The 71,424-nt window shown below is 29.3% G+C and overlaps 10 protein-coding genes and 1 pseudogene across 11 annotated transcripts in view; 8 read left to right on the plus strand and 3 right to left on the minus strand.

The window, feature by feature from the left end:
• Positions 1 to 6,223: 6,223 nt before the first annotated feature.
• Positions 6,224 to 9,094, minus strand: LOC101498727 (uncharacterized). The gene is made up of 4 exons (XM_004495836.4): positions 8,934 to 9,094; positions 8,178 to 8,733; positions 6,513 to 6,656; positions 6,224 to 6,404 (listed from the first exon to the last, which is right to left on the minus strand). The coding sequence occupies exons 2-4, from the start codon at positions 8,731 to 8,733 to the stop codon at positions 6,388 to 6,390; spliced, it is 717 nt and encodes a 238-aa protein (XP_004495893.1). The 5' UTR covers positions 8,934 to 9,094; the 3' UTR covers positions 6,224 to 6,387.
• A 4,437-nt stretch (positions 9,095 to 13,531) lies between these two features.
• LOC101493303 (protein RISC-INTERACTING CLEARING 3'-5' EXORIBONUCLEASE 1-like) lies at positions 13,532 to 14,350 on the plus strand. Its single transcript, XM_004495983.3, has one exon. The coding sequence runs from the start codon at positions 13,635 to 13,637 to the stop codon at positions 14,223 to 14,225; it is 591 nt and encodes a 196-aa protein (XP_004496040.1). The 5' UTR covers positions 13,532 to 13,634; the 3' UTR covers positions 14,226 to 14,350.
• Positions 14,351 to 18,271: 3,921 nt separating this feature from the next.
• On the plus strand, positions 18,272 to 19,508 carry LOC113786389 (uncharacterized). The gene has a single exon (XM_027334192.2). The coding sequence runs from the start codon at positions 18,481 to 18,483 to the stop codon at positions 19,228 to 19,230; it is 750 nt and encodes a 249-aa protein (XP_027189993.1). The 5' UTR covers positions 18,272 to 18,480; the 3' UTR covers positions 19,231 to 19,508.
• Positions 19,449 to 24,283, plus strand: LOC101499252 (protein RISC-INTERACTING CLEARING 3'-5' EXORIBONUCLEASE 1-like; annotated as a pseudogene).
• Positions 24,284 to 30,075: 5,792 nt separating this feature from the next.
• Positions 30,076 to 31,968, minus strand: LOC101499569 (WRKY transcription factor 23-like). Its single transcript, XM_004495837.4, has 3 exons — positions 31,425 to 31,968; positions 30,784 to 30,927; positions 30,076 to 30,680 (listed from the first exon to the last, which is right to left on the minus strand). Exons 1-3 carry the CDS (start codon positions 31,826 to 31,828, stop codon positions 30,269 to 30,271), a joined length of 960 nt encoding a protein of 319 aa, XP_004495894.1. The 5' UTR covers positions 31,829 to 31,968; the 3' UTR covers positions 30,076 to 30,268.
• An 11,747-nt stretch (positions 31,969 to 43,715) lies between these two features.
• On the plus strand, positions 43,716 to 50,855 carry LOC101499866 (uncharacterized). The gene is made up of 8 exons (XM_004495838.4): positions 43,716 to 44,166; positions 44,255 to 44,322; positions 44,553 to 44,619; positions 45,695 to 45,849; positions 45,974 to 46,050; positions 47,928 to 47,996; positions 49,634 to 49,734; positions 50,427 to 50,855. Exons 1-8 carry the CDS (start codon positions 43,918 to 43,920, stop codon positions 50,727 to 50,729), a joined length of 1,089 nt encoding a protein of 362 aa, XP_004495895.1. The 5' UTR covers positions 43,716 to 43,917; the 3' UTR covers positions 50,730 to 50,855.
• Positions 50,856 to 51,893: 1,038 nt separating this feature from the next.
• Positions 51,894 to 54,038, minus strand: LOC101500202 (pentatricopeptide repeat-containing protein At1g02370, mitochondrial-like). Its single transcript, XM_004495839.4, has 2 exons — positions 53,746 to 54,038; positions 51,894 to 53,272 (listed from the first exon to the last, which is right to left on the minus strand). Exons 1-2 carry the CDS (start codon positions 53,995 to 53,997, stop codon positions 52,079 to 52,081), a joined length of 1,446 nt encoding a protein of 481 aa, XP_004495896.1. The 5' UTR covers positions 53,998 to 54,038; the 3' UTR covers positions 51,894 to 52,078.
• Positions 54,039 to 54,158: 120 nt separating this feature from the next.
• Positions 54,159 to 56,854, plus strand: LOC101500515 (beta-carotene isomerase D27, chloroplastic). 2 transcript variants are annotated; one of them, XM_012714529.3, is made up of 8 exons: positions 54,159 to 54,326; positions 54,409 to 54,489; positions 54,839 to 54,943; positions 55,679 to 55,778; positions 55,917 to 56,008; positions 56,110 to 56,190; positions 56,304 to 56,372; positions 56,458 to 56,854. In XM_012714529.3, exons 1-8 carry the CDS (start codon positions 54,216 to 54,218, stop codon positions 56,593 to 56,595), a joined length of 777 nt encoding a protein of 258 aa, XP_012569983.1. In that variant the 5' UTR covers positions 54,159 to 54,215; the 3' UTR covers positions 56,596 to 56,854. The 2 variants fall into 2 exon arrangements, with proteins under 2 accessions (XP_012569983.1, XP_012569982.1); XM_012714528.3 differs by having other exon boundaries at positions 54,165 to 54,326; positions 54,409 to 54,495.
• Positions 56,855 to 61,486: 4,632 nt separating this feature from the next.
• On the plus strand, positions 61,487 to 66,057 carry LOC101500838 (proline-rich receptor-like protein kinase PERK3). Its single transcript, XM_004495840.4, has 8 exons — positions 61,487 to 61,719; positions 61,802 to 62,038; positions 62,343 to 62,714; positions 63,512 to 63,721; positions 64,208 to 64,579; positions 64,720 to 64,963; positions 65,042 to 65,189; positions 65,308 to 66,057. Exons 1-8 carry the CDS (start codon positions 61,686 to 61,688, stop codon positions 65,683 to 65,685), a joined length of 1,995 nt encoding a protein of 664 aa, XP_004495897.1. The 5' UTR covers positions 61,487 to 61,685; the 3' UTR covers positions 65,686 to 66,057.
• Positions 66,058 to 66,883: 826 nt separating this feature from the next.
• LOC101501163 (uncharacterized) lies at positions 66,884 to 68,019 on the plus strand. The gene has a single exon (XM_004495841.4). It carries the CDS (start codon positions 66,964 to 66,966, stop codon positions 67,732 to 67,734), a length of 771 nt encoding a protein of 256 aa, XP_004495898.1. The 5' UTR covers positions 66,884 to 66,963; the 3' UTR covers positions 67,735 to 68,019.
• Positions 68,020 to 70,837: 2,818 nt separating this feature from the next.
• Positions 70,838 to 71,424, plus strand: part of LOC101501477 (ATP-dependent Clp protease proteolytic subunit 5, chloroplastic-like) — a 4,813-nt gene continuing 4,226 nt past the window's right edge. Inside the window, exon 1 of the mRNA XM_004495842.4 lies at positions 70,838 to 71,080. Coding sequence (XP_004495899.1) covers positions 70,968 to 71,080 — 113 coding nt within the window. The 5' untranslated portion in view covers positions 70,838 to 70,967. The remainder of the gene's footprint in view (positions 71,081 to 71,424) is intronic.

A 71,424-nucleotide genomic window follows, 5' to 3' on the forward strand; every position in this document is an offset into this window, starting at 1 on the left:
AAATTATTCTCGTTTATTATAGCAGGAGAAATAAATGAGTTAAATAATTTCATTGATTTGTGTAAAGAGTCTTATATCAACAAAAAAAATGAGCAAATGTAATAAAAAGTGAGATGAAGATTTTTTAAGTGAGCAAATATTCACATTTTTAAAAACAATAAAAATATAAAATGATTTGTTTTTATTATTTCCACAAATAAATCATCTCTAACTAGTATTTTATTTTATGTTCGTCATAATAATTCACTTTAAAGACTCGCATCTTATTATCAAATTAATCACAATGAACATATATTTAAAAAAATATATTTTCACATAAATGGTCCATAATTAGTTCTTTGAGAAAAAATATTGTAGGAAGAACAAGGAGAGAGTATGGTATCGTTATATTTTTTGTTAACCCTCCTCAATTTTTCAGCAAAATTGATTTTAATTCTTCATAGTTCTTTTAAATTTACGTAATATTTTATCAAAAATTATTTCAATTAAAATTCATGTTAAAAAAATTAAATAAATAGATAATTTTAACGTAACAATCATAATATAAAAATATAATATAGAAACTCTCAAATCAAACAAGAAAAACCACAATTTATAATAAATTTATAACTTTGAACTCCTTGCTTTATAATTTCAAATAATATAGAATTTCTTTAATATTTTTCAATTTCACCTAAAAACCTTACCATTCGAACTGAAATTATTTCGTAATAATGTTTTTATTAAGAGAAGTTCATTGACCACTATAAACCGTTTACTTTATTGCTTTTTGTTAAATTGTTAGTATAATGTATTTGCATTAATTGCATTATAAATGCTGAGGAGTCGTCAAGCGTGGTTTGCAAATGGTCAGAGAAGGAGAGAGTCCAACGCGGATACAGGTCCATAGCTCCTTTTCATGGTGACATTTTTTTTAATAACAAAAAAAAAAAAAGGAGCTTTTATTGTTGACGAATGAATATGGCCATGCTCTATAGACAATTCACACCATAACGTCGAAAGATCAAAACCCATATGGAAGGATCGTGGATTTTGCCTCTAGTTTTCCCAATACTTTGGGCCTTAGGGTGTTTGCGTTGCTTTATTCATACCAAGGGTCATGTACCAAATTAAATCACTCATGCATCCATCACATCAATTAATCGTCATGTAATAACTTTTTTTTGGTAAAGTATCATCATATAACTTTGATCGTCATTTTCTATCTATTTCTACAATATTCATGCATTGATCATTAATACTTGAAATCATGGGCCATTTTTTTAGTCAAAAACATTATGGGTAATTTTGAACTATAATTCATTCTGCATCTGCATGTAAATTAACAATTGATGTGTTTATTAATAATTAATATTATTCATTTTATTATTTAAAGTGAGTTGTTTATTTTAGAGGAATCTAATTCGTTATATATTAAAACTTAAAATAATTTCAAAAACCAAAACTAATTGAATGTAATCATATGTAATAATATCATATATGTCAAATAACAACATATGTATAACACTACAGATAACTTTACTTTAAAGTTTAATTTTGCACATATTTTTGAAATGCGAAAATATTATCTAGGTAAAAGCAACAATGACCCAAAAAATAAAAAATCATATACATTCTCACAAACATGTTAATTATTGAGTAGCATAATGTTTTCTTCTCATAAGTGTCTTCACTTAAATGTTGTTAAGAGTTTTACATTGAGTAGATTAAAATATTCAATTTAATACTTAAGTCATAAGACTCTCCGATCGAGTGAACCAATCTTTTAGGTATGATTATCCTCATAAACTTAAGTTATAACAATTTGTATTTTCATTGAGAATCAACCACACATAAAACTACCTATAAGTTGAATGAAGATATTCCATCGAATCTTGATAAGTGAATTAAGTTGCCAAAGAAGAAATGACTAACATTGAATTAGGATAGATAGAATAAAAGTCATTGTCAACGTTAACTATTAAAAAAAACGACAATATTAAGAATTCGACATTAAATTAATAAAAGTAATCAATGTAATACTTAATCAATATATAAAATTCTCCTCTCTAATTGATCAACCTTTTAAGTTGTTTTGTCTTGGTGGAATTAGGTGATAACATTTGGCTAATAACTATTTTCTTTTTAATCATTTGGTACATGTATGTTAAAGGCTTCTATTAAGAATAGATTAGCATGTATAAATAAAATTTCTATTACTAATAGAATATATAGTATAATTGAATTGAAGTAAGTATATTGTTGAACATTCTTAAAAAAAAAAGTATATTATTGAATTCACAATGGATTTAACATTATTCAGAAAATTGGATTAGACTAAATATGAGATCGATTGTCGTAATTATGTATTTTGATGGATAATATTTCTAGATCTTTCATAAATTGAAATATTTTGGTACATTCATTCTCAAAACTAATAAATTAACAATCATTTTTATGAACCGAAAAACTATTTGTCAAATTTTGTATTTAAAAAATCATTTTCATAAAAAAAATATCATTTTATTATTAATAAATATTGTACTAAGTTTTTATTGTTTATAACTATTATAAGTAATCAAATTTATAAAAAAACAAAATAAATAAAAAATTATAACACGCTAACAATCGACACCCATACTTTTTACCCTTTTGGAACAAGGTTCACACTCAATCACTTGATAGCTTATAAATCGATATTCAAATCAAGAGGTTCAATTCACTTACTCACAAGTCCTTTATCCAAATCAGATTTTAATAGCTTAGTTAACTCAAGATCTGCTTAGACATTATAAACAAATTTACAGAATTACAAATTTCTATTTTTCGTTAGTTTATGTTTTGACAAAATACAAAAAGTAAAATCAAAATATTCCTATATTTACCGTAATCATGACAGTTAATCTCAAACCCAATGGCAATGTAAAACCCACGTATAATTTGTGTGTGGGAGAGTAATAGATAAAAGTGCCACTCGTTTGCTTCTTGTTGATTCTCGGTCCTTCTATATACAACGTTATCCAAAAAATATATTATTATATGCCATCTAAATCTAAACAGCTACAATAGAAGTATTTATTGGTGAGAAACCCATACTGGTTGTGGTTTGGTCTCTCAACCTCAAAATATAGGTTATTTTGTATGGGTGTGTGAGTAAGGGTGACAATAAATAACACCGTTGGACAAATATTTATAGTTTAAAATGCTTATAATTTGAACTGGTTTGATATAGTTTGATCAGTTAAACAAAAATTTAAGTTTTAATTTTTCTATAAAACTCATTTACTTAAATAGGCCATGTCAGTCCTAAAATCATATCTCAACTAACAAATGTCAATATTATTAAATTAAATGTTTTATTTCGAACTCAAATATGCGACTTTACGTGTATAAATTTTAGGTGATAATTACTACCATTTCGTCTACGATATATATATTTTAAAAACTAAACAATTTTTTAGAAGGTTTAAAAAAATATTTCAAAAAATAAATAAATATAGAACATACAAAAAAATGTAAATATACAAGTGATAAATTATTGCTCCTTCATTAGTGCTTTTTATTGTTGTGCCGCATGTCTTCATAGCATTTGGTCTATTAAATTGGGCTTTTGTATTGTCAATATCTATTAGATTTGGCTTGAAAATGATCTAAGTGTCAATGCTCCAAATATGTGGGCTTTTCAACCGAATATCTGGACTATTTTTTTAAAATTTCTGCTAGGAGTCAGTTGTGTCAACCCACACATTGCCCAAGCGAGACAATTAAATAGGGGTAGGAGGTTAATTCTTCTTCAACCCTAATGTTCTCAAAACTCCTCAATTATACGTTCGAATTATCCGATCGAAAAGTGTATTTTATACCTCTGAATTGATGGTGTATTTTATATATGTGGATTGACCAATCTAGACACATTAGTGGCTTTTGAAAATATTAGGGATGAGAGAAGAAACAATTTTAGAAGGATATCCCCCGATAAATGTATTAAAAAGACAATCACATTTTATTTTATTGTTCTAATTGTACCATATAATTATTAGGTTTAATTGCAGTTTCAATCCCCTTATTTTTATTGATTGACAAAATCGATTCCTTTATTTGAAAAGTCGTCAGTTTTAGTCTCTCCTTATGATTTTTTAACTTAAAAATAATGACATAAAATATTTTAAATAACATGACAAATAATGTAAAATGATTAATACTTACAAAATTGTAATAAAACACTGAAAACTTAAATTTCGAACTACAGAATTTTTTTTTCATATTTTTAATTCAACATATAAATAATTAATGGATCTATATAATTTAATATCATAGAATTGTATATCACGTCATTAAAAACTTGTCAAATCGTCATTTTTTACCAAAAAGATCTAAAGGAGTGACCAAAATTATCGACTTTTAAAATAAGATAACAAATTCTGTAAATTGATTATAATAGAGAGATCAAAACTATAAAATTAAACATATTATTATAACGTTCATCACTCCCGGTGTAATATACTCTTGTTAGAGCTACATTAATGGAGGAGAAAATATTCTAAAGGAGACTAAGGCAAAACCATTCTAAAATAACTAAGCTTCTTCGTTCAATTCTTGGTAATGATTACAATCCATCAATTCCCTATTTATAGCAAAACATAAATGACATTCTAACAAATATACCAATGACTCACCATAACAGACCTATCTAAATCCTTCTAGAGATTGATGACTCAACCAAAAATACTGAATAAAGTTTGAGCCTTAATCTATTCCATTTGGGTTATAACACCCAAATTCTTATTTTCTACTTTGATTTTTATATCAATAATAATAGAAGGATTTTTAAGCAATATGTTGGAACAATGTCATGCAATTTGAGCTTCATCTCACTTTTGTTTAGAGACAAGCAAGTTAATGAGGTTGCGCATCAACATTAGAGTCTAGCCTCGTGTCTTTTATCTATTCCTACTTCTATTGCTTCTCTAACTTATGAAGAAATGCAATAATCCTATTTTTCCTAAAAAAAAATCAGTCAGGTATACTAATTGTATTCTCACATGCACAACAACAAAAAAACAGTTTCTGCATTGTAGCATTCTGCAACAAAAAGAATACCCTAATCCTAATGTTGTGTTTTATTAATCAAAGTGGCATTTTTTACAACCATCTCTGGGGGGATTTGAATTCGATTCTTTGAAATTACAATGTTAGGTTGTGATCACTAAGCGCCTAATATTGTAATGTTATTTCAGTTAGCCAATTTTATATTACAAGTGACGAATAATAAAAAGATAAACCAAAAAATTTAAAGAAAAATTACTTACTAAACATGCACTCCTTCAGAAATAATCAAAATCATAGTCTTATTCTTCTTTTGGAAAATCAGGTGTTGGAAGTGCACTTGGTAGCATTATATTGATGTGTATCACAATATGTTGTTTAAGAGGCAAGTTATCAATTTAACAAGTAAAATTTTGGTTTAGTACAAAGAATAATAAATATATTGAAGCATTTTTTAAAGATCATGGATAATCAAAATCTCACGGATATAAATTTTTAGAAAAAAAGAAAAAAATCAAAATTTATTAAGAATAAAACATGTAGTCCTTAAGGTCTGTTTGGTTGGAAGGAAACAGAGGGGAGGAAAATTCCTTCTAAGCCAATTTTAGCTTACCTCAAAAATTGAGAGGATTTGGAAGAGAATATTTATTTAAAATTTGGACTTAAATATTCTTTTATTTAATGTGGCATTATATATAAAAAGAATGAAAATTGTAATTTTACACTTTCATTCCATTAAAATTTCTCCCCCTCCCCTCTCCTATCTTCCCTCATTGAACCAAATACAACATTTTAAAATCTTTTTCCTCCATTAAAATCTCTATCCTCCCCTCCCTTCCATTCCTAAGACTATGGAGTTTAAGAGGGGAGAGGACGACTTTGAGAGAATAAGGAAGGAGGAAACGGAAGGAAGGAAAGAGAAGGCTTTAGAGAGTTTATTTCTCTTCATAATACAAAACCCCTTAAATTAGGGAAACTCAAAAAACGTATTGGAGGATGATATTGGAGGGCTTAGATAAATTCTTCAAATCCTTTTAATGTTGTTATAATACTCCAAAACTAAAAAATATATCAATCATAAGCATCCCCTTCCCTCCCCTCCCAAACAGAGCCTAAGAAATGAGCAATATCATCATCACTAAAGTGGATGGAATAAACTCACATAGACATGTTAAGTAGGGAAATAAAAAACAATCTGAGAAGAAGTTCTTTTTTAAACATTGCCAAACAAGTCACTGTACAAGCATACTTCACAACTAACTGAGGCTCCTAATGGCTGTACAAAAAAGCACATACAAATCAAACTAATGAAAAATAACCTAAACTCACATTGACAACGAAAAAATCTTCAAAATTTCCACATCATCCTTCCTGCAGACCTGCATCAATTTAGACAATTGGAAAAATATCAGATTACTGCAATCTTGATATAATTTCACCGACCTTCAGTTACACAACTTTGGAAAATAATATAATAGAATACACACTTGGGTAGTGAGAACCAGGTTCGTCTCCATTACTGGCGTTGAAGTTCGCAGGATACTGAACTGAAATTAAACCTTCATCACCTGTAACCTCTGTCTCATGGGAATCCGTTAACCCAACAGCCGCACTACTTGCAGATCTAATTCCTGAAACAAAGTCCTAGCTACATAAGTATTTCATTAAGAAAAGATTTCGAAAAGAGATGCCACTTGAACTTTAGAATTTGATGCTTATTAGAAGCCAGATACTGCTTAGAGTTTGATTATAAAATGAAGAACTATCGCTGGAAGCAAGATGTTATCATGAAAGTAAAATCAGTTTAATCTGATAGCAACTATCTAGAAAGGCAGTAATCATAAGAGGTTAAATACAAGAATATGGCATTTTCCAATACATCGAAAAAACATAAACAAATCTGTAGCTCCAGAAGGGAAGGAACCGATGTCTCAAAAGGTTCAATCAAGATACAAGAAAGAAGGGTGTCAAACTATCTCCCAATTATAGATGTAGAAATAATGTATTTTATGTTTGGATATAGTTTCCTTATGACATAATGTCTATGTATTACCACAAAAAATCCATCATGTATAATGTGAAATGATAATTGAGTATCAGAGTACACCCTCATCGCAGGAAAACAATATATATAATCCTTTGCAGATTCAAAATGTGAGCATGAAGTGCATATACTAATGAAGTGCATATGATTTAGTATTACAGATTTGACTTCAAAATAGAGCATGTTATTGTTACAATGACCAAAGAATGGTAAAAGAAAAAAAGTATAGGACAATAACAAAAGTAAATCAAACCCTAATAATATCCCCTATATCTATGTGATGACCATGTTACACAGTAAATTCAATTTCAAATGTTTTATGTCAATTAAGACGAATGTTAGCTGTAGGAGTCAGAAAAAATGACCATATTTTGAGATGTAGTAGAACTAAAGCAACTAATTACAAATGAGCCAAACTCACCCTTCCGGCTTGTAAGACGAGATGTGCCTCTAGCTCTGATACATATTATCTTTTAATATTGGGCCTAACTTATCCTTACAAAACCTACTTGGAAGGTGGGGTGTGTCTCTCTTTAAAAACTTTTTTCACACCTTATCTTTTTTCTACTTGGGACTTGGGTTTTCCCAATAAATACAATAGAATGCTTGGACAGCTAGTAACTTAACACGAGAAATAAATATGACAAAGAACACTAGAAACAGGTAGCAAATACTTGCATAAGCTGCTTTAAACTACACATGTTTTTGGTCATTGATTATAAATGTTAGAAGAGCCACAGTTGAAATGAAAATGAACCAAAAATGTATACATATGCAGCTCTATGCTTAAAATTTGTACAAAATAAAAAGAACAAGAGCTTGTGTCCGTGATTTATTTTCAACAATTTTGTATTTGTAGCGACTATTTAGTTGTGCTGTTCAAATAGGTAAGAAAAGATCATATGTATTACTAGTATGCATTACTAGCAAACAGCACCAACTTTCTTATATGGCACAGCACCAATTTGAGCTGTAAACATATGTATTATTAGTAAACAGCATCAATGTATTTTTATTATATTACAGAGATATCCTTGAAAGTAAATTTCTTAACATTTAATCAAAACCAAATATGGAAGACAAACCAACACAAGAACAACTAATTTACCATGGAGTATGATGACAAGGAAGAAAAAAACAGTGATGACCATGGCAGAAAGATTTGTATATGTCGATGATGACGACGATGACTTGCTTGCTCTCATCTTTCTAACAGCTTTCATTTTCTTAATCCTTGCACGCTTCCTCAATGCAAGCTCGGCTAATTCCTTCACAAACTTCTGATCACCAGCATCCAATGAAGGGCCTTTAGGAGGCAAAGGTGGTTTTGGAGGCTTTCTTGGGTTAGTTAAAAACTTATTTTTCAATTTTGCATGATTGTTAATTCCATTAACATGTTCTAAACCGTTATCCACCAACAATTCTAAATTATATTCATCTAAACCAACAACATCACCTGAATTTGAAGAACTGCTACATGAATCAATTCCAATTTTACCCTTTTCTGATGATCCATCAAAATTCACAACCCCATTCCATGACCAAGGAAAACCATTCTTTGATTCTCTCTCATCATTGCTTGCTTCCTCTTCGCTGGTGTTTCCACCACTTTCAAGGTCAAGGTCAAATTCAATGTCTTTCTCTCTTTGAATAGCACGACCCATCTAATCATTTAAATCAATTTCATTAACAAGAGGTTCAATGTAAAAAACCCATTTCACAATCACACCAAAGATATCATTTTTCAATGGTGAAAAACTTAAACAAATTACTCATAAGAAATGCATTCAAAGACTAGGATTAAAAAATAAAATAAAAAATGTGAATAGAAGATGAAGAAAAATAAGGAGAATGAGAGAGGTACCTTAAGTCAAAGGGAAGAACCCTAGAAACAATGGTATCCTTGAAACATTCTTAACTAGGAATCTGTTTATGCCCGCAGGCGCACTCATACATAGACAATGCATTTTAAAAAACAAATATATAGTAATAATAAAAATAATAACAATTTAAGGTTCTTTTGTTTTTATCATGGCCAATGGTTTTTTTATTTCTCTTTCTTATTTATTTATTTATTATTTTTAAAGCAGCGGAACGTCAATGGTTGAAAGTTGAAAAGTACTTTTGTTTTGGAAAAGAGTCAACAAACTCAACATGTCCTCCAATTTTCCAAGTTCCACGAGAAGACGACACCAGTTATTTCCACGTTGCATCCATTATCAATATCCATCCCCAAACAAAAAACACTTTGAAGTTTAAAAATAAAGTTTTATATTGCAAAATAATTTTTTTTATTCTTTAACATGAATTCTCAAGACATTCGTTAAGAAAATTATAGGTTATTTGTAGGGAGACAAATTTTTTTTTTATAAACTGGTTTTTATTATGAAACGGATGGATCATTTATTTACTTAAATATATAATTTAAAATTATATTTATGGTTTTTTAAATATGATTATTATTGTAAATTGATCATTTAAATTTTTTTCTTTAGACTGTGTTTAGATTGATATACTACTTTGAGTTAGAATGTAATGAAGTTCCATTGTTTAGATTAAAAAAAAACAATGAAATAGAGTAATATATGATAAATCTATTTCATTCAATCAACTTCTTTAATTTCTCTTCTCCTCTAATTTGAAATGTATTAGATGAAATCTAACTTCTTAAATTATTAAATACCAAATTATCTATCATAGTCACATAAATTAAATTAGTGTTTTCTTCCTCCCACTTTAAATTAATGCTACAACAATTTAGATTAAATTGAAAATATTCTTATACAAACAATATATTATATAACTCAAATCTCCTATAAAGTAAAATATTTGTTAATTTTTATTTAAATATAATTTTAATTATTTATTTTATATATTTATATTCATGTATCCTAACCAATACTTAGTGGCAAAAAAAAAATTAATGTTCCAAAAACTTAAAATTCTTAAACAATTGCTTATTTCAACCGTCTTCAAAGTCACAATTGCATTTCCTATTTTACTGTTTATTTGATATATTTATCTTCAAATTAACTTTTAACTTTATTTCCAAAGCTGTTATTTTCATTTTCGTTTTTAAAGAACATTATATGACGACAAAAAAGTTTGGGTCAAACGGTAATAATTCCAAAACGCAAGTTGCTCGAGCCCCTTTGAACTAGTACCAAAATAAATCTAAATGGTCTTTTTGACAAAGTAAATCTACTGATTTATAGTACATAGCTTATAACTTACAACTCGTCTAATAAAAATAAAAATAGTTATGTTTGGTAATAAACATAATTTTACGAGTTTATATATATATTTTCCTGTTTATAGTATTTTTTAAGGAGAAATACTTACAAACAGTACCCTATATAATGTTCTTATTGTTGTCCACATATAAAATGACAAAAAGGACTACTTAATCCATGTCAGATCCAACAAAGATACCTCAAAACTATTAATTGCAAATAATTTTATCAACAAATTACTTTTTTTAGCACAAGAATCACTCTAATTTGTATTGCCCTGATTACTCTGTTTGTGCGTTAGCAATGATTTTAAAATACTAGGTTTGCAATATGCTATGGTGCTAACTCTTTAGCTGTATAATATGCAAAGTCAAAAAAACGAATGCTAAAATGAGGCTTCAAAATTTATTTTATAAATAATTAATAAAGATTTGGTTTGAAATCTGATTGTTGTTTTGAGATGGCACTAACGATCAATGTGGATGCTAGAGCCTGACGGTGGTTATACTTATATTGTTTTTTCTGGTTTAGCGGAGTTTAAGAGAGGTAACGGTAGATTAGTTACCGTTACCGGGTCTGATGTGGATTAAGTAATACACTTGTCATTTATGATTTCAAAATTCTCACAATAATCTATACCAATAGTACTATTACTATTTGAGATTGATTTCAAACATTCAACTTACTACGTGTTATTTTACTAATGATTTTTGTTATCTGTCTATAAATAATTTGATTTAAATTTAATATTAATATTATTTAAAATCGAATTCAACTTCCTTTTATATATATATTTTACCTGATAAAATAGGTGTCATTAGATAAAATTCCACTAGTACTATGCTTCATCCTCTTTTTTGTGTGGCCACCACACTGTACTACTCTTGCTCCTACTCGTCTCAAGCACAAGTTCCTTTGTCTCTCTTCAATTGGAATTATGATTTTTCATTTTTAAATTGGTGATATTTGGTCCTTCGTATTAGTTTGAGCTTCAATTTAATTATGTGTCAATAGTTTTAAGGGATGCATATACGATTATTAGAAAATCATTCTAAATTTAAATTAAAATTTAATTTTAAAATTTTTAATATCACTTTAATGATTTTGATAAAATACATCACGAAATATTTTATGTTTAATAAAAATAACAATATGATTTTTTTTATGTTCTTTTTGTAAAACTTAGATCTTTTAAGTTTTATTTAATTTATGTGTAAAACCTTTAATTTTTTATTTTTTCTGATTTAGTCATTTAAGTTATATTTTGTTTTCGATATTATATTTTAAGTTATATTAAATTACACGTTAATTCTACTACATTTGACAATTTTCTTAACTAACTATTAAGATATAATTCAAACAACCACAATAGTTGATTATCCAAACTACTTTACAAAATAATGAAGTTAATGATATTAATTATATGATTATACCTTTATAACCAAGTTTTTAGAGGCTATATGTGTGTTTAAATAGTTGTAGAAAAATCACGAACTATTTATAAGGTTTGATGGTTGTTTTCTAAAGTAGTAGTATGAGTTATTTATTGTTGCAGCATATGATAGTATTTATGAGGATAATATGCTTTTAATTTCACTAATCATTGTTTAAAATGAAAATATGTAAATATAATGTAATTTTAATGACTAAATCAAAAATCTTAAAACTTAAAAAAATTAAACATAAACTGAGTTAAACTTAAAAGGCTTTTGTGTTATAAAAAAAACATAAAAGACCAAATTGTTATTTTTATAAAACACAAAGATCTCGTAATCTATTTTGCCAATAATTTTTTAAATAAAAAAAATTAAATTTATTTAATTGGACTTTAAAATTTTCTGAAACTGTTAACAGATCATTTTGTTAAAAATTACTATATTTTGCTTTAAAATTTTCTGAAAAAGAAATAAAGAAAGTCACACAAATTTATTTACTTTTCTTTTTTTAAATTCTTTACTAATTTTTGTGCCTATTTTTTAAAGAAAAGTAGAATTAAAAAAAAATGTAGTTACATATTAATTTTTTCCAGAAATTTGTAAAGCAAAAAATGGTAATTTAAAAAATTTTGATTTTTTTATTTGCATAATTTTTTAAAGTGAAGATAAGAAATTTCAAAAAATAATACTTTTATAAAATATTAAAATTAAGTAATTTAAAATTAAAGTTAAATTCTATATCACCATTATTTTTTACATCATCTTCAACGCATCACTTTAAATTATTGCCACATAAGTGAATTGAAACTAAAATTATGAAGGAGGACTAAATGCCAACAATTGTGATAGAGATTTAAATTAATGGAAAAATTTGAGAATCTAAAATTTTTAAAAAAATCATTTCATATGAAAAAAAATCTTTTTGTTGTTTATAAATATTATACTAAATTTTTATATTTTATAATAAAAAATATTAAATATTTATTAATATTTGTTGATTCATTATTCACTGTTACGAGTAACAAAAGAAAAATTTATTTCATTGATACTTTTTGTATATAATATTTAGATACTATAATTTTTTAAATGATAAAAAATAGTTTTTTTTATGATTTAATTATTAACTTAAAAATCAAATAATTGAGTACATGTGAATTGATTCATATACTATAGAATTTCTCATAAATTAATCCTTTGTAAACTAACTATCTGCTGGCTTATTATATCTTTTTCGTTAAATAAAATACTCAATTTAAAATTAAATATAAATAAAAATAATAGTTAAAAAACTGAAGTATTGCAACTAAATTTTAATTACATAAATCAATCTTTTAAGTACAATTTTTGTTTATACTATCTCTGGTCTTATATATAAAAAAAGTTTGGACAATTTTTTAATTTTATATATGAGAAATAATTAAGACTTTTAAGATGCACTTATGATTTAAATTATTTTTATATCTTTATTTAAGATTTTTGTATTTTAATATTATTAGTAAGTATTTAATGTCTGATAGTTATTTATAAAGACATACTTGTAAAAATAAAAATAATTAATATGTATATTAATTTTAATGGTTTTTTGTTGTTGTTATTTTATCTTATAAATAGAAAATAGAGTAACATATACTATTTAATTTGAGAGTAGTACTATTTAATGTTCCATATTTCCGAAACTTTAAAGAATCCAATTTATGTTTCGTACCAAAAATAAACAATGCCAATTTCCAAGAGGGAATAATCTCTCGAGCTTTGTACATCGAAAATTCATTCCATTTGGATTTCCTAGATTGTATTCAAAGGTCACACATTCACAACTTCATTCTATAAATACCAAAAATATTAATCTTCTTAGCTCAATCATTAAGTCTTGATTCTATAAAATCGACACCACTAATGGGTTTCGTGGAGACGTTTAATCTGAACGGAGCGCGTATCGAGACCACTGTGACAGATGACCAAGCAAAGGTTGACAACATTTTAGGGTCTTTCTTGCATCATGCAAATTGTACTGGAACAAAGGTTATTGGGTTTGATACAGAGTGGACGCTGTATCAAAAAACAGTGTCTGAATGTGCAACTTTGTGTCTCTGTAACGGACATTCATGTCTTGTTATTCAGCTACGTCATTTAGATTCAGTTCCCAATTCATTGCTTAATTTTCTTCGAATGCCTAATTTGACGTTTGTCGGTGTTGGTATTAAAGATGATATGGCTAAGCTTGAGGAGACTTATGGTATTCGATGCAGAAATGCTGTGGAACTTGGAACTTTGGCTGCTACTATGTTGAATAAGCCTCGTCTTATATTTTGCGGTGTTGATGAACTTGCTTTGGTAGTTAACAGCCTGGATCTTCGATTCCCAAGGCCTATAGCTGTTCTCGATAAGGATTGGGGTGAATCTGATCTTAGCATAGAACATGCTAAATTTGCTACTATTAATGTTTACTCTTATTTCAAGATTGGGAGCAAATTGCTTACTGAATAATTGATCATATGCGCAATGGAGTCTTTGCAATATTGGTTTGTTTTGGACACTTAGATTTGATTTTGGTTAGATTTTAGTATTATGTCATTTAAGCTTGTTTGGTTTTTTAATTCAATATGATGTTATCTAAGCGTGTTTGTTAATTTTACTATATGTTTGGTTTTTTACTGTGTTATTTAAGCTTGATTACTTGTTAGAATTTGTTTTACTTGTTATTCAATGTGTTATGGTTTAATTCAATATTGTTATACAGAGCTATTGCCAACCTTCTTTGTTTTTTATTTTTTAAATTTATTATATGAAAACTGTTCCCACTTTAAAACTAGCAAGCGTCCAATGTGGTTTGACAATGGACTGAAGTTTGGCTTAAATCTGTTCAAATCAATTAGACCAAAGAAGCAGCTTATTTACCATTGATTGTGATGATGACATGGAAGAAAAAAAATGTGCGAAAAATAATTTAGGCCGAGTGGAACAATAATTTTGCCCGAAAATAAGCGGTTAGAAAAATGCTTTATTTAAAAACAGTTAAAGGGTGAGTCTAACCTATTTTCCGTAAAATGTTTTATTTTAAATTTTGATCTCGGTCTATCGTACCACTGAAGGATTTTTTACAATAAAAACTACTACAAATTAGAAAGAAAGAGAAGAAGAAAAAAACCCGATAATGTTTGGCTGATAAAAAGAGCATTAAGTAGTATCGTTTGGACATGACATGGTTAATTATGCTATATCAAAGTATCTAAATCAATGTGTCTAAAATAAAACTTCAGACTCATCGAGTTAAAAGATGCACAATACAAATGAGAAAATAGAAACCAAATTAATAGTATCAGTAAACATTTTTTATTCAAAAAATATATTTCTTTTATCTATAAAGTGTAAACACAGGAAAAATGAAATTAAGTTGAGTTTACAAAAACCCTTAAAGAATTTAAAAAAAAACAATTTTTTTTCAAATTAACAAAAAAAAATATATAATTACAATAATTCATAAAAAGATTCAAAGACAAATTTAAAATTACATACAATTATTAGAGTTCTTTGTAACATTTAGATAATGTTTTCGGTATGATTAGTTAACCGACATAATCCGAATTTTTTTAGCACTTTTTCACCGATCGACATAATACCGAGTTAAAATGCACGACTCAATTATCTATGTCGATTAACTGATCATACTCGAAAACATTGTCTAAATGTTACAGGAAACTTTAGTCAATCAATGTAATTTAAATTTTGTGTTTGTGTCTTTTTATAAATTATATATATAAATTATATATATAGATATATATTGTTAATTTTTAAAAAAATTGAAATTTTCTTTTTTGAAAGTTTCCTCAAGGAAGTCTCATTTGCAAACTCGAACTTTAAAAAAGTTGGTATTTGCAAATACGACTTGTAAGTGAGTATAAAAATAAAGTATTTTGGTATATAGTTTTAAAAATGAAGTATTTTTATGTAAAACAAAAAATTAAAAAGAGGTTATTGAAAAAAAATTCACATAGTGGTTCGTTGCAAAATCAATATTTAATATAATTATCTATAAAATTGTAGGCTAAATATCTTACTTGCTAGTACGAAATTATTGATAAACATGCTACAAACATCACAAAATGCTAACCAAACGAGGTCGCGATCTAAAATTTTAAGTGTTTCTAGAATTTAATGGAGTCGCCACCAAAGTTTATTTAAATTAGGGAAACTCTTAGAAAAAGAAAAAAAGTTATATTTAAAATCAAATTATGAATTCGGCATATATGGAAGATATTAACACCCTACAACATCTATTAAAATACGGTTACTTATAATTAATTGTATAAAATTATTATTAATATATATATATATATATATATATATATATATTTTTTTCTCTTTTTTAAAATGCAAATATAATTTTTTTTTTATGAAAATAAACTAGAGACAAAAGTGTATTTAAAATATCAAGATTTTTTTAATAATGCTTGACAAGAGTACAATTTTGCTCACATTCTTGTGCGATGTAGAAATCAAAGTTACTTAGTTCATTGGTGGAAAATGCTAATGTGTTGATTGTTTTTAAAGAAAATGCGTTTGGTTACGATAAAATGATTGAATAAAAAAAATTGTTTAGTATCACCAAGTTGTTACAATTCAGATGTCTTAAACTATCACCGACAAGATGTCGCATTTGAGTCGTTGTTATTTTATTAAAAAAATCATTATTATTTAGAGCTTAAGATCAACAAGTTGTGGCAACTCATATGTCTTAAAACTAAGTTTGGTAAAATGTAATATTTAAACCAATCTTTTTAAGCACGTTGATTTTGAATAACATGAATTTTCATTTTACTAAAGATGATAATGATAAACCTAAGAATGAATTTTGAATATCTGTAATTTCAATACTGATTGATGTTGGTTGTATTTAGTTCAAAATTTAATAAAAAGAATAAAATAAAAATTATTATGACATAAACGAAAAAATTGAATAATTGAATAAAACTTTTAACAAAACTAAAATGCTTAGTTATTGTATAACAAATTCAAATTAAAGGTATAATACAAAACAAACCTATAAAATTGTTTCAAAAATTAAGTTTATTAATAGTTACCACTTAAGTTGAATATTTGTTATACTTCTGAATTTGCTCTGATTGTATTCTGTTTTTGTTTTGAGTTGTTGTATTATTTCTTTAATTTATTTTATGTTTCATTTATGTTAATAACAAAAACTCTTACTAGTTTAAAAAAATGAAAACTCTCCAACTCCTTCATTGTAAGAATGAATTTGTTCTCAATTTATAGATAACAATGCTTAATCTTTTTTTATCAATTGGATAAAATTGAGTTATGAATTATTATTTATTTTTGTAAAAAAATTGAATTTGTTATTTTAAGTCTAGAAAAAAAACGATGCAATTAATTAATTGTTTGTATACATCATAAAAGCTGTAGTCATTTTTAAAAAAATCAAAAATAAAATGGGCTAAAAAAGGTTTGGAAAAATGGTTTGCACTCAAGAAAATATGGTAGCTATTTTATGAAGAAAAAAAAAAATCAAAAGAGGATAAAAAGATGGTTTTTGCATATTGAAGAGAGTGTTAATCCTGCCATAAAAGATGGTTTTTGCATATTAAAGATGGTTTTTTTTTAAGTTTATATATTTTTGTTGTATATTTTCAAAGTTGTATATTCAATGTCTTTCTTTTTGTACTCAAAATATATTCATTGCTTTAAAACTTTAAAAAGTGATTTTTTAATTAATTGTCTGTGTATACAAATCGTTATTTTTCCAAAGACAATTTTGTTGGCACTCTTCAAAATGAAGATTATACTGGTAATTTTTAATTAATAAACGTGTTCTTTGTATCCACATAAGTATTTATATATTATATATTAATTTAATCAAAATTAGTTGTACTAGTATATTTATTTATATAATTTAATCATCTTAAATTTAATAAATTTTTATTTTAATTAAAATTAAAATTATTATGAGTTTTTTAACTCTTTCTCTCTCTCTATAGAAACCCTCCTTAAATCGCTCCACCGTCATCCTTCCTTAAATCGCTCCACCGCAAAAAGATTTCTATTTCACTACCAATTCACGATTAATCACTATTTATAATTTGTTACAAGAAAATAGTTCTTCCATTATAAATAAAGGTGGTCCTATTTTACTTCAATTAAGTGTAGAATTGAAATCAATCTTAAAGATAAATAGAAATAAAGAGAAAGATAATGGCAGAGAAGATATGGTGAAGAAGAAACGGCAAAACGACATTAAAAAAACGTAAACTTATTATTATTTTATATAATTTAATAAATAAATATTACTTATTTTAAAATAAAAGAAATGTATAAATATTAAAAATCTAGTGATATTAAATTTAAAATAATCATGAAACTTACTCATGTAACATGTAATATTTAAATTGATAATATCAAAAGATATCAATTTCTCGTTACCTTTTAAAAAACATCCGCTAGTATTACTCAGCAGTCACCATAAATAAAAGTGGTGTGGCCGCAGAGAATATGAAATTTGGCATGTTCCCGAAAATAATAAATCATAAACAAAAGTTAAATAATTACAATTTACGAGCCGCGGTGTTAATTAATCCCTTGAGCTTACTGAATGAAAACCCCAGATGAGTTTCGAGATTCTATTAATCAAAGGTCACAACACCACATACTCCTATAAATACTCATCTCCTTTCTTCATTTCCATACTAACTACCAATTTACTTGTTTTTTGTTATTACTCAACAAAATGGCTACAGTGCATGTAGAATCGTTCCACCTCAACAAAGTTCGAATAAAGACCACTGTCACAGATATAAGCAAAAAGAAAGTTGTTGATGACCATATATCTTCATTCATACGTACTTTGAATAAGAAAAGAGTCAAGGTTATTGGGTTTGATATCCAATTTGTTCCAACCACAAACAGAGTAAATGGGACCTTTGATTTGCAATGTGCAGTATTGCATCTTTGTGATGGATTTTCGTGTCTTATTATTCATCTTACTTGTAGAGAATTGTTTTGGGAATCCAAATCCTTTCCATCGTTAGTTAATTTTCTTTCGTCGCCGGATTATACCTTTGTGGGTGTTGGCATTAAGGATAATTTGCCAAAGTTAAAAAAGTACTATGGGTTTGGATGCAGAAATGCTGTTGAACTTGGACCCTTGGCTGCTAATTTCATGAAAATGCCTCGTTTGGAATTTTGTGGCGTTGATGAATTAGCTTTTGTGGTTAATAAGCTTGATTTGAAGAAGCACAGGCCATTGAACATGGATTTTTATTGGGGTTTCGATTCACATAACACTGAACTTGTTAAATTTGTTACTGTTAATGTTTACTCATTTTACAAGATTGGGAGCACTTTACTTGGAAGCGAAACATTAACCCCAAATTATCCGCGTTTTGGTTGGTTTCGTCGTAGGTTTTTTATTTATTTTTTTGGTCTAGCGTCGGTGAGTTGTTTAATTGATTGTCTTAAGAAGATGCCAAGAGTTTAAAGTTTGGCAAAAGATTTTTTATAGGGTATTATTTAGATGGTTTTAGTATTTTGTTTTTAAATTTTAGTTTTCGTAGTTTGAGTATTGATCAATGGAATGTTGAAGATGATTTGTTGAAGTTTATATGTTTCTGTCTCTTGTTATTTCCAGAAGTTTAGTTGTTGTCTTTGTTGTGTGGTTGCACTGCAGCATCAAATTTAATATTTCCGGTTTTCTAAATGTACAGCATAAACTTGCCCTTGTATGAAGACTTATACTTTTAAATTCTTCTCGATGTACCATTGTTTCAATGTTGTTTGAATACAGAACTAAATTTTTTCTGCAATTTTGCATTCGTAGACAACAATGGAAATACAGAATTGCAAATGAACAATTTGCTACTCATTGTCTCTTTTGAAAAGTAACTGATTGTACCATGTATTGTAACTTGCAAGAGTTGATATTGCTAGGACACTAAATTTATTATCAACTTTGTAACAAAAAACAATTAATGACCCTGTAAAAATCACAGCTTCATCAATAAGTCTATTGTGTTGTGTAATTATTGTATTTTGTAAACAATATATTAAGCATACAATAAAATATATAATAGGAGTCATTGATGTAACGCCTCTTAAAACCTTTGCACAGTTGAAGCCCTTAGTTTTCGTTTGGTCATCCTCTTTTCTGTCGTTCGCCGACTAGTCTTCTCTATTCTTATCATGTTTGTTTTGAAAATTTACTTTATTTTTATGGTATTGAAAAATGAATTAGGGAATACGATTGCCATCTTAAAAAGCATTAACATTAACTTCATAATGTAAGTATTTTTTTTTTAATCGGTTTGACAGTCAGTGAATAGTTTTATGGATCATTCTCCTTATGTATCAAATAGAGCTTCTATTTTTAATCAATGTTAAATTAACCACCCATAATTGAATTTAACCATAATCTTCGACCATAAAATTTATTTAGTTTCTTGATAAACATAATATATTTCTTTTATTTTTATTTTTATAATTAACCTAATTAGCATTTTTTAAATTTATTATTTCTTTAAGCCTTAATTGGCTTACAACAAAATTCATTTTTGTTTTAGCTTTAATTAATTTTTCACAATATTAATTTTTTCTTATAGCGTTAATTGATATTTTATAAAATCCATTCTTTCTTCTGATCTTAATTTACATTCTAGATTAATTATCTATAGAGAAATGAATGGTTAAGCAAAATTTATTGTTATTTAACTTTTGGCAGTCCAGCTTTTATCTAATATATATATATATATTGAATGGTTAAGCAAAAACTATTTCTCTGTAGACTAAAGTGACATTTTTGATTCTATCCCTAAAAAAATTGTGAATGGTTAAAAATTTCTTAAATCGATAAATTTTGATTTTCATATTATTTGTAGTATATGTGTTTTTGACATTTTATTTTTTTAATTTTCATATTTTTACATTTCGTATTAGAAAGGATGAAAAAAAAAATGATACTCGTATTTCTCAATTTGACATTAATTAGTTCCACTTTAAATATGGTGGAGTATTAAATATACTTATTTCACAATTATATAAGTTAATTATGATAATGTTTACTATCTAATGTAAGACTATAAATATCTAATGTAAGACTATAAAAAATTGTGTAATTGTAATTTACTTATTTACATTTTTGTAATTGTCCAATGCGAGTATTGATTTGGTAGTATGCAAATAGTAGCAATTAAAAGATACACTTACAATAATTATTACTTTATTTGTCTTAGTTATAAAAACTCCTTGGAAAATTGAATTGTTTATAAATATAAGGTTTTTTATAATTTATTTTATGTATTTATGATTTACTTTTAAATATAACATTAATTAATCTTTGAGTAAAGGTTTATTTTAGTTTCTTAGAAATTTTGAGAATTCAATTTAGTGTTTGAGAAAAATAAAAACATATTTTTGTCTTAAGAAAAATAAACTAGACCAAATTAGTCTTCATATAAATCAGAGTTAGAATATTATATTTTTTTGCTGATAGTTAAAATAGACAATTAAGTAAATAACGATAGTTAAATTAGACAATTAAGTCAATAATGATAATTAAAATAGACAATTAAGTACTGGATTAAATGAGAGTTTAGAATATCTATTAAGAAATTAATTAGCTATTTTTAATTATTCTCAAGGACTTAATTGTCAATTTTTATAGAACAAGTTGAAGAGACTAAAGGATTTTCTTGGTTTACTATATGCTATTTTTTTATAGAACCATGTCCTGCAAAAGAATTATAAATTATACTAAAATAGAGTATAAGCTATTTTGTGTACTCTAAATAGGCAAAAATGATTTTTATAATTAGAAATGGAGGAAATATGTTGTTTTTTCTAGGATCAAAATCTAGTTTGTAAAGAGTCATTAATTGTTCGACAGAGCAGTGAAAAATTGAAGTGTCAGATATATTTTTAATCTCTTTAAATGTATCAATTTTTATTTTTAGACATTTTAAATCTTTTTTTAAATTTATGTGTTCTTAATATTCGATAATCAATTTTAGTCTATGTTTTATTACAAAAATTTACGTCGTATGTTCTAGATCTCAATAGACCCAATGCCAAATAGCCGCCAAAAAGCACAAGCCAGAAAACACAATATGTGCCCCGGCCACACCTTCGTAACTCCAAATACCCTGATTTGTTATAGTACCTCCCGTGATATTCCAACATACCCTGTCTCCACATTGGGTCAAGAACTAATTGATTTTTTTTATACCATGTCATTTTTAAGACTTTAAAATATTATTAATTTAATTATTTAATTTTTAATTTTAAGTTATAGATAAATCGATAAAGATTAAATAGAAAAATTAAACTAATGATATTTTAAAGTCTTATAAATTATATATTATAAAAAATACATTTGGAACATGCGATATGAATTTTGGTATAAAAACAACAATTATAATTGGTGATAGAAAATTTAAAAGGATAAAAGTTCGAAGAATTTTTTTTAAGAATTAAAAATAAAATAAAATATATTTAAAGAAATTAAAAATTTATTTAACTTACAATTACTAATTTCCATAGGACTAGTTAGTCAAGTAAAATCGATTAAATGGGTATAACAAACTGGAATCGACTAAAAAAATGTTTTGGGTTGAGTGTACTTGATTTTTTTTTAAAAAAAAAAAAAAAAAAACTGTCGCTTAAATTGAATATTGAGTAAAACCGAAACATGCATTTTATTTAAAGACAAATTATACGATATTATCAAAATTGTATCGGTAGTATGGTTGATTTTAAAGAATGCATCGGTACTATGATTTAATTTGTTCACGTAGAAGTTACTGTATTATCTACAAAAAGTGACTTAATTAAGAATTATGATATTTATCTGTTCGATTATGACAATAATAGTTGAATAAATTATTTTCATATTTAAAATTAAAATTTTAATTAAAATAGTCACAAAAAATATTATTTCAAAATAAATTTAAAAGATAAAATTTAAAAATTTATTAATATTAAATATAAAATAGAATAAAACTCATTCATAGATGACGACATACATTATTGGTTGTTTAATTTTTTTAATATTCAAAATGCATCCTAATTTTCTTTTAAAAAGCTTAGTTTTTAGAAGTTCTGCAGATGGATCCCCACCCATGTACATCTCTGGAACCGGTGTCGTACATTATTATTATTATTATTATTGTAATGCCTACTTTACTTTTTAATCCGACCTCCATACGATTTATATTCCATCAGTTACTAATTTACATTTCCAAAATGCAAGCCATTTGTTAACCGTTTTATATTACTCATAATAAATGTAATTCATTTATCAAGTCCTTAATTCTCCTAGATGTTTTCTACCTTCCTCAGTTTAAAGTTCGGATGAGACTAGGGAATGCGTAACAACGTATTTAATTTCGCATATTCTCCAAACAAAACTTGAATGAATGCAATTTACAAGATAAGATGAGGTAAAAAAGTGAATAAATAAAAAAGATAAAGTAATACTTTTACTAAGTTATCATTCTTAATTAATAATACAACTAATATTAACTGAAGATTATAATTGAAAGAAGTGTACATTAAAAATTAAAATAGTAAATGATTGAGGATAAATTTTTTACAATAAATCAAATTTAAAGTCAAATCGCCGAGGACACTGATATAGTATCTTGCTACTCTTTTTCTTATAAATTGTCCAAGGCTTCTTGAGTGTGCCGCAGAAATGGGTTATTCGGAGACGTATGATCTGAATGGATGTCGAATTAAGACCACTGTTACATCTGATGCGAAAGAAGTTGAGAAGCATTTAACGTCTTTCTTGACCCCATCTGCTAAAACTCCCGAAATGAAAGTTATCGCTCTTGATGCCTAGTGGTGTCTGTTTTGGCGGCCGAAAGCACTTATCTCTCAATGCGCAACCCTGCATCTTTGTGATGGAAACTCTTGTCTTATTATTCAGCTAACTTATTTAGATGTGGGATATGGATTTAGTTCGGCTCACAAATCACTGCTTAATTTTCTTCGTCTGCCTAATCTTACCTTTGTTGGAATTGGTATCTTTGAAAATTTGGTCAAGTTGGAGAAGCAGTATGGGTTTGGATGTAGAAACGCTGTGGAATTAGGACCGTTTGCTGCTAGTGCGACGGGGAAGCCACGTTTGAGTTATTGTGGCGTTGATGAATTACTTTTTGTGGTTAATGGATATGATTTTCGAGAGCATAGGCCTTTATCAACGGATTTTGACTGGAATGAGTCTGTACTTAGCAAAAATCTTGCTAAACTAGCTACTGTTAATGTTTACTCTTATTACAAAATTGGTGAAGCACTTCTATGAAGTAGTTGTGTAGCTGGACGTTTGTTTGGTTCTTGTTACGGTTTGGTAGTTCTTGAAGATTAAGATCCATTTTATTTGTTTAATGTAGTTTTGAGTACTTGATGATTGGACACATGACACTTGATGATTGATTGGAAGTGACTGTTAAAATTGGCTAAGTTTAATTTGTCAGTCTTTTAGATAAGATGGTTAATTGATAGAATAGTTATTATTGATGAAATTATTTAAGTAGTCTTATTGTCTTCACCGTTGTTATTGTCTTTGCCCTTTTGATCTTGTTTGTACAACCTAAATTTTCTATGTGATGTTTGCTCAACACTATTTCAAATTTTCACTATTTGTTATTTAAAACTTCGAAAACCTTTAAACAGTGAGAACAAATACAAGTTTGTTCCCTTGATTTCTCTTGGTAATTTGTGTTTGTCACTATTTATGCATTGGTGATATTTATCATCTTCCATTTCTCGCAAACTGTTTAGTGTTTGCTTCTTAAAATTGCTTAGTAGCTAATAAATTATTAGATTGATATTGTTTCTTTAGATTCTTATTTTTATTGCATTGTTTCACTTCCTTTCAAAATACTCATCATAGTTCAAATTAGAGTGAGAGAATCAGATAAAAATTCAATTTTGATCCACTTCTTATTTTGTTTCTATTTTTCGTACATAGTACGTGCTGTTGTGGATTTACGATTTTTGTCAACATCATGACTATAATTAGTTCCCCGTTTTTCAATTTGCGTTTCTTATGTGAAACTTTTTTAGGAATTATGGTTTGTGGAAATTTGTCACCCTTTCATGGGGATATTTGCTAGAAAATTGATTTAAAAAATTCCTGAAAACAATGTCTTCTTTGAAGAGAAATTTGTTGCGGTTTTAGTCGTTACTGACCATCCGTCTTCTCGGGCCACAACTATAAATACATATACACTACTTTTATACTATTTAGGTATTCAATTGTTATTTCAAAAAACTTATACTCTATTTCACTCATTTATTTACTTGAATATTGGATTGTTTGCAAATATCCACCCCATGCATTAAATGAGAGAAAGTATTGTTCGTCCTTAACAACAAAGTATGGTAACAGATGTGGTTGGGAAACATTAATCTAAATTTTCATTACACATTTGCACTAATGTAAATGCGAATTAACTCAAAATAGTATTTTGGACCACTATATTTGCATAATAATATTAGTAGCATTTGATTAATAATATTAGATATATACTAGTATAACATTTCATGGCTCAGAGCCAAAGGTTCAATCCCTCTCCCTCTATGTGGAGTGTGGATTAGTAGTTCAAATCATCTTTATGTGTGGTATTTAATTTATTGTTGATAAATTAATTTGAGGACGTAAAGTCTCTCCAAAAATTATTTCAGTCAGAATTTAAATTCATATTTTATTGAATGATTTATCCTTAATTGAAATTTATTAATTATTTGATCCCAATTACTTGGTTTTATTATAAATTGTGTATAAACATATTAATGCTAACTTTTGAGTAAATTATCAAATTGCCTTTTGAAATGGTGTTGGACATTTACCCCTTTGAAATTTGAAAATAGACAAATAACACACTGAAATTGAAGAACTTCGAACAATATAGTTCATCCATTAATGAGGTTGATGTTCACGTTAGCTACTTATGTGGCGAGTCCATTTTCTAGCCAACTCATTGCCACATAAAAGATAAACTAATTTGTCTAATTTTTGAAACAAAGAGGCTAATTTTTCCGATTTTGTAAACAAAACTGAAATTCATTTAAAAAAAATTGAAACTCCATTATCATTGCAACTATAACATGATCATCTATATAATTTATTCTTTTTTTTCTTCTATGATTTCATTGAAGTAAAAAATATCAATTATAAGGAAGGGGGGTTTGAATTATAATTGTCCCTTTTAAAATATTCATGTTTAAAACTGAAAATTCAACTCAAGATTGATCTTGGTTATAACGAATATTGATCTTAGTTAGTAAAAAACAGCAATATCAATGTTATCAATATTAACTCTGATTGTAATGCATAAAATTAATAGAGATAGAGATAGAGAGATCACACAAGGATATATCCTGGTTCACCCAACTCGGGTTACGTCCAGTCCTCACAACCGTGAGATTTTTCACTAAGTGTTCAAACCAAGATCGTTCTTGGTTTTCATGGATCAATCTTGATCTTTACACGGTTTCTACCTTTCTACCTAGAAAGGATTTTTCACATGTTTACCTTACACTATTTCAGAAAGGATTTTGCAAGATACCTTTTAGAACCTAAAAGGATTTTTACACACTTCTCAAGCTATGTTATCAAAAATAGCCTTGAGTTACAAAGTGATGATTTTAAGAGTATTAGAATCTTAGTATTGCTCAACTCTTGTTTGAGAAATAGATTCTGTAAATAGAACTCAGTTGTGATTGATTCTAACACAACACAAAGATTAAAAACAACAAGCTTTAAGAATGATATTGAGATGCTTGAGTATGATTGAAATGGTTGATCTTTGTTTGGTACTTTGAGTTGTGTTTTCCTCTTCATCTTGAAGCTACATTTATAGACTTCAAGAAGGCTTAGGACAACTCATGTGGCCGTTGGAAAGGGACCAGCTGTCATAAAAGAGTTGTTGGATAAATTCTGCCAAAAACAAGAACGATCAGCTGCATCAAAAGATCGATCCAGGATTGATCTTTTGGTTTATGATGAACTAGCATTGTACTCTATGATTTGTGTCAGTATGTCAACCTTGAGTACATGCTTTTCTGTTATGTGTGCAGGCTTTAGGATAGTTCAAATCAGTAGTGTACTTTACTACTTGTAGTCTTGTAGTTGTATTTGCTTTATAAGAAGAATGATCTTTGTGATATGCCTTTATTGAAGCATGCCTTTGATTCTTCAAATTCTGGAAAAAATGTGACTTGAATTGATCTTTTGTTGATTCTATATAAGAGTATAAGATGAATATTGTTTCCAGGATTGATCTTTCTCAAGGAAACAGATTATTCTTGTTTCTGCCATAAACGAAGATCGTTCTTCGTTTCTCATCAATAAGTCAAGATCGATCTTCGTTTTCCAGAACTGCTTCAACATCAATCTTCGTTTTCCAGAACTGCTTTCTTTGATCTTATTTGTGATGTTTGATACCTATCTTGTTTTAACATACTCAAAAACACATGTTAAATATCAAAACACTTAGAATCATAATTAGAATTCTTAATTAACTTTTTGTTTGTTTTCATCAAAACATTAAATTGAGATTTTGTCTCAACATTCATATCTTCTTCTTTCGATAATCTTCATTTATATAATTCATTTCACTTCTTATATCATGGTTTTCAAGATATAGCAAATACAATAAAAAATTATTTATTCTTCTTCCTCCATGGATGAAAGTTTGGACCCCTTGATTCTTATATTTCACTGTGAAAGAAAAGTTGTTGTTAGAGTTGTTGCAGCTAAAAAGAACTTTGAAATATAATTATTTTCATTTGCTAAAGATAATTTCAAAATATAACAAAGCATGAACAAGGCAAAAGAAACATGATTCAAAATGTTTCATTTTTCAAATGTTCGCTTATATGCTTACTACCTTGGATTTAGAGGGCACATCCTTGGATTAAGAATGAAATACATTAAATCTAGTTCATTTGTTCTTGAACTAGAATTAAAAAATGACACTTACTAGCAATTTGGTTCTCCACACTCATATTAAAAATTGCAATGCAATCCTTGAGTTATCATTCATTTTTTCTAATTTGTGATACATCTCTTTAAATATGTACCTCTTGGAACAACACTCGCTCTTCATAAGTGGGTCTAGATCGTGAAAATGGTATTTCAGTTTGGCTTTGTCCCTTTTGTGTCTCAGTTTGGGAGAGAAAATTAGAGAAATTGGAGAAGTCAGTGAGCAAGCTTTGGGATGACTATAGAAAAAAATTGGAGAGAAAATTTCATAAAAATGATAAACAAAAATGGGGGAAATTAGGGGAAACGAAGATGGACAAATTACCTATAGCAAATAAAAAGAATTTTCTTCCAAAGTGTATTTTAGTTGCAATAGCTCTAACAACAACTTTTCTTTTCTTTCACAGTGACATTTGAGAATCATCGGATTCAAGATTTCATCCATGGAGGAAGAAGAATAAAGTGTTTTTGAATTTTCAATTTCTCTTATTTGAAAATCATAAAATAAAAAGAATGAAGATTCTTGGAAGAAGAAGATTTGAAATCATGGATGAAGAATAATAATGGATTATATAGATAAAGATGTTATCATTGCAATGATGTGATAATTTCAATTTTGTTTTTTAAATTGAGCAAATTAACCCGTGATATTTTCAAATTCGGACAAATTAACTTCTCTATTATGTGACAATGAGTCAACTAAAAGTTGAGCTAGCTACGTATCCGTGTCATTATTTTCATAGGATTAATAAAAAATATCATGAAAAAAATAAACAAAAAAATCTAGAAATTACTTATAAAAGGTGCTGTATTTAGAGACAAACAAATATTTAAAAATGATCTTATAATTACGATGAAGGAAGTAATGCCATGAGAGGAACTATGTCAAAATATCTAACTCATGTATGGATTTGGATTTTCTACATCCGGTTATACGGTGTAGCGCCGGTTAGATTTATATATTGAGAAAACATAAAAAACTATGATAATTGTTCATGGTTTTGGAGTATTTTTCTAAAATAATGGTGTCAGCAGTGTGTTAATATGGTACATTTATTTGTCACATGCTACAGGAATAGAAGAATATTGGCAATTTCAAAACACCATTTTGGCGTTGGAACAGAACATCTAGGTTACTGATTGTTCTCTGCTTTATGCTGAACAAGTGAATACGATTTCAAAAATTCTATACAATGTATCTGGCATTAATTTACCATTACAAAGAAACAAAACGAAAGCGTATGAAAGTGTGAATGAGACCATTCCGCAGCGTTCCTTAACGGTGGCGTGTCGTATATAACCTTTACCGATGTGTTGGCATATACCTATCCGTGAACGACCATCAAAATTTCAACTTCAATTATATAATGAAACTCTCACACACATGTTCAATAAAAACAAACCTTAAAAACAAGCACGGGTTGTCTTTATGCTTTCATAAAGAAAGCTAACATGTGTCGTTATCAACATCTATTACATCATATATGAGTACCATATCACACTTAATTAATATCCTTTCCTTATAGCTTCTTGTATAGGTTTTCTCCTTTTGTTTTTTGTTCATTTTTTTTTTATTAATTCCTCATTCATGAATGGATTGTAATTGCATAGCGTGCAGGACACAGAGAAGCATTTACTCATATACCTTAAAATGGATTGGAGTGGTTGAATTATTCCCCTTATTTATAACCTTGTTACCATATTGGTACAAAACTTTCACCTCCAAATTCTCCCAATTAAAAAAACATTTAACTATAATAGTAATTTGTTTTACCAGAACAAAATCATAGTATAGTGTAGTAAGCAAGCTTCCTAACAATCGTCACTTGTGTACATCAGTGAAATCAATGCACATTCCTTCATATAAAAGAAACAAAAATACAAGACAAACGAGGAGTCAGAATCATATGATTAAAAATAGATAGGACAGACACAACTCTATTTACTATTTTTATTTCCAACCCACCAATGATATAGCTTTGTTCCTTTTAATTTCGGTTCTATACAACTATACTCTAGAAGCAATTAAGATATAGTAATACTGAAGCAGAACAACAACAAATAAGAGATGTGATTGAGGAAGTAGAGTCACTGCATTGGATCATGATCCATCATGGTACAGTAACAATCATGATGTTGTGGGCTACATGCAAAAAAAATAATAGATTTGGATTGTGGACAATCACGCTAATCGTCAATTAAGATCGAACCTGAGTCAAAAATTTAAACCCAAAACTTACATAAAAAAAAATAATCAAAGTTTACGTTAAATTCTAAACTGTTTAATCTTGATATAATAGACGGGTGAGTAGCACAAAAACCAAATCTAAAGATAAAGTGGACTTTACAAGTAAGATCATTATCATTCCATCACTAAAATCACCACCACCAATCAGTCATCAGGAAGAAAAATTACATATATAGTTCTCACCTAAGTCCCTTAGAAAAAGTCAGCACAAGAAATTAAAATACTAAAAAAGAAAAAAATTGACATAGAAGCAATTAATAATGAAGTTATTATATATCCATATATCTACTCTTCTTTCAACATATGTGAAGGAACAACATCTTGAAGAAGTCCATGGTCCCTAAGAAATGAACTCTCTTGAGTAAAAGTTGAATTCTTTGATGACGAAGAAGAATTGTTATAAGGTAGAGCCAAAGAAGACAATGTATTAACAAGTAGTTGTTGATGTTGATAATGTTGCTGCTGAAACTGTGATGATGATAAGAAGTTTCCTTGCAAAACTGAACCAAAGTTAGTAGAAAATCGACCACCAGCAGGCGGTGGTATTTGAGCTCCGGCGAAGCCGGAGCGGCACATAGCTGGACTTTGATGCGTGTGTTGTCCTTCATAAGTTGTGACTACAATGGTTGGATCAGTAAAAGAACGTTCCACACGTTTCTTCACATTACATGAAACAGTGGTGCAACGATAGTAACTCCTACACATTACACAAACATAAACACAAACACATGGTAGCATATTCCATTATACTAATTAATTAAACCAAAATTATATAATTTTAGAAGTAGTAGTAGTAGTACCTTGGAAAGGGGCTATTTTTCACAGCTTTTTGACCGTACTTTCTCCATCTGTACCCATCTTCCAAATGATCCACCTCGCTTTTCGTCATGAACGCGAATCTTGGTTCTCTCTGTCTCTTCTGATTTGTCTTCTTTGTCTTCAACCTATTAATCCAAATACAACAAGAAGCAGATCCCAGAATCCATCAAATTTTTAAAACTTTCTTATTAATCTCTAAACGAAACCAAAAAGCAAATCCACCATATCTATTTGTTTATATATCTAATTGGATTCTGAAATATAAAAGTAAGAAAAATATTAAAAACACGTACTTTATACCATACCATTCCAAATTTTGTACTTTTTTCTCATCCCATTCACCTGTGAAATTAATTAACTATTGAAAAATGAAATAAAACTTAACAAACCATAACCTCCCTAAGATAATACTCCCTTCCAAAATATAAATATAAGTTAATGTATATATCTTGTCGAAATTAGATAAGATATATCAACTTTTTTTAAAAATATTTTTGTTTATATTTTGAGATGGACCGATAAGTATGAAATTTAAAAATAGAAAATAAAAATGGTTTTGAGTATGAACACATTTACACAACACCTAAAAAGTAAAAATAAAAAGATAAATAGAAAAACCCACTGTTTATTTATCTTTTGCTTTTCATCCTCTTCATCTTCATGTTGGTCAAGAAGAGTCTTGTTGTGTTCATCATTGAGTGCTTCACTAGATGCGGATGAAATCGAACAAGAGTTAGGAGTTGCAGGTTGTTGATTCAAAACCTCAGAATACTCTTTTCCAGTATCTGCAGATGGAGCTTTAAGTGTATCATGAGTCATCACAGACATGGTTGAAAGTTGCGGTAAATCAAGCAGAGGACTATAGTTTTGAACACCCAGTAACTCCATAAACCCTAAAGAGCTTTTTTCCACCTCACAGAAATCAAACACGCTTGAAAATTGATTATAACTGTTTACCAAATATGACGAAGAATCAACAACATCCTCACCCTTCACACTCACCCCCATATTCTCCTTCTTCTCCATAAAAGATAAATCTCTTAAGCTTTAATATATATCTCAAATTCCCAAATTCAAATCCTTCATTTTGAGTGTGTGTGTGTGAGAGAGAGAGAGAACTTGTTTTGAGTTTAGAAGAAAAAGAGTGAAAGAGGTGTGAAAGGAACAAAGGTATAGTAGAAATGAAAGGTGAAGAGTTAACCGGTAATAGTAGGTAATCAAATGGTACGTACAACGTTGAGCCGGTTGCATTCAATGCATGAGATAGTCGACGCTTTCATACGTGATGTTTGACCGCTTAACAGGTTTTTCTTGTGTGTGAACGGGGTTCCGCATACATGGACACGGTCTGGATTCTAAACGGCGTTTAATCAATATTTTTATTTTTATTTAGCATTTATCTATATTATCTTTGAAATATTCTGTCATTTGAGAAAATTTGTAAGTGGAGTAGTTTGTCATTTACATATTTATTTGTATCGTTAAATTTTATTGGATGATAAGCACAATGTTCATAAATATTCAAAGATAATATTGATTTAATCTTTTATTTATTATCCTCCTTTTGATCCTTGACATATTTTATGGATATGAAAAAATTATTATAGTAATAAATTCGTCAAAATATGATAATTTTACACATTTACTCTCATAACTATTGATATTATATAAGATAGAGAAAAAAAAACGATTTTAATGTTAAATTAATCAATGATATTTTTATAAAAGTTATTACTGCACAGTGAAGTTTGAGAAGGTCTTTAAAATAAAGTTTTATAATTATTAACGTGTCTTCTTTTTTGTGAAAAAGCCAAATTTGCAATAGTGTTCACTCGTGTGCATGTGAAAACCACAAAATCTAATGAATCCTTTTGGTCACTTTCTTTTGTTTTCTTTAATCTATTCCTTTTTGTTTGGTTTCGGTACGCGAAACTTTTGCAGCACGTATCAATTCTTTAATATTTGGCCTTTTTGTTTTTTCGGTGTATAGAAATAACGAGTTTTGAAATTTGAACTTTATGAATATTACTCAAATCCCTTACAAGGATCGCTCATAATAGCTTAATTTATTCAGACAAAACAAACAAAAAAATTATGAATATAATATTAACGAAAAGAAGTACTATACCGAGAAAATTAATGAAGACAAATATATAGTGACACAACAATGAAAATCATAATTAAATCTTGAAATAAATAAAATAAAATCGGTACTATAACTCTATCCTTATGAGAAATCGACATTTGAGATTCGCGAAAAAAACAAGTTGTCGGTAAAAAAAAAAAAAGAAAAATAAGTCTCATTAATCTACGCGATTTTTCGTATGCATATGTTCGTTCACATTAATTAATTATAAAGGGAGTTAACAAAAACCACATGTTCACAACAAAGCATAGGAGAGATTGTCCTCACTATTCACTACTACTGACGTAAGCAATTAGCAAAATAATTTGGAAGCCTTTTGCCTTCGTGTATTTCTATTTCAAAACAGATGATCGATCCAATTTTAGTTTGTCGCAAAAGGAATATCATATACATTTGTTGGTGTAGAGGAGGAAGTATAAAACCCTTGTTTAGTTTCAATTGCAATTCCACATATAGAACCCTCTTGGTTTCCTTTGCTCAAATGTTATATAACAACATATTTTAACACAATATCTCAATCTAAAATATTATAGTACGATATATCAATATTATATATAGTACGATATTCTTGATATAGTGCTAAAAAAAATTATAATTTTAATAGATTGAATTTAAATTATCTTAGAGTATCAGTAATTTAATAATTAATTGTTAATTTTCGCATATCTTTTATTACACTTTTTTTTTAAACAAAATAAAGTAATTTTACTTTTAAATAAGTTCTAATTTTTCAAATTAAATAAGGATATGTTATCTTTTAACAAATTTATTATTTAATTTTATTCTTAAATACCAACCCAGAGACAATTGGGAGGGTGGAAGCCGTTGACTCTTCCCTTCCCTCCTATTATTTCGACTCATTATATATATCCATAAACATATATTAAATATATATTATACATTGAGATATTGTTGTTGTTATTAATTTTATATATACTCTCACTTTTTTTTTTTAGCATTCCACCGATAACTATATATATATATATATATATATATATATATTATTAGAAATAAATATATTTTTAATTTTCTTTAAGTTATGATATTTTAAGTTAAGTTCTTTAATTTTGTTTATCTTTTATTTTACTTTTTATAAAGACTATTTTAAAGGAATAAAAGTATTCAATTTTTATAATAAATTTTTAAATTAGATATTAAAAGTGAGAAACTAAATTTATAAGATGAAAGTTTTATTTGAACAGTATTTCATTTTCACAATAACTTTATTCTCTATGTCCAAAAATTTGTATTATTATTTAATATAAAAATGAATTATATAGAATTAAGGTTTTTATGGCATCCCATTCAAGATACTTATGGAAAATATCAATTATTTTACATTCAATTCACTTTTAAATAAAATTAATTTGACAAAAATCAATTGTTATTACACAGTTATACACATTATTAAGTCACTGCAATAGTATATTATATAGTTACCTATAATATTAAATCACAATATTATGATAGGATATTTGTAGATCGTAAATAATCTATTTACCCAAAGACAGAGGAAGAGAAGAAAGTAGAAAGAAAAAAAAAAAAGGAAAATAAATAATAAGAGTATGAATTTATTGATGTGATTGGGGTTGCTTCTCGAATACGTTTGGGGAGCTCAATAAATAAAGAAAGTAGAGAAAAAAATATTAAAAAGAAAAGAATTTTGTCTTGTGGCGAGATGTCAGCGTCTATTGTTGAGGCCCATTTCACACCGGTATCGCCCCAGAACTATAGAATTGGCCTACATTGCGGGTCCATGCCTCTAATCTCATTTATGGCATCTGGGTCAATACCAGAAACATTTTTCGGTTTTTTCAATATTCTACTAAACTATGGACCCATGCATCCTGAAGTACGTGTTAATACGTTGGATGTATTTAATATTTTCAAAAATTTATTGTATTTTCTTTATTAAATTTAAATTCTTCGTTCCCTCAAGTGTCATATTTGTTGAAATCTATATCTTAAATTAGATTTTTTTTTTTCAAAAAATGAAGTGATTTTTTTTTCAAATGATGTGCATCAAATATGTTATTGTTAGGTGTGGTAAAATAAAAGTAAATTTATGTTTAACCATCTATTATAACAAAATTTTTAAGATAACAAAAATATTTTCAAAAATTAAAATAAATTATAAAAGGATGAAATTGTGAAGTTACAAAAAATAACTTCAAATTTTTGGTGTTTATTTTTAATTTATATTCTTAAATGTAGTATTTTAATGTTTGATGTGGCCAGTAAATCTAAATTCTCTTGTATTTTGTCATATTAACATGTTTAATATCATGTCATTTAAAAATATATTATATTATTATTTTTTGAACAAAATTTAAATTGGAATTAAAACTGCAATAAATAAGAAATTTAATTGGTATTGCAAATGTTTAATTTAAAAAGGTAGACTATTTTATTGTGTCATATAGTTTGGAGGATAAAAAATACAATTATGTCTACTTAAAATATATTATAAATATCAAGGATAAAAAATTGGACAAGACCCTATTGATACTTTGGAAAAAATTAATTCAAAATTTAAATTAACTTAAAAGTTAATTATATATAAAAAATCATGTTCCACTAAATAATCAGATTTTAGTGCTATACCCTACCAAAATTTTGTGGGAGTGTTCATCAAAACATTAAAGAAAAACCATTAAAATGTACAAGTTATGATGAACAAATATCAATAATTAAATAATTGAACAAATATGAACAAATGTATAAAAAAAAAATGCTTATTAAAATATCAATAATTAAAGAATTGATTGTGAACAAATGTTATAAATAATTGTCTTTGTAACTTGCACAATCGAATATTAGTTTGTCTCTTAATAAATTTTAAATCAAATATGAATTACTTAATAAAAATAAAATCTCTTACAGTTATTTTAAATTACATTAAATTCAATTGTATCTTCGTACATAATTTTAATATTTGAAAAAGTTTTTTCACATTTCAATGTCAAAATAATACAACAACCAATTATATTTTGTCCAAAATAAAATATATTTTATTTAAATTAAAATTAAGACTAAATATTTTTTTAATTTTTTTTATATCTCTCACTTCAAAAAGTATATATATAACTGTTTGACCATGCAATACTCATGTGATTTACAAATTAGGTCTCCAAATACCCACCAAGTCCGTCAACTACCAACGATGACATTGGTCATATCATACAAATATCTCATCTATTCTATAGCTTTCAAGTTTCAAGAGGCCATCGACTTCCTCAATACGTGTTTCAGAAATTAGCTCGAGCCACATATTTATACTTGTTTATATTATGAATATATATTATAAAAGAAATTTAATTCATATTTACCATCAATTTAAATTATAAAAAATATTTGATTTTAAATATGATTATTTTATGGTGGAAATAATGATCATATTAATAAGAGATTATTGAAAATAATAATGATATTAATGAGAGTTAGTTGGTGTGAATTGAAAGAAAAAAAATATATCACATAAGAAGGATGAAAATTATTGACACATACCAATATTGTTTATAAAGTGGAGGTATGACAATTGGGGTGTAACTCTCACACGCTTTGTTCGTCCGATTCAGGTCTAGGTTTTGGGTAAGTGATGTATTAATTTTTAATATTCGAAAAAATTAAAAAATTATATTTTAATAAATGCGTGCATTTTTGTCTCATTGATACGTAGTACACATGTATGTCTTTCACCAAGTCAGCATTCAACATCTAATTCGATCAATGCCTTTCTGAATTCGTGCTTCAGTTTACATCGGTCAAAACTTAACTTTTTTCGCATTTCAGTTTTCGATGGATTCGCACATCATATTTGTCTGATCAATAGAAAATTCAAAATGTAATTTCTTGAGGATCCGATTTGATGGATAGCGGAATTTTCTCTCCTTTAGTCACTGAGTTCCTTTATAAATAGAGGACTCTACTCAGTTGATGAAGCACATAAAAAATTATTTGAAATATGAGACTTTTTTTTTTTTTATAGAGGATTTTGTAGTTGATAGTCTACCTTACATAATTTGGACAATACCGCGAAACGTATTAAAGATAACCACTTAGTGCACGACTCAACTCAACAATATATTTGGTGACATAAATTAATTTTAAAACAGATTTGAAAACTCAAAAACAACACTTTATAAGTGATAATTATAATTAATTGTTATTTAGGTCAAACTCGTGTAAAATTGTAGTCGTATAATTGGATTATTGTGTTAACAATATTTTTTATATATTTTATTGACTTAATTGCAATTTTTGTTCCCCTATTATAGTTAAAATACGAAAATAGTTCCCTATTTTATTTGTCTTTAGTTTTGCTCCCCAAACACAATATTGATACAAAACTTGATGTGACTTTTTTAATGATGTGTCGAAAAAAAAAAGACGTGGAAGATTCCATGTGGATTAATTACATTTTATTATTATTATTCTAAATTTTTAAAACATATTTTTATTTTTAAAAATAAATTTCCTAATTTATTATATAATTTAATTACAAAAACATAAATAAATAAATAAATAAATAAATAAATAACATTTATATTCTAATCCCTAATTTCATTCCTTTTCATCTTGATCTTCTTCCCCTTCCCTTTCCTCTTTCAATATGTAATAATCCCATGGATATGCATGTGGTTAACTAACCTGATATATGTAAAACAAAATCAATATATTCTGTTAAAATTATTGCAAAATTAAGAAATTACATATCGAGATTAATAGTTAAGAGTATTGAAAAGAAAAATCATATTTTTGGGGAAGCCCTTAATTTGGAGAGGGTTGAGATGAAGAAAAAGTGATATGGAGAAAATATTTTTATAAATTGTTCTGAAGGTATTAACCTGTGAATGAATATGAAGTCGCTTCTGTTTTCGAAATCCACTGTCACATCCTTCTTCGCAGTGTTACTAGGGTTCGTTTCTGACACTGCCTTTAGCTTCAAGGTGCTCATCGATGATGACGACGGAGAAGAAGAAGGAGGATGATGAGAGTAAGAGGAAGGGGAAGGGGAATAAAATGAAGATGAAGATGGAATGAAATTATAAATTAGAATAGAAATATATTTTTTTTAATGTTTTTGTAATTAAATAATGTAATAAATTAGAAATTTTGTTATTAAAAATAGAAAATGTGTTTTACAAATTTGAAATAACAATAAGATGTAATTAGTTCACATTGAATTTTTAACATCGTTTTTTTGACATATCATTAAAAAATGATATTTCATCAAATTTTAGACAAAATTGTATTTGAAGATCAAAATTAGTGACACATAAAATAGTTAGACTGTTTTAATGATTGAACTAAAATAAAGATATTAAAAATATAATTAAACCTTTTTTTTATAGAAACAATACTCAGAAAAATATGGTTACTTGAAACATAAAATACATCCTCTCCATTTTTTTCTTAAATTTCAAATATTCGTAATCAACTTTTCTCAATTTCTTTTCAAATTTTAAAATCTTTCAGTTTTTGTGTTTTACTTTTTAGTTTTTAAAAATTATTTTATAAATAAATTTTAAAAAACTATTTTAAAAAAAAAATTAAAAAGCTATTCATCAACTCGAACTTTTAAAACAGTTTTTTTATTATAGAGTTAAAAAAACTGAAAAATGAATAGTAAAATATTATTTATTTATTTTTCTTTTATAATTTTAAAAAATATAATATTAAAAATAATTTTTTAAAACAAATAAGTCCTAAATCTTCCACGTTATTTTTTCTTAACATGAGATTATACTAATCTTGGGACAGCATTGGTGGTTGCGCATTGCCTCATGATTCATGCATAAATTTCTTACCCCACCAAACCGTTACTTTCGATTACTAATGACCCACTTGGTGTTGAGCTTATCTTTTTCTCGACCAAATTAGAAAATGTGATAAATCTTTTATGATCATATCTTATAGTAGCTCCCAATCTGTGGAAAGACCTTCTAGAAGATCGACATAATTTAAGGCAACAGAAACTCCGTCATTTAGCTAGTGAGTGTCTGCGAAGCTTCGCGCTATATTTTTTACTTATAAATATAAAAATCAACCAAAATAAACAAATTTATTATTATTTTTCAATTATATATATTAATTTTTTAAAAGTTAATTTTCTCGTGTATTCAAAGAGAATAGTAGTACTATAGTAGTATATTATTATTTTAAATTAAATCGATTAACCGTTTGAATGAGTTTGCGAGCGTAATATAAGGTCGATGTCCCCGGTCTTCACTGCACAGGAATATGGATTCATAATTGATAAATTCAAAGAATATTTGTGCTGGTATTTTATTTTAGAAATATACTAGTAGTATACTTTTATTTTGTATATTATACGAATACAAATTTAAGTATATATTCGTATTTTAATCTAGTGAATTTTTATATTTTTGATTTATTATTCAATTGATACAATATAATTTAATTTTTAATATACTAATAGTTATAAATTAGAAACAATTGCATTGGAGATTTTTTTTGACAAAATTGCATTGAAGTATATTCTGAACAAAATATCTGTTGAAGTATAATTTATAATTAATTTTAAAGTAATATAAAAGTGTTAAAAAAAACTATTGTCCGTAAAGCAAAAACTATATTTTCAACAGAGTTTTATATGTTTTTTTTTAACTATTTTATTTAATTTTAATTCTATAATTTTAATGATTTCGTTTAGTATTAAATAGATAGGTCTTTTTATTTTGAACAAATGCACTATCTTTTCGTTTTAATTTTTTAAAATAAATAATAAATAATTTAATTGTATATTTGGAATCCGACCAACATAAGCCCACCTTTAACTGTCTCCTTCCAGCAAAGAGTGGGGGAAAGTTTTTGTGTGCACGCAAAAGTTCTGACAAATTTCACAATTTTTATTAAAAACTTAGCATTGAATAATTGATTCAATAATTATTTTGGTGTACCGTTGTCATACATGTCATTCTGAATACCTTTTAAGCCTTCAGATTTTGCTGCTAGAGGGTACAACATGGAAAAAATCAGTACATAGCATATATGGTGAAAGAGGAGCAACCCATGACTTGGTGTTTGTGTCCCACTTTGCTGATTAGTAAGCTCTGATTAATGTACATGTACGTACTACTACATCATCACCAACATCAATTAATGAATTGATAGATCATTTCATTTTTGTTAAAATCGCGTCACGATGTCTGATATTATGAAAAAACGACATAATATGAAATAATTGAATGTTGGATGTAGTATTCATCGTTTTAGATTGAGGAGGATGGATGGATTAGTATTGCGATCAAATTTTTGTTTCTTGAATAAATATAATATATCTGAAAATATTATAACGTTTAAGTATATGAAGGTGAAAGATATGTTAAAATATAAAAATATTTTTGATAAGATGTGAAAGTCACTGTATATATAAAATAATGACTTAAAATTAGATTACTTGTTGTCCAAATTTTACCACATTCACACAATCGAAGACATAGTATGTTTGATCATAGTTGAATTGTTCGAAAATATGTAAACTTAATTTTTTTTTAATATTTTAAAATATTAAAATTAAATTTAAATTGTTTAATCTTAATCAAACAACTATGTACTAATGTTCAACTGTATGAAAGCATCAAAACTCTAAGTGAAGTATAATCTTAATAGTTTATGTTTGTTGAAGATGAAAGTAATAAATTCAACAAATATCTCGATTTAATTTTTGATGATATATTTTTTCGACCATCAAGATTAAGATTAACCAGTCAAACTATATTGGGACTGTAAAATTGGATCAAGGCAAATTGAACCAATCCAAAATTAGTATTCAATTAAACTTTGGGATATTGAAGTGTTCACCATTTTGGATTCAAAAAAGAATAGTAACACGAAGAATGGCAGACATAAGAATATTGATTATTGATAGAGGTAATATTTTTCCATTTTCCATTTGGTGATTGAATAAGCTACCACTATTTGATTGGTTTGACCTACAATTTTTATTAGGCATTATAGGTATCATAATGCTTGTGTGAGTCCCACTCGAAGTTGAAATGCAAAATGGCGTTGGAAATGTGCCAAATCCATGGCTTTTAGTGATAAAGATTAAATAAAAATGCCAAAGATATGAAAGAGTGATCATGTGATCTTGTCACCATCTAAATTCGTTAGGTCTAAATTCAGTTTTATTCACCTCATCAGCCAACGATATTCACTTTCACTTAGAAAATGATGATTGTTAATAATAATAGTATATTAATTAATTTTAATGATAGTATTTAAAATTTCCTTTTTGAAGGAATCACTTTTAGGTGGTGCCATCAGGACCTACCAATTCTTACTAGAAATGCAAGATGCTTTAAAAATCAAAATATTAACTAATCTAATCTCCTTTTACAAAAGAAAAAAAAGTGATGCATTTGTTAAGGAATATTATATTTAAAAAATAAATAAATATTTGTTATAATTCAAATGCAAGTGTACAGTGTTACATTGACTAAGAATAAAAGAAATGTTAAATATATAGACAATAAATTTATATACTTAATGTCTTAATATTTTGGGTTCATATGTACTGTTATAGTTTCTTGTTGTCGTTTGACACACCAGGGGAGACTCACTCACACTAAAATGAAAAATTGTTGAATTCAAGTATGAATGATTTTTATTTATTGCTCTTTTTAACGTTCATTGAACACCCTAATAGTATTTTGCGGGAAAAAAAAATCAAAATTTAACATTTTTACATATTTAATACACAATTTTCAATATCATATTTTCACCTTTAATATTTTAACAAGTGTCTTTAAAACACTTTTTAACATTTAAAAAAAAAAAAATCTAAATCTCAAACGTAATTCACAATCACAACTAGCCAATATAACTCACAGTTATGCGTTTTTCTTTTTTGGGCGTAAAGTTCTTGATGCTTATTAATTGAATACCTTTTGTTCCACCACTATTTCTCAAATTATTCTATTTCTCTCACTATAAAAACCATTTTGTGCTGATGAATAATTAAGATGCAATCCGATAAAGCACCATTTTAATCTCATTAAATTATACCATGTTTTTTTTTCTTTGTTTCACAATTGAGCTCCTTAGGAGGAACTGAACCTCAAAATCCTGAACAAAATTAAATTTTGAAATTCAAAATTGTAAATATGATTTTTATTAAAATGTGGGGGTAGGGAGACTAGATGTGGGGTACATGAAATGTTTTTCCATAAAGAAAAGTCATTAGCCGAACGAGGCCCAAATTAATCAACCGAAGAAGGTAAATTATGCATTGTTTTGGATTTTCTTATACAAGGCCCACAAGTAAATTCTTCAAGAACCACATCACGTCTAAGCCCAAATTTTAGTCAGGGACGTGTTTATCTTTTCATGTTTCCAAATGTTCAACACTGCATTCAGACTCAGAATTACTTGTCTTCATTTTAGTTTTTCTGAAAAATTATCTGGATCTTCAATCGAAGTTAAATGTAATCACAAATTACGTATGGGTTTTAATCATTTTTTGATTCCATCTTTTCTTAAGATCCCCGCATTTCTAAAAAATTATACATGTATTTGAAAATTTACGCCTAAACAAAAAAAATTGTTTTTTTATTTTTATTTATAAAAACATACTTTTGGATACATAAAATTGTGTATTTTCTTAAAAGTATATTATTCAATGAAAGGAAATAAAGAGGAATACCGTACCGATCAAACCAATTTAAATAAATTATTTTCATTTATATTTAAAAAAATATTTTTACAACAAAAGATAAAGAAATGAAAACCCAAGAGGAAAACATGTTGATTTCCCCAAATTTAAAGTGCATGATGAGAAACAGTTGTGTTGTTCACAATGCACAACTTGGTAACTCAGATGATAAAGTGTCAACAAAGATAAAGATAGATACAAGTTATACACATAATTATAAATACAACGTAAAATTACGGATACTCACATAAAAGTTGGATTTGAGAAAGGTTTTATATAGTCAAGAACTAAATTTGAATATTTATATTCTTATATATCAAATTAAAGCTGTTTTACAAAGTCATAAATCATTTTAGTTGTCAAAATTTTGCTTGAGAAACACGAAAAAATAATCTCTACACGAGTGAAATACATCGATACAATATACAAAAAAGAATAAAATATAACTCAGAATTTTAATATAATTAATATAGTTTGACACTCGATATATGATCCATAATCTCCGTACACACAAATTTATAATGAAAAATTATAAATTTGATATAAAAATTATAAATCCTCTCATAAAACACACAAATTATCCAGCCTCCAGTATGCTAGAATTGTTGTGATTAAGAAAATTCAAACTAACTCTATATTTTTACAACAACTTTCTTTTTGATACCACTCACGTGGCACTTAAATTAGTCTCAACTTTATTAACGCAATTAAATAATTAATTAACAGTTAATATACTCTTTAATTATGTAGTTAACAAGATATTTTGACGGTGTATTTTAGCTATATTAAGCACATACGGTGTGTGTTTTTTCTTTTTTTACAACAAAAACCGAATGATATTTGAATGAAGGCATTATTAGTGTTGAAAAACATCTATTATGTATTTATTTATGGCAAGGTAAATCACAGATGGGATGGGATGAGGAAGAGGATGAGGATGTGAGGTTAAACACCTTAACTAGTAATAAGACACTAAAAAGTTAAAGTGAATGTAAAAGGAAAAAAAAAAAAGCAACAAATGCGGTGAAAAAAAGGGGCAAGTAAAAAGTAAAAAAGCATGTGTTTGTTTTGTTGGTTGGTTGAACTTGAAGAAAAGAAAAGTCAAGCGCAACACAAATCGCGATCTTTCGTTCCTTCCAAAGTACCTGGCGGCCACGCCACTCACTATTCCCTGTTTGGTTGAAACAAACTAACAGTATCAAAAACAAATCCAATCCATTTAGATTTTTACCTGTATTCATTTTCCAATAGTCTTAAACAAACACGTACTACTTTCCTTTGTAATCCACAATGCTCCCTAACCTCTTCTTAGTGTTGGTATTGTTATTCGCGCGTGTTTACTCGCACGAGGAGTCGGGTCCGTGGACCTGCGAATCCGGGTCAGAGATCCGAGTTGAGTCCGAGTTTGAACCCGGTGTTATTACACTTGATGGTCACGCAGACGATTGGAAGGACATTGATGGGTCCCACTTTTCTCTTCTCCTTGCTCTCGACCCTGATGCTGAAAATGAATTCAACGGCGGAAAAATGACCGTTAAGGTATTATTCATTCCCTTTTTTTTTATTTCATTTTTTTTTTTAATATTTATTTATTGTTACTTCCATTTTCTATTTATATTCGTTGCAGAGTGTGCATGATGGCCGTGATATTTTCTTTTTGCTACAAGTTGACGGTGATTATGCGTACTCTAATGGGTAAGCAACCGAATCTACTTCCTGAGTTTTATTTTGTGATAGTTTAGTTTAAGTTGTTTGATTTATTAATTAGTTTGATTTATATATTTTGATAATGTTTTAAATAATGGTTGTTATTGAGGGTGCAACGTGATTGGAAATAAGACAAGATTTCTAGGAAAAAAACTTAGCTAGAATATTTCTCATATACTACTTTATGATAGTGTCTTTTTTTTTTTTTGGTGATGCAGTGAAGGCAACAAATGTCCCTCTGTTGCACTCATGTTTCAAATTGGTGATGATGCTTCTTATCATAATGTAAGTTGGTGTACTTAACAATGTTCTATAAACTCAAGTTTTTTAAATTGGCGAGTTTTGCTTTCGGGTAATTCCATTCCGGATATCATAAGGGGAGACTTTTTCAAGAATAGATTTGGTCTGCCTTATTATGGATTTCAATGATTTTGGATTTATTTGAGTTTGGTTCGATATATTTTGTTTTGTATTTCAATGAGTATGGTTTGGCCCACCCATTTGTTGTTTTGTTATGATACACTCTTTTTCCCTTCACCTTAGTTTTATCCGATTGGTTGTTAATGAGGCAGTTGGATTTCCTTGTACCTTGCTTGTGTTATGGTCTAGTCCCCCAAGCTTCTTCTCGTTTTTTCTTTTTGTTTAATGATATTTATTAGGGTGTTGTTAATGATAGGTGGGAATGTAGGGGTGTCAACATAGTTGGGAATTGGGATGTCTATTTCTTCCATGTGATGCTTTTGCACTCTAATTTTTACTTAAAAAAAAGTTTTTTAAATCTATGGGGAGTTTGAAATTTTGGATTAATAACTTAATTAAACATTTTTCAAAAAGTGAAAGTGCCTATGGTAAACATATTTTTGTATAAACCAACTTTACGTTGGTCTGAGTTGAATGAGACTCGGATCCCTAAAGCAAGGTGTAGTAGGGTTTGAGCCTTGTGGATGAAAAAAACGTGGTTGGGAAGGGAGACCTTACTAAAGGTGGTCAGTCGGGTTTCTTGATAGAGATTAGTTATCCACAAAGTCGGTGGATACTTCACACCAATAATATGATTATAAAAAATAAAAAAAATTAAATTATACAAGCTGTTTTTAGTTTTTTCAATTGAAGAACGGATGTCAGTAAATTTCGTATAAGCTTTGATATAAAGTGTTTTTATTAGCTAATGTGGGGAGCTTATGGAAACAAAGGTTAAACAATTTATGCACATATCATAAGTTCTTCTTAACATTTGTGTAAGTGTTTAGATTATAAGATTAACCTAAATAAGTTCTTGTAAACTCATCTCTATTCGTGATCTTACAGAAAGATCTTTATGAAATGTTGATTGATAATTTTTTTTGTTAATTGTTACAAGATGGGTGGCTGTGAGGAACATACAACCTCATGCACAAATAAGACCTGTAAAGGTCATGAAGTTGACATTATGCACTTTTCAATTGGAAATGCCATTCCAGGACGGCTTTATGGCGGGAATCCTGTTGACAATAGGGATGGAAATGGGGGCGACAGGTGATTAATAGAAAAACTCCTTGACTTTCATCACATTGGTTGACAATTTATGATGACTCCAACTATAGTAGGGCTATCTTTTCACTAGATGTGTTCATTCGGTTTCCTATACTTGTCTATACAGGTTTGGCCATTTGGTTGATCTTTATGCCTGGAATCCACACTGCAGATACTTGGATGGAAATGGTCCTTCAGATTCTGGTATGCACAAATGTAACATTTTTAGTTGGAATTATATGTATATTTGATTAAACTAAACAAGCAAAATGAATTGGATTAAAGCACCAAGTGGAAGTATCAGCTGGTTCAATTGATCAGTGTAACATTTGTGAAGGAAAATTTGCTCAACTTCTCCTTGAAGTAGTTTGCTTCATGAATTGGAAACTCATGCTCCTTTATAGTCTAAAGAACTTTCTGAAATTTTGACACACCTGATCTGTAGTAATAGTAAATATGCCCATTGCTTGAATAACTTGACTCTTGTTCACTAATCAAATTCTCCTCGATACCTATGCCTTTTTATTTAAGTGTCGATGTATTTCTTGTATGTTATTTGTACTAAAATCCCATTTCTCATGTGAAAATGTTTTATATGTTTTCTATAATCATATTGCTTTTCTATTTTCATTTTAACACTTATCTTCCTCAAATGTATTTTCTATTTTACACTTTTGTTGTTTGCTTACTTATTAATATCTTTACATGCATCAGCCACATAAAAAATAATGAGATATTGTTTTAAACCTTGCATGAGGTGGTCAATCATTTTATTCCTTTAGCTTAGCCATGTCAAATCAAGGTTCACATTGTTATAAATCTCTTCTAACTTTGTGTTCTAATAAAGTTCTTCCGCAGAAGTTTTTGTGAAATAAATTATCTTTGTCCCACATATCCAATATAAAATTGATTCCACTTCACAAGATAAAAGTGCATCCCAAAATGATTGGATTTGAGCAGGAGTATGATGTCCTAAATTACTTTATGATTGCTTCTTCCTCATTGGAGGAAAGGAACAATTAATTAGGCATATGTATAGAAGAGGACAAGAAGATGGAGGGATTAAGTCTATTCTATGCTAAGATTAAATAGACAACTTTTCAGTGCCTAACTCAGATAAAAACAATAAACGGATAGTTATGTTTGAAAACGACATATAGAAGATTGACAAGCGCATTTGTTGGGACCACTGTTCATGATTCTTAACATAATAATATTAATGCTGGGCAGTATTCTAATCATAATTGCGTTTTTCATCAATTCCTTTATTTATTTTAATGGGATTTTCATAATCACTTATTTCTGTTTGTGGCTAAAGTGTGGCGTTCTGCACAAAACATGAAGCCACATAATGCCAAACTAGATTGTGTCCTACTGTTCTTTTCTTTTTCTTTACAAAATTTCATTTCATTGAGTTACTAGTAACTTTTATCTCTTTGAGAATCATGAATTTACATATGTAGATTTTGTTCATAAAATTGGTGGACATTTTGTTGCGCACTCAATATTTATGATTTGGGAACTCACTAAATATCCCATTTTTCACACTTATATAAGCTATGAAGCAGGGTGATAATGAGTTTCTTTTGACAGAGTTAGTGACCTTCGAAGGAAGACACTTCTCGCCTTGCGATCATACAATTAGAAACATAAGTTATACTTCTTTTGTCTCACAATGAGTGTCACTTTAACAAAAAAAATATTGTCTCAAAATAAACGTCATTCACAATTTTCAATGCAACTTTAATTATTTTTTTCCTATATTATCCTTCAATGATTACTATATGCACAACTTCAAAATATTATTTTGATAATAGTAAAAAACCCATCAATAGTTAAGATGGGTAGTTTGATAAAATAACTTATCTATTTTTCTTCTAATTATTACATTTCTTAATATGTGTGCAAAAATCTTAAACGGCATTCATTGTGAGATGGATGAAGTAACTTATAACCCTACAAGTTGGTTTATACATCTAATCTTGTCTTCGACTCCTTTCATTTGTTGATGATTTTCTAGGTTGTCATCTAATTTTTATTTAAGGGATATACAATAAGCATTGGCCCTTTTCTGTTGTCAGTTAATGATTCTAGTGCACAGAATGACTGGAAGGGTGCTTGGTGGCATAGCAGCTTTACAGTTCACTCAGGTAATTCTTTTACAGTTCAAAAATCAAAATCAAGCGTCCTATCAATTAACTATAGCCAGAAGCTGAATTCAGACTGAAATATTGGTTGGTAGTGAAATGAATCGTGAAAACAATATTTTCTTAGTAGTAGCGCAACTACAACCACAATTTAAAAGTTTGGTTGAAGTATATCACCTATATATCGATATGCTACTCATGAATAGTGATGAGTCCATAAATTTTAAGTGGTGGAGGCAATACTCGTATATAAATGTTTACCTTTAAATGTCTATACCATTTCGTTTTGAAAGCATAACTAAGCATCATAATGGTTGCTACAATTTTTCATATTCTTGAATGATTGAATGAATTTTGCATTTTAAATATTATAAAAAATATCTCAATATATTAAGTAGCTCCATAATCATTTAACCATTTATCTCTCATATGGTTTCGCATATGATTCTTGATGATATTTGTAAAAGAGAAAACTCTTTCAACTACTGTAATTTCCATTGACAGTATGGAAGTAACTCTAAAGTAAATATACCAATAAAAATACAACATTTTCTGCTCTAATTCTAAAAATGCACTGAGAACTTAAATCTGTGAAATAATTTTTAAGCTGGGGCCGGCGGGGCATTTGTTTTTGTGGGATGGGTCACATAATATTTTTTTTGGTTTTGTTTTTTACGTACTAGTTGTGGGTTAGTTGTTTTCAAACTTTATTTTTATGAATACATTAATTGATACATCATATTTTAAGTAAAGAATTGAAAATATAGGGGAGGCACTTGCCTGCACACTTCTCTAAGCACGTGTCCCTGCTCATGAATTGAATGTCATGTATATATGACATAGAGCATGTCCATGCATCATATATGTCTTTTCTTGTGAGATATCTCAGCAGCACTTAATTATTTTCTACGCGTAATTGTGTGCTGCTTTCAATAATTTATAATACAATTGGTGTTGTGCCATCTAGGTAGGTTAATATAACTCCCACTAAGTTCCAAAAGCTTAGTAATCCATAATAGAAGGATGAATGGTTTGTTTCTTATCTTATGGCTTCTTATTTCCTTTTTTTAGAAAACCCATTTTTTCATCGCGGATGGATACTAGTGTCATCACTTGAGTCTCTCAATATTTCCAAGTATCATCAAATTGGTCGTTCTTTGTTGAATTGAGGGAATCTAATACTGAGTTAACCTTCACTCCACTCAAATAGAAAGGGTAAACGAGAAGAATAGAGTTTAAGGGAGCCCTAATTTTGGGACTAATTTGATGATACTTTGCATGATTTATAGACTATAATGGTGATGCTTTGTATTATTCAATGACTAGATTGATGTAAAAAATAATACTCGGAGGACCAAAATGATGAACTCTGCATTATTGAGGGATTAAATGGATGACAAAGTCCTTCTTATGACTAAATTGATGACACATGTATTTGGAGGACAAAAGTCGGCGTTTACTCTAATTTTTATTTTAAAGCATATTTTGGATTTTATTGCAAGTTGCTTCCTATATATGATACGAATATTGGTCTCAGATGCAACACCTTAATATGAGCTCTCTGAGTAGTTCTACACTATCATCGAGTTATTCTGCATCATTTGGCTGTGAATTACTACTAACATGTTTATGTTTAACAGGTTTTGTAGAGGATGAAAGTCCTTATGCAGAAAATGGAAAAAAGGGCACATATTTTTTTGAATTCTCTAGGCCTTTGAGGACTATGGATCATCTTCAACAGGTTAGAACTTAGAAAACTGTATGCTGCATTCAGAAGTTTTATTTGCTTAGAGATTACATCGATATTTCCTCTTATTTTTAAATCCCTGTTTTGCATTAGCTGAATTCTTGGTCTGTAAAATCCTTCTAGATTAATCATTAGAGTCCTTACCAAATATAAAGGATAACTGATAGATTACATATGAACTTCATTATTTATCAATTATAATGACTGCTGGCAGAGGGCCCCAAATCATGCAATAAACTATTTTTTATTTTTATTATGCATCTATGTTGTTTTGTGAAACAGTTTTGGTTTTGGATATGGTAACTTCTACCGGCTTGGTTTGCCATACCATACCATACCTTTTTCCCAAGGTAGAATTGCCTTCATAAGAAAAATTTATCTGCTATGGCCAAAAGCTAAAACAAACCAACTTTGAACTACCTTTTTTTTGTGTGGATTTATTTGAAGTGGAGGGATTAGATCATAATGTTTATGTTTAACATATTGTGATTATTGTGTTTGTCTACCAAGTTCTTCATATACAAAGATTAGGTTCTGTACCTTTGTGAGAACTTGAAACCAAAACACGATGTCTTAAAAGGTGCTGTAGTCATATCTATATTCATGAATGTTATTTATATGATATGTTTATATTTATATGATATGATAAAAAAACAAATAAGATGATACAAAATTATATCTTACAGGATGTGCAGTTTACCATTGGCGGATCGAGCAAGATGTCTGTTGCATTTTGGTATCCAATAGACGGTCAACCATGGCACGGCTCCGGACACTACTCGGTTAACTGTGATTGGGTTCCAATTGATATATCTCAGGGAAGTTCATTGAGTGTGAAGTCAGTAGACCCAACATCAAGTAGCTCATGGAATGTTGCAAGTGCATTTTCACTAATACTTTCAGTAGCAGCACTTTGTGTGTCTGTGTTTGCGAGCTATCGAGTTTTTCATCCCAACAGTGTTCCCTTTACCCCAATGGAGAACCTTTAAATATTGTAAAAACACCTTGGGTTTGGGATTGTACTATTCATTACGATTGTACTAGATAGGTTTGTACTGTTTAGTACTTTCTCTTGCTTTATTTTTTAAATTCTATTTGAAGCATTACTTTAGTTATTTTAAGCAGTGTCAGAAAGTGTTAGTTCAATTATCAAGCATGATGGAGTTCCGTCTTGTGCTTAGTTGTTGCAACTTGCAAATTTCATTCACCCTGGGATTTTTTTTTTAAATAAAAAACTTGCGTAAATAATATACTAATGAGAGGAACTTTTTCCACCATTCAAAAATACTCCGAGAAAAACATAATTTTTGTTTCATCTAAATGTATAGTTTTAAATAAAAATCCAATTATTCTGAGTTAATGTGTATTTCTAGAATTCTATGTCGTTTATGGGGGTGAGAAAATTACTCTCTATACTAATATGTCATTGAATGTCGCATACGGTGAGAGCATCGTAGTCTAGAAGGATGTTGTCAATGAAAATGTTTTTACGAATACAAAGAACTCTGTCTATGTAGAGTAATTAACTCCAACAAATTAGTTAATTCTTAAATAACTTTAAATTAATCACTATTCTTGACATATATAAGAACTAAAGATCGTTAACATATTGGTTGCCTCGGTAATTGCTACATTTGTGTGCCTATTTATGTTTAGTTATATTGATATTTTGGCAATTAATTGTTATATTTCATGCATAAATAATGGTTCTTACATTGTGAAGCAAAGGAAAAAGTTTCCATCAAAAGGACTGTGAGAAAATTGTTCTGTATCACCTTCAAAGGGAAACCTTACTCGCAAATCATTTGCTCTCTCTCAATATGACGACGTGTGATAAAAAAGTTTCTCAATGTACCACCTTCTAATATTGCATAAATATAGCCACTAATCTCTTAAAAATCTAGAACATACTCGAGAATTGTCAACTTTTTATTATAGCATAATGGTAAAAAGTTGCTAAGTGTAAAGTCTTGAAGAAATTGTAGCATTGAGAGTACTAGTGTTCAAGATCATTTGTGTACTACAAAGTTCAGCCAAACATTACAAAGTAGGGCACAATAAATAGAATATGTCAATTAACGAGTCTCTTAGCCGGTTCTAACTCCTAACCATATTGAGATGTTTTAATCCTCGTAAATTAAAACTAAGTATCGTATCAAACAGTAGACTAACGTTTTATTGAACAGTTCAATTCTTAAAGAATCTGACAAACCATTACGAAACGAAATCAATTGTCATTGTCAAATAACTTTCTCAACATAAACTGCACTTACATGCTGCACACAAATTGTTTTTCTATGACGGGTGTGTGTATTCATAGTGAACATCCCCTTCCAAGTTACAAGTTCTCATGGACATGGTCGGCGGCATCCGGATCTTCCTTTGATGCCGAATGAGTTTCAGGAGAAGATTCCGATGCAGCAATGCAAGTTTTAATTCTCGATTCATCAAAATTGTGACTCCTGAGAATCTTGCATAACTCCTCAACACCATCAAGATCCGTTTCTTCTTTATAATACTTTAGTAAAGCACTCACAACTTGGGGTGAAGGGCAGTATTCACCATCCGCGACATCTGAAAGTGCTGTCTCTAAGTGGGTCATAGCACCATCAAATTGACGTTTCTCCAATAAAGACACAACGAACATTTCTCGAATCCTATAGAAAGGTCCTCTGCACCTCTTGAGAGCTTCCTCAAAGATCAACACAGCTTCTTCTTCCATGTTTTGACTCAAGTAAGCAAACACTGCAACACCAACCAACCTTGTATCATAACTAACATGCCTAGATTCCCACTCCTTAAAGATTTTTATTATACCCTCCATATCATTAAGCCTTCGAAGGGTAGACAGCATGATAAGATAGCTCTTATTGGTCACCGGTGAGACCGTCTTCAGGGTCTTCCACACTCTATAAACCTCTTTAACATTACCAGTCCCACCATAAAGGGACAGCAAGCAATGGTAAGTTTCGCGTTCCTGCGGCCTCACTATTTCTTCCAGCTTCTTAAGCATCAACTCAGCTTTCTCAAAATGTCCAGCTTTTACATAGATAGCAGCAAGGTTGCTATAAGTCGTCCAATTAATCTTGTCTTCATCTTCTCTTCCCATCTCTTCATAGACACTTTCAACCCCATCTAAGTCATTCAATTCGGCGCAGCTGTTCATCCAAACAATATATGCAAATGCAGTCATGGGAATTTTCCTCTGCTTCATATCATTAACCAAATCAAGAACTTTCAAGGGTTGACCTAGTTTCATATATAAAGTCATCAAATTGGTGAAAGACAAACTCGTGAGATAACCCAATTCATCCATCGTGTTAAAATGAGCCAATGCCTTGTCTAGCATTAGTTCTTTGCAGTAACAGTTTAAAAGAGAACCGTATGTGTACTTGTTCTTTGCAGGAGAACTAAGACTGTTAAAGTAATTCTCAGCTTCAATCAATCCTTTCACTTTGGACACAAGATCTAATTGCACTGCATAGTTATTCCATGAAAAGTTAATTTTCCTCATCACCATCCATTCCATTATCTGCAACCATTCAAATATATATATGTTAACATTTAAAAAGCATAAACAAATGAAAAATGTGTTTACAAGTAAACTACCAAATTCGTCTTCAACTTTGCAAGACACTCTAAAATAGGTCCCTAACATTACAAATATGTCCCTGATTTTATCAAAAGTTACCCACAATCATCCTTGTGTCAAAGTTCAGATACTTAAACCGTCGCATTGGTCCTTATATTTAACCACTTACTATCAACTTGATATTTATATTTACTCGCTATCATTTGGTCCCAAAACAGACCTATTTAATATATTCCTAATTTCATGAAGCTATTTGAGAGGTTTTTACAATGTCGGGAACTAATTTGTGGTTTACTCATTTGTTTACATAAAACTGAAGTTATTTTTGGCTTGTCTACGGACTGTGATGATAAAGCTAAAGCTCAACACGAATCGAATTTTAGGGGGGGAAAATGGTGAAAAAATTGTGATACCTCGAATGCATGCTGGAATCTGCGATACTTTCGAAGCTCCTGAACGCATTTCTCGAGCTCTGATTTTCCTACGGCTTTGCCTCCCATTATATACTGATTCAACGTCTGCGAGACGCTCTCTCCAGTCTTTTCCAGCTCCGACAGCCTTTTGTAAAGGTTTGGCTTCTTTTTCGGATACTCAGCCACCGTAGCCTCTGTGCATAGTCGACGGAGAAGTCTTCCTCCGCCGGGAATCAAACGGCTGAAATTCATTTCCGACTCTCTCTGATGGAGCCTCTATTGGTGCTTTGGTTTATTTGTTATTTATAGGAGGGGTTTTATTAGGGTTTATTAAAACGCTAGTTCTGGCGTCGTTTTATATTTCATTTAAAATTAACCGGTAACCGGTAACCTTTTTTGTGTGAGTAAAAAAATGGGGAGAGTTAAAGTGAAGCGTGGTTAGTTAGTTCAGTTATTACGGTTGGGGAGAAATGAAGGCGTTAGGTATTGCTGTTGGTGGTGTCCCAATGCTTTGTTCCACTGTTCGGATTCGGAACCGTCGATTTTGTGTTTCTTTCTCTTCTTCTTCGGGACCCAAAACGGTTCGTATTGTATCTTCTGCTATTATTTTTCGTTTCGTGTTCTTGTATGCGAAGTTGGGTTCAATTATGTGGATTGAATCAGGCGGGAGTTGCAGGTACGAAAAGTGGATACAAGCCCGGGGTGTTTGATGATTTGTTCCTCAATTTGTTCCGTAACAAATTGGTACAGGTAACTAAACCCTTTTGTTTGTTTTTTCTACTGTGTTTGTAAAGTATTGAATTTGTGGATGTTACAACTTTCATTTTAATTAGGTGAAAAGCCTTATCTTGATAGGTTACCTTATTAATACGTTGAACATGGGATGACATATACATTGAACCGATACTTCTGATCGAAGGCATGTCTTAATACCAGACACGTTGATTACATTCAATTAATTTATTTTTTCAAATTAGTAATAGTGTTGGTGTGTTTGTGATTTTGTGTCAGTATCGTATTTGGTGTTTGTTTCATAACATATGGATATATATGATTAATGTGGTGACTGGGCGAAGTGTGGATACTATAATAGGAGGTGGGATGGGACTCGAAGAAAGCTGGATATGATGGATTAATTGAAGTTGCAAACCGTTTAATGATGAAGGGCACTACAAATTCCCATACCATAGAAGCTACGGTATTTCTATTTCCTTTCTCTATGACATGCAATAGAATTTCACTTCAGAAGTGTTCGTGACAAATCAAAAGCATGTTTCAAAATGTTTATGCTAAAACTATTTATCTCGTTAGTTTAACATCAAACATTGCTCGGTAAATCTTCATAATTTTTATTTTAATGATTTTAAATGAATTAGAAATGGAAACTTATTTCGTATTCACTTTTGTTTGAGTTAGCTTTATTTGAAAAACTGATGAGATCATGTTTTTGGGGATGGATGAAAACCATTAATTACCAAAGATACAAATACAAACTACTAAAATAAGAACTCCACCATTTTGTTTTGAGAGTTTGGTAAACATAGTATAAGTGCATCCTTGGTTTCACTTTTGTGATAGATAAAATTGATTCTAGAAGTGGAAAATTGATTTTAACATAATTGTTTTTATCCTTAGAATGAATTCTAACTTGAAACTAAGATTTGGAGTTCTTGTTTTCAAATGTTACTTTTAACCTGAAATTTGTTTGTTCATTTTTTTAATAATCAAAATCAATTTCCACCACTATAGAAACAAACACACACTAAGAAAATATTACTTATTATGACCATGCATGATACAAGCATGTGTTTCCACATCAAGCAACAGAGGTCATTACATTTATGATATAGTAATTTATCTTACATGGATTCTTCTGAATTTTGAATGGTAATTTGTCCACAGCAAGTTTGATAGCCCTTATGTCTTGTGACAGGTACGAATTTTGAGGTCTCTGTTTCCTCCATTCCTCTTGGAGCTCTATAAAATGCTCATAGCTCCTATAGGAGGTGGCAAAGTTGCCGCTATTATGGTTGGTGAGTCTGATAAGATTACATCCCTCTTTTCAATTCTTCAAGATAAATCTCAACTCTTTCTTCCTGCCTGACGTTCTCCTGAACATAACAGGCTAAGAAACTTTTTTAAGATATCCTAAAAACATTTGAGTTTTGAAGCAAGGGTGACTGCACTTACTTGTCAATGGCTCATGGGCCCCTGCAAAGTCAATTCTGTAGATCTACCAGATGGAACCTCATGCAGTAGTGGGGTGATCACTTGTACCTTTCCCTGTGCTTGATCTTTATGACTAAATAATTATATCATCCTGTATTATTCAAAGTGATGTATTTATAAAATAAAATGTTGTAGGTGTATGTGGAAAGATGCAAGTATCTAGAGGAAAGCAAGTGTGTTGGTATCTGCATCAACACATGCAAGTTTCCAACACAGGTTAGTGATTCTTCAAAATGCTCCTATCATTTTTTAATGTTACTAAAAGAGCTAAAAATACTACTAACTATCATTTTGTGGATGATTTGTTCTAACTCTATTTTCAAATCTAGACCTTCTTCAAAGATCATATGGGAGTGCCATTACTTATGGAGCCCAACTTTGCTGATTACAGCTGTCAGGTAATATTAGTAATCTCTTCGAGAATTCAAATTTTTAGGATGAGGTTACTACAATAACTATTTTGTCGATGGTTTAAAATTGCAGTTCAAATTTGGAGTTCTTCCCCCACTGTCTGAAGATGGCACCGTCCTGAAGGAGCCTTGCTTGGAAGCATGTCCAATTGCTTCCCAAAGAAAAATAGCTGCCAGAACTATAGGTGTCACTGCCTGCCCAAAGACATGAACATATTTTTCTCCATAACCTTTTGTATTCCAGTTCCAACTTGTCTTTGAAGATGAAACTGCAGAGTGCAGACTTGGTATTCCATAATAACGATAATTCAGCTCATATTTGAAATTATTTATTAATACAACCCATCTTTGTAAATAGATTGTTAATGTTAGTACTTTGGATATGTTTGTATACTATTATGAATATGAATATTCTCCCGAAGGATGAAGCTTATTATCTTACTAATGTAATAGATGTCTACATTCGCTCATTGGAAATGGCAATTGGTAAGTGTTAGATATAGTTAGATATACGTTAGAATTAGTTTTAAACAGTTAAAGGTTAGTTATCATTAACTAGAAGTTGATTATGTTAGTTACTTAATGAATACTATATAAAGGTATATTATATGAGATAATATCCAAATTGCCCTAAAAATTGTAAATATCAATTAAATTAGTATATGAATTTTATGAAATGACATATATATCTCTTTGTAAATTTTTGTTATTAGATATTCTGATGTGACATTGTAATTAAATATTTGTTTTATTTACGTTAATCACACATCAATGTCATTTTTTTAGAGAAAATTTTGTTATTTCAGAGATAAATTTATGAATAATTTTTAATTGTGCACAGACTAATTATCGACAAATTAGTATCAAGAAATTAGTCTACCTTGTGATGACATCGATATGAGATCAACGTAAAATAATCAAATATTTAATGAGTGTGTCATATCATAATCTCTAATGATAAAATTTTAATATGAACTATTTTTAGTATTATTTTACAATTTAAGTGATGTACTCGCCAAATTCAAAGATTAATTTGACTTATGCTTATAATTTGAAAAATCAATTTGCATTTTTATCTTAATCTAACTGTATTATATTTTTCATACTATCAGATTTAAATTCAATATTTTTTTTTAATTATTCTCTCTTTCTTGTTCTCAACAACAAACATGAGACAACGACTTCTATCCATAGAGGAATATAAACATTAACATCGTTAACAAGCTTGGCCTACTAGGTTGACCAAAGAAATAACTTTGTCAAAGCTGTTATGATCGTTTTCTTTTTGAGTCATTGAATAGATTTTGAATAAAGGAGCCACAAAATCCATTTGGATACAGGGTGTGAAAGTTGAGAAGTAAGTGTATCATATTTCTGTTACTGAAAAGAAAATTCCAAAAGTTGGGAAAGGAAGATATTCGATGGTTGTTTCACGAAAAACCGATGATTTTGAAAATTGAAAATCTGAAAAAAAATATACTTTTACATGGAAAAAGTAAAGAAAATTTCCTCTATCTTATGTAATGTTTTGGATTGGGTGCCCATCTAGGAATCTGGCGGTTGAGTTGCTATTGGCCGTATATTGAAATTCGTTCTCTTAATTCATTGACAAAAAGTATTGACAATCTTTCTACAAGCACATTCTCTCTTTATTTTGTTGGTGTAGTATTTAATTAAATGTTATGATATAAAATTATTAGTAAGATTCATTTAGTATTATTTTTAGGTGTTGGATTCATGAAATGAATGTATAATAATATCGACGACCGTAAAATTTTGAATTCGAATTTAATATATTATCATCAGTTTAATAACGTTGATATTCAAATTAAATTTTTAGAGATATTGTAAAATTCATTTATATATTAAAATAAAAATACCACCATTTTGATATTATAAAAGCATTTATTTTTATTTTTGATAAGCAAATATTAGTTGATTAGTTTAAGTTAGTTTTCGAATTCAAATTCATAACCTCCACTTAAAATCAAGGTCCTTTAAGCATCATTTAGGATAGTTCTAAGTTTTGAAGCTTTTAAAAATTAAAATGAATTTTAGTTTTGATTTTTCAATCACAATTTTGAGTTTTTGATTTTAATTTTTAATGTTGAGTTAAGTTTTAATTTTTTATTTATTTTTAATTAAATTACTCTTTTTATATCGTCTCATTATGAATTTATTAAATATAAAAAAATATTGGTGGATAGTCAATAGTCGCATATGGTAGTTATATGTGGTGGCTTGCGTTTTTTAAATGTAGGTGGTTGGTGACGATAGTGATATTATGAAATGAGTGGTCAATGGTGATATTGATGATCAGAGGGGAATAGGCGGCTAAAATAGTGATCAAAAAGAGGATTCTACCATGCACCCTCACATCTAAACATGTCATCCCTCAACCAACGTGAAAATACAATTTTTACCATTATAAAACCTTCAACCTTTTTAACTTCTCATATTTTCACCTCCTCTTTTCAAAATATTCGAAAATTTCTAAAGTTTCGAAATGATAATTTTCAAAATTTTCGAACACATTCAAACAATTCAAAACTTTCGAAATAGGAAATTTTGAAACTTTTGATATTTGAAAATTTTTGAAACTTTTTATATTTGAAAACTTTCGAAACTTTCTAAATTTGGAAACTATTGAAACTTTCTAAATTTTTGAAACGTAATTCTTATTTCGAAAATTTGAAACTTTTCGAAAGTTTCGAAAATTTGAAACTTATTAGAGTAAAATTATATTTTTATATGTCTTGAGGAGATAATAATTTTAGATCTGGGACTGGATGGTATAATCCTCCATAAAAAATAGTGGTAGTGAGAACTGGTGGTGATGGTTAGGAGAGAGAATATGTCAGGTCAAGCCAGACTTTAAAAGGTCTGAGTCTGGCCTAAGATTTATTTTTTAGGCCTAAGTCTGACATACAGCCTATCATAGGCTTTTTTTCTGGTCTGGTCTGACCTTTTTAAAAATATGGCATGGCCTGGAAGCCTATTTAAAATAATTTTTAAAAAATATGAAACAAACATCCTTTAAACCCTAAAAAATAATTTTGTGTCAAATAATATTTTTTTTTCCAGAAACAAACACACTCATTATTACCTCTTAAACAAATATGAAAGTGATTGACTAATTGAACAGCTACCGATACCGAATATGAAATCGCTACTGAATATGGAACAACTACTGAATATGTAATATTCATTGAGTGATTGCATTGATATAATTTAAAATAAGAAATAATATTATTTATATAATAATAATAATAAATAATATTAATAAATAATAAAATATATATAGGTCGACCTATCAGGCATAATACTTTTTTATAAGTCTGACCTATTTAAATAAATAGGCTTTAAAAACAGTAAACCTAACCTTTTTATTAAGTAGGCCCAAACCATAAATAGGTCAGACCATAATCGCTTTACGGACGACATAACCTATTACCATCTATAATAATGGTCGATGGTAGTTGAAAATAAATGATAGATGACAATAATTAAATGTAGTTGTAATCGATTATTGTCATAGTATTGTTAACTAATTTAAATATTGGTGGATAGTCAATAGTCGCATATGGTAGTTATATGTGGTGGCTTGCGTTTTTTAAATGTAGGTGGTTGGTGACGATAGTGATATTATGAAATGAGTGGTCAATGGTGATATTGATGATCAGAGGGGAATAGGCGGCTAAAATAGTGATCAAAAAGAGGATTCTACCATGCACCCTCACATCTAAACATGTCATCCCTCAACCAACGTGAAAATACAATTTTTACCATTATAAAACCTTCAACCTTTTTAACTTCTCATATTTTCACCTCCTCTTTTCAAAATATTCGAAAATTTCTAAAGTTTCGAAATGATAATTTTCAAAATTTTCGAACACATTCAAACAATTCAAAACTTTCGAAATAGGAAATTTTGAAACTTTTGATATTTGAAAATTTTTGAAACTTTTTATATTTGAAAACTTTCGAAACTTTCTAAATTTGGAAACTATTGAAACTTTCTAAATTTTTGAAACGTAATTCTTATTTCGAAAATTTGAAACTTTTCGAAAGTTTCGAAAATTTGAAACTTATTAGAGTAAAATTATATTTTTATATGTCTTGAGGAGATAATAATTTTAGATCTGGGACTGGATGGTATAATCCTCCATAAAAAATAGTGGTAGTGAGAACTGGTGGTGATGGTTAGGAGAGAGAATATGTCAGGTCAAGCCAGACTTTAAAAGGTCTGAGTCTGGCCTAAGATTTATTTTTTAGGCCTAAGTCTGACATACAGCCTATCATAGGCTTTTTTTCTGGTCTGGTCTGACCTTTTTAAAAATATGGCATGGCCTGGAAGCCTATTTAAAATAATTTTTAAAAAATATGAAACAAACATCCTTTAAACCCTAAAAAATAATTTTGTGTCAAATAATATTTTTTTTTCCAGAAACAAACACACTCATTATTACCTCTTAAACAAATATGAAAGTGATTGACTAATTGAACAGCTACCGATACCGAATATGAAATCGCTACTGAATATGGAACAACTACTGAATATGTAATATTCATTGAGTGATTGCATTGATATAATTTAAAATAAGAAATAATATTATTTATATAATAATAATAATAAATAATATTAATAAATAATAAAATATATATAGGTCGACCTATCAGGCATAATACTTTTTTATAAGTCTGACCTATTTAAATAAATAGGCTTTAAAAACAGTAAACCTAACCTTTTTATTAAGTAGGCCCAAACCATAAATAGGTCAGACCATAATCGCTTTACGGACGACATAACCTATTACCATCTATAATAATGGTCGATGGTAGTTGAAAATAAATGATAGATGACAATAATTAAATGTAGTTGTAATCGATTATTGTCATAGTATTGTTAACTAATTTAAAAAAAAAACTATTTCCAAAATTAAGTAAAAATCAATTTAATTTCATTTTAGTTGGACATGTCTTAGTTTTGAAATTCTCTTTTTAAAATAAAAACAAAACAATAATAAATGGTCACATCGATGTTCGTGGAAATTTTGAATTATTTTCAAAGACGGGTCCACTCAATATGACTCATGACACTTCTCCACACTTAACAATGGTCCCAAACCAGACCACTAAAACAAAATCCAAAAAAAGAAAGAAGACGATTCAACTCAGTCACACACATACAAAGCTTCTCGGCCAGGGCAACTCGTAAACACTTGCAGACGATTCAACTCAGTCATTTACGCACACACTTCCTTCGATCTATCTCATCCTAACCGTTCCCCACAATCGCCGATGCCGAACCTCATGTTTTCTATCTCTTTAATCGGTAATTATACCTTTCATTACATTAATCAATCTTAAACTTTCATTATATTATTGCTAATTTAGTTTTTTCACAAATGATGCAGGTGGATTGGAAAAGTTTCAGTGCATATTGCTGAAAACATTGCTTGTGTTATTATCTACTACGGTGTTTTTAGTTGATTGTGGTGCATATGATAGAATGCTAGAAGCTTCTTTATTCTCTTCAGTTACACCAATTCCATCACGTGCACCTTCTCATTCATCTATTACCCCTATGCATTCTATTTCTCATGCAGTTCCTTCTCTTATGGCTCACCCACCATTGTCCCCTTATGTTTCCAGTAAGCAATTTCACTCTTTTGCAATAAATAAAAGTTTTGTTTTTTCTTTTCTGGTCAATTCTAATGCTGCTGTCCATCGATTGGAGCGAGTTTAATTTTGATACACTCCCAAAAAAGAAATTAACGCTGTCTGATTTTAAAAGTAGTAATGATTAATGTCAAAAGTTTGTAATGCTATAACGATTAAGATTGATTGAGAGTGTAAAAACTCTTTATAGTTATGGTATATATGGATTAAATGTAATCATGCTGTTTAAATTTTTGTTGCTGCATGGCTCATTATGCTTTTATTTTACTCAACCAGATTGTTGTAAAAAAGGAATGGTTTTGAAACGAGGTAGTGAGGGCTGCCACTGTGTTTATCCTGTAAAGCTAGACCTTCTTCTTTTGAATGTCTCTCAGAATCCAGACTGGAATATTTTTCTCGATGAATTGGCCGCACTATTGGGGCTTCGAGCTACACAAATTGAATTGATAAATTTTTATGTACTCGGCTTATCGACGTTGAATATATCGATGTATATTACTCCACAAAAAGAGATCAGTTTCTCTGCCAATGAAGCATCTAAATTAAACTCTTCCCTTTTGTTTCATAAGGTTCGACTTGACAGTAGATTCGTGGGTGACTACAGGGTTCTCAATATGACCTGGTTTAAACCTCTACCTCCTTCTCAAGGTAAATACTGGCTTCTGATCGTGATATTTAAGAAAACTTACAGTGAGATGATCATTACAGAAAATATGTAGCTAATGCTTTTTTTCACCTGGTATTGATACCTTGGTTATGTATGTAATCTTGCTGTTTTAACAACTTAGGCTCTATTTTTTTTAATGTATATAGATAGATTTGTTGTCTATTTGTTTTGTTTCATTGTTACTTATAAGTGGTCAGGATAGAAAGAAAAAGATATGTTGATGCTATGGGGTCTAATCCATTGTTTACTCACCATGGCTTCTTGACTGGTTCTGATATTTTCCTGCAAATCCATATCTTGTAACTCTGATGCTCATGAAAATTTTATGCTGCAGTGTTTATTATAAAATTAAATCTGGATTGTTGTCTGTGTCATGGCTAGATATTTATGTCATAGCATTGCTTAGAACATTTTAGCCATCATGCATTTGCACCTTGTATATGCGATGTTACCATTACAAACACGTTAATGCATCTATGTAAGGCTTCCTTGTTGCCACATTTTTATATAACACATTTAATGAGTTATCTTTAATTCTATAGCAACATTACTCACTGCTGTTTGTTTCTTTGGTCATTCAAAGCTTTAGAAGAGGTAAATAACTATATCTAGTTTCCATAGTACCAGATACTTTTCTGTGACTACTGATAGAAGAGGAATAGCAACTATGTGCCTCATTGTGGGGGTGGACCACTGGATGGTGGGTCTTATAATGAATATCTATGCATATATGTGTTATAATTTATAATTTATAACGTAACTTTGCAATCTACTGCAGCTCCTACTTTTGCTGCATCAGCTGTGAAAACTCCTGAGAGACAAAAACCTACAGCTACATCATCGAGTACTTCAGACAGGGAAAGGCATTCAAATTTGCTTCTTATCCTTGGAATTGTTACTGGAATACTCATCACTTCCATTATATGTGTACTTATACTTTGTCTATGCACACTGAGGCCAAAAAGGAAAACACCTCCTACAGAAACTGGCAAGTATTCTAGTTCTAACTGCTATTGTATGCATTTTCATTTTTGCATTTCTAAAACAACATTCTTATGGTGAAAACTGCTGTAAGTTATATTTGGTCACTATCTTGATTTGGATATTATTAAGGCAGTAAATATAACAGTTAAATGGACACAAACTGAGTTCCTTTCCAAAGAAAAACTACTTCATGGCATAGAGAATTTATAATATAGAAAGTTTTATGGACTGAAGCAAATTAATTGCTGTTGTTTAGCACAAGTATTTTTGGAGCAGTTTATAGATTACTTGAGAACTTTTATTAGAATTTAACACGAACATATACCAATGTTTTTTGATTGATCATGGAACCTGATTTAGTGTACAATTTGTTAATTGAATCGAGACTAGAAACTTGATACACACTCAAACACAAGATTATTTCCATTATCGTCGGTAACATTATATGATATTCTACACCTGCTGCTGACATTTGCTTTATTTCCTACAGAAAAGCCAAAGATAGAACATGCAGTTTCATCTGCTGTGTCACTTCCGCGCCCAACCAGTACACGTTTTATTTCTTACGAAGATCTTAGAGAAGCAACAAACAATTTTGAATCAGCAAGCATACTTGGAGAAGGGGGTTTTGGTAAAGTTTTTAAAGGTGTCTTGAATGATGGAACTGCTGTTGCAATTAAGAGGCTTACTAGTGGCGGGCATCAGGGTGACAAAGAGTTTTTGGTTGAGGTTGATATGCTTAGCCGGTTGCATCACCGTAACCTTGTAAAACTAGTTGGATACTATAGCAATCGCGACTCGTCACAAAACCTACTTTGCTATGAGCTTGTCCCTAATGGAAGTTTGGAGACCTGGCTTCATGGTAATGTAATTTCTCAAATAATGGGTTCAGTTTTTTAATCTTGAATTACCTGATTTGTGTCTCTATTGTTACATCAATATTTATTTTCAGAAATAATTTCATTATTATGCTTAATTTAAATTGGCCCTGACTTCGCCTAGGTCCCTTGGGAGTAAATTGCCCTTTGGATTGGGACACCAGGATGAAGATTGCACTTGATGCTGCAAGAGGACTTGCTTACCTGCATGAAGATTCACAACCATGTGTCATACACAGAGATTTTAAGGCATCTAATATATTGCTTGAGAACAACTTTCATGCTAAAGTTGCTGATTTTGGTCTAGCTAAACAAGCGCCCGAAGGCAGGGCTAATTACCTGTCTACACGTGTCATGGGCACATTTGGGTTAGTCTCATTCTATTCTTTCTTGCACTTTTTATTTCCATTTGATTGTAGTTAAGATGAAATGAAATTGTTGTGTAGGTATGTAGCACCTGAGTATGCTATGACTGGACACCTACTCGTGAAAAGTGATGTTTATAGCTACGGGGTTGTGTTGCTAGAACTGTTGACCGGAAGGAAACCTGTGGATATGTCACAGCCAACGGGACAAGAAAACCTTGTAACTTGGGTTAGTTTCATAATTCAACATTCTGTGGTTATTCTTGCTGAGTTCAAACTTGAAAGCATTTCCACCTGGTTTCTGTTGGAAACGATTGAACTTAATCCATCATTTGTTATTCTTTCAGGCAAGGCCGATTCTTAGAGATAAGGAGCGGTTAGAAGAACTTGCTGATCCAAGGCTTGGGGGAAAGTATCCAAAGGAAGATTTTCTCCGCGTTTGCACTATTGCTGCAGCTTGTGTTGCACCTGAAGCAAACCAACGACCTACAATGGGTGAAGTGGTACAGTCACTTAAAATGGTGCAGCGTGTCACAGAAAATCATGATACCACATTACCCTCATCAAATACCATGCCCAACATGAGACAGTTTTCTACCACTTATGAGTCTGATGGGACATCTTCAATGTTTTCCTCTGGTCCTTACTCTGGTCTAAGTCCCTTTGACTATGACAACATTTCTAGGACAGCTGTTTTTTCTGAAGATCTTCATGAAGGACGATGAATGTAGTTGGAAAGGCAAGCTAATCGCAAACTTGCACACAATTCAACGGTTTTCTCATGGCTGAAGGTGGATGGCTGATGGCACCGTAGCCAGTGCGCCGGTGGAATTTTCTCGCATTGAAGGTTTAGATGTGTTGTTGCCGGTTGGCTAGGAAGGGGATTCCTTTGTTGTTGTTCTCGCCATCCTCCACGGTAAACAACCATCCTGTTCTCCCCTAAGAGACAGTGGTTCCAAGTGGATCAAATTTTGTACATATGTGCATTGTAGTTTGTTACCATTTTGTTTTTCAGATTGGCTTCAAAAGCTTTAGTTTTAATTTTTTTTTTAAATTATGGATAACTTCACTACCATTTTATGCAATGATTCTTCATGGCTGGTCTTTCTCATTTATCCATAATTACTAGATTATGCCCTCAGAGTTGAGAATTTGACCTGAAAGTCATTTTGGCTCCTCTTTAGATGGTGCTCCCTCTGTTCCTTTTATAAGCAAAAGTGCGTCAACAAAACTTGAATTTGGACTAAATAAATTAACTTTTGTTGATCCACTTTTACTTATAAATAAGAACGGAGAGTGTATTATTTCTTTGGGTGAAATATTAGGTAGGCTCACTAGGAAATGTGCTCTAATGATATGATGGTTTTAAATTGTGGTAGTAATGTTTCAAACCTTAATATTGCAGTAAAATATGGTTGCAATTATGATTGTGAATTTGTGATGCTATTAAAACCGTAATGTTGGAGAGTGGAGACTTAGAACCATGGTCTATATTTAGACCTAAAAAAGAATTCATACTTTCAAGAATTATATTTAATTTATTAAAAATATATTTATGGTAATAATTTAATGAATTTTTGTACATTTAAAATGATTTCATGTTTCATATCATTTTTATTTTTATTTTTTGATGAAAATTTAAATTATTTTTATTATCAACACAACAACAATGACTTATTTAAAAAATCCTTATAATCTCTCGTATTTTCCTTTTTTTATTACTTTACCAAGTCAACATGTCTCTTTCTATTTATGCACTTGTACAGGTTGCTATGTTTGTTTGTGGATGACAATGGAACACCAACCTTTCATGTTGCTATTTTTATGCACAATCTAACGGTAGCCCATAATCAACAACTAAAAATGTGCCAAAACTTTCGTAGAAATTTTGTTCCCAAACGCAACAATAAAAACCCAAAGTATAAACAAGAGTTAATTGCATATCTGGTTTTTCCTTGTGTCGTTGTCTCTGCTCTTAGAATATATTCTAAAGAGAAGAGACAATGGATTCTAAATTCAATAAAAGCCTTCTAGTAATCCTATCCCTCTTTTCTCTTCTTTTATCTTCCAATGCCGTCCCTTCAACCCGCCTTTTTGACTTCATTTCCTCAAGTGCCTATGCCCCAGCACCAAGTCCTGTTAATGACTTCATTTCCACAAGTATTTCGGCCGAAACACCAAACTCTGGTGGCGACCTGCTAGAAACTTTCACTTCTCAAGCAGTCAAGAAAACACCAGAGACAAAGTTTGGTGGTGCCAACTTGCTAGGCACCTTCAACCCTTTGTCAGCTGAAGCTGCCAAACAAGTCGATCCTGAGATCGTTAAACTATGCATTGACGGAGAGAATCCAGCTCTTTGTGCCGAAACCATTTCAAAATTATTGGATGGTCCTTTTGACCCTCTCAAGGCACTTGAGATTGAGGTTGGTGCCACCCACGACCAAGCCAAGGCTGTCGAAAGTACCATTACCAAGTTGCTTAAGGATCCTAGCACTGATAAAAAAGCCATTGATGCCCTTGACATATGCAAATCACAATATGGTAATATGTTGGATGCAATCAAGGAATCAGTGAAGTTACTTGAGGAACAAAATGTTGTGGATGCTTATTACAAGTTCAATGCTGTTATATCATACCGATCTGCATGTGAGGATGCTTTTGTGGAGTCTCCTGGTGTTGAAATGCCATTTTCTCAAGATTCACAAGCTCTATTTGATTTGGGTGGTAATTGTTTGGGCATCATGAACGCCTTAGTTAATAACATCAAACTTTAAATTTATTTAGTGCATGAAATACATGGGAGAAGGAGGTGGTGACTAGTAAGGTTGTACTCTTTTCATATGGTTATACATTCATGGTTTTATATACTATAAAATCAACCACATATTATTTGATATCAAATATACATGTCTATTGTGAATCCAATGTCAAGGATCTTAAATAGGGCAGAGTATATATGTTTTGTAAAAATGGGTAACATATTCCCATTAGATACTAGTGTAACGTGTAAGTTGCACGTTTGTATTAAATCAATATCAACATAATCATTTGTCGAAAAAGTGTGGCTGTGTGTTTGAATTATTTTTTCCTCTTAAAACGCTCGCTTTCAATCCAATTGTCATGCAAAGTTGTGTTTTTTTTGTTTGACGCGAGCAAAGTTGTTGATCGTAACTATATTTGTCCACATCAGATGCTGGAAAATGATAAATAAAGCAGACAAGTGCTGGTTATGCAGAATCAGACATTGTTGTAATTGTAAAAGTTTTAAACTAATCTTTCCTGCTAAGTTATGTATTCCTTGGAAATATTATAGATTACTTTTTCAAAATCAATTTACCAATAAAGCTCAATTAAGGAATGAGTAACTATTAAATCGAAATGGGTGGATAGTGGATTATGAGGGATGACAGGCTTTTGATTGTGGAGACATGGGACAGAGGAGAAAAAGAGAAATTGTCCAACTGTCTATGTTTTGTGGAGAGAGCCCACATCGGTTTGTGTAGAATGAATGTATCCTGTGTGTTATAAAACGATAGAGCTTCACATTTGATAAATCAAGGAACCATGTGATAAACACAAAGTGAACTATTCTTGAGACATTTGCTCAACGACCTTTCGTTGTTCTAGTCCCTTTCCTCCACGACCATTGCTTGCATGTGTTGTACAGAGAAAAGAAAGAATTCGAGAAAGGAAAATGAGATAGAGCGAGATTAAGGTAGTTGACACCACAAAATGTGGGTATGATGTTAACTACATGCGATTTATAGGTGCCATGTTGCCTTTGACTATAGTCTTCCATGTGTTGATTCACACCATCGTGGTTAAAGCGTGACCTTCATATATAGAATTGTGGTTATTGGATAACTGCTCTTAGTAATATGCACAACCTTTATTAATGTATAGTCCTTCAACTTTGACTTCCATGTTTTTGATGGAGGGCAATTAATCAATGGATCCTATTAAGTAATCTAGCTCATAGTTATTAAAATATACCTTTTGGTAATCGATATGTGCATTAATTGTCTCATGAGAATTTGCATAGTCATACAAAGTTTGATCTAAATTCACGTGTGACAATTAATGCATAGCAACTAGTTTAACTCCTAGATAAATTAATGGAAATGTGATTCATACATTCATGGCTAATGCAAAGTTGTATGTTTAATGTTACTGATATTACTTAAGGCTGACTTTGAGTCATTATGATGTGACGTTGTTTGTTGTCTTGTTTAAGTGTGGTGTTCACAGAGGCAACAAGCTCGTTATGTCGGTGTCATATTTTAAGTAAATGGTTTATATAAACTATCGTCAAATTCAACACTATCTCAGATTTACATATACTTGTCAACACGTGGTTGAATTAGTTACGTCAAAGATCACATATAGTCAATATGAGTGAACGCCGACAAATATTTTTTTTGAAGATGAATCGAATTAAAAAATATGGATCTTCTATTATTCTTGACCATTGGTCATATGTGGAATAACTAATTTGGTTGTTATGATTAAAGTTTTGGTTTGATTTTCTTTCAATGATTTTTTGAAATTTGTATTGGCGTGTTTTTTTTTAATTAGTTTTTATATTAAAATATAAATGAGGAATGTTCCGACTCTTGATAAATTTGTTTGTACTATTTTTATTTGCATTTGAATGAAACTTATTTATCTGTAAAAAAAAAAAGGTGACTTTGATTAGACATACATTTGAGTATCACCTTCCAACATAATTTGTGGTTAATATAAAACTACATGTTTAATACTAATAAATACTATTATTATTAAGATACACTTTGATTCACACATGTCATTTGACTGTGCATTCAATTATTCACTCAATTCATTTAATATCGCGTGTCATTACCAAGTGCAATTTAGTTTCATTCATGCATTCACGCATTTGATGGAGAACATTCAAGTTTGATGCTGAAATGCATATGCAGATTCTGCTTAGGGTTTGTTGCATTGAGATTTAATAGGATTTAGATATTATAGATATAGCTATATTATAGATGTGTGTCTTTTTTCTTTTAAAAGGTTTACAAGTTTATCCCATATTTTTTAAAACGCTTATAAAATTGTCATTTGTATTATTTTTCTTTCGTTTAGCTTTTTTATAAGTATCCTTTAGAAATTAATGTTGATGAAAGATAAAAAATATGAGGGAAAAGATGATGAAGATGTTGAATATTGATGTAATAGTTAAATTTGATTTTTTATTTTATTAAAAAACAAAGTTGAATTGTAGTTTTAGTTCATTTATTTGTACTGATTCTCGAAAAATTAATTTCTCTATTTTAAAAGTCGACAATTTTAATCTATACGATTTTTAAATTAAAAACTAACGATATGACATGCTTTTAAATAACGTTTGATATGATATAGTGGTGTAAAATGATTAACATCAATAAAATCAATATAAAACACTATAAGAATTTAATTTTCAACTTAATAATTTTTATATTTATAATTTAATTAATAACATATGAATAATTAATGCTTTTAGATGATTTTATATCATAAAATTATATCTCACGTTATTTAAAATACGTTAAATCATTATTTTTTAATTCAAAAATTTAAAATAATTTAAAATTATCAATTTCTAAAATAGATAATCAACGTCATGAATTTATAAAAATAAAAAAATTATACTTAAACCTAAAAAAATTATTAATGATAATGTACACATAGTTGATTAATAAATTTATAAAAATTCATTAACCACAATCATAAAAAGTAATTTCTCGTGAGTACCAAATAGTTAAAACAAAAAAAGAAAATGTAAAATTTATTCGAGTTTAATTAATATGTTAATTGCTATTGTAAATTTTACATTGTGAGCACCATTAATAAGTATTTAATTTGGAATAGCCGTATAGTTTCGCATTTCCAAAGATATTCCGAAATCAAATTTGTTGCTTTGTATTAGTTCCCTGTCAACAACTTTCGCATTAACACTCCATTCTCATCTTCATCTTCTTCTTCTTCAGTCACACACCAATTAACAATGTCTCATACTTGTTTTCTCACTCCCTCTTCCTCTCTTACATTCAACTCCCCCTCTCCTTCTTCTTCTCACTCTCACATTCTTTCTCTCTCCTCCAACTCTTTTCTCTCCGGGTATCTATCTTTTTCTTTCTTTCATCAATTTCTATTATTCTGAACATTGAATTTCTCCTAAACTTCATATTTTTATTTAATATCTGCAACTTCGAGGCTTTTCAATTTATTGGTGTTGGATTTTGCTTTACCTGTTTCTTTATTTTAGGTTACTGGATTAATAGAAAGTTGCCCTTATTTTTATTTAATTTTTTGCTACTGGGGTGTTAGGGTGAGACGTGAAACTGAAAGATTTTGCAAGTCATTTTTGGGTTGTAGAGAGTAATACAAATGTCATGATAAATTTGAAGTGGGTTACTCTTAAGACAAATGAATAATCTAGGTTTTCTTTGAAGGCTCTTTAA

Source organism: Cicer arietinum, chromosome 4 (assembly GCF_000331145.2).
Source record: "Cicer arietinum cultivar CDC Frontier isolate Library 1 chromosome 4, Cicar.CDCFrontier_v2.0, whole genome shotgun sequence".
Taxonomy (NCBI): Eukaryota; Viridiplantae; Streptophyta; class Magnoliopsida; order Fabales; family Fabaceae; genus Cicer; species Cicer arietinum.

Bases quoted from the DNA above. Each gene is read 5' to 3' on its own strand.
- LOC101499569 (XM_004495837.4), bottom strand. From the start codon at position 31,828: ATGGAGAAGAAGGAGAATATGGGGGTGAGTGTGAAGGGTGAGGATGTT. The intron at 30,928-31,424 runs GTGGGTTTTTCT...TTGGATTAATAG, and splicing joins AAGCAAAAGATAAATAAACA to GTTGAAGACAAAGAAGACAA. The intron at 30,681-30,783 runs GTACTACTACTA...TGTAATGTGTAG, and splicing joins AAAAATAGCCCCTTTCCAAG to GAGTTACTATCGTTGCACCA.
- LOC101500202 (XM_004495839.4), bottom strand. From the start codon at position 53,997: ATGAATTTCAGCCGTTTGATTCCCGGCGGAGGAAGACTTCTCCGTCGA. The intron at 53,273-53,745 runs GTATCACAATTT...GAATGGTTGCAG, and splicing joins GATTCCAGCATGCATTCGAG to ATAATGGAATGGATGGTGAT.
- LOC101493303 (XM_004495983.3), top strand. From the start codon at position 13,635: ATGGGTTTCGTGGAGACGTTTAATCTGAACGGAGCGCGTATCGAGACC.
- LOC101501163 (XM_004495841.4), top strand. From the start codon at position 66,964: ATGGATTCTAAATTCAATAAAAGCCTTCTAGTAATCCTATCCCTCTTT.
- LOC101500838 (XM_004495840.4), top strand. From the start codon at position 61,686: ATGCCGAACCTCATGTTTTCTATCTCTTTAATCG. The intron at 63,722-64,207 runs GCAAGTATTCTA...TATTTCCTACAG, and splicing joins AACACCTCCTACAGAAACTG to AAAAGCCAAAGATAGAACAT. The intron at 65,190-65,307 runs GTTAGTTTCATA...TTATTCTTTCAG, and splicing joins AAGAAAACCTTGTAACTTGG to GCAAGGCCGATTCTTAGAGA.
- LOC101500515 (XM_012714528.3), top strand. From the start codon at position 54,216: ATGAAGGCGTTAGGTATTGCTGTTGGTGGTGTCCCAATGCTTTGTTCC. The intron at 54,327-54,408 runs GTTCGTATTGTA...GGATTGAATCAG, and splicing joins CTTCTTCGGGACCCAAAACG to GCGGGAGTTGCAGGTACGAA. The intron at 56,373-56,457 runs GTAATATTAGTA...TTAAAATTGCAG, and splicing joins TTGCTGATTACAGCTGTCAG to TTCAAATTTGGAGTTCTTCC.
- LOC113786389 (XM_027334192.2), top strand. From the start codon at position 18,481: ATGGCTACAGTGCATGTAGAATCGTTCCACCTCAACAAAGTTCGAATA.
- LOC101498727 (XM_004495836.4), bottom strand. From the start codon at position 8,733: ATGGGTCGTGCTATTCAAAGAGAGAAAGACATTGAATTTGACCTTGAC. The intron at 6,657-8,177 runs GTAAATTAGTTG...ACTTTGTTTCAG, and splicing joins CCTTGTCATCATACTCCATG to GAATTAGATCTGCAAGTAGT.
- LOC101499866 (XM_004495838.4), top strand. From the start codon at position 43,918: ATGCTCCCTAACCTCTTCTTAGTGTTGGTATTGTTATTCGCGCGTGTT. The intron at 44,323-44,552 runs GTAAGCAACCGA...TTGGTGATGCAG, and splicing joins GATTATGCGTACTCTAATGG to TGAAGGCAACAAATGTCCCT. The intron at 46,051-47,927 runs GTATGCACAAAT...TTCTGTTGTCAG, and splicing joins AAATGGTCCTTCAGATTCTG to TTAATGATTCTAGTGCACAG.